Source organism: Trichechus manatus, unplaced genomic scaffold (genome assembly GCF_000243295.1).
Source record: "Trichechus manatus latirostris isolate Lorelei unplaced genomic scaffold, TriManLat1.0 scaffold00022, whole genome shotgun sequence".
NCBI classification, from domain to species: Eukaryota; Metazoa; Chordata; class Mammalia; order Sirenia; family Trichechidae; genus Trichechus; species Trichechus manatus.
The window spans coordinates 19,449,461-19,521,549 of NW_004443958.1; the positions used below are offsets into that span (position 1 = coordinate 19,449,461).

Consider the following 72,089-nt stretch of genomic DNA (forward strand, 5'->3'; position numbering starts at 1 on the left):
GCGAAAGAAAGAGAGATTTATTTATTCATTTGTTTATTATTGTAGTTTAAGTGAAAGTTTACATTTCAAGTTAGTCTCTCATACAAAAATTTATACATACTTTGTTATGTGACCCTAATTGCTCTCCCTGTACTGTGACGGCACACTCCTCCTTTCTGCTCCTGATTTCCCATGTCCATTCAACCAGCTCCTAACTGTCTCTGCTTTCTCATCTCACCTCCGGACAGGAGCTGCCCATTTAGTCTCATGTATCTACTTGAGCTAAGAGGCACACTCTTCACGAGTATCATTTTATGTCCCACAGTCCAGTCTAATCTTTGTCTGAAGAGTTGGCCTCGGAAATTGTTTTAGTTCTGGGCTGACAGATTTATTTTAAGGAATTAACTCAGGAGGTTGCGGGGCTGGCAAGTGCCAAACCCAGGTGGCAATCTGGAAATTCCAGCAGGCTGAGTCCGAAATCCATAATGCAACCCAGCAAGCTGAAAACTCAGGCAGGAGTTAGCACTGCAGTCTTAAGTCAGAAATTCTTCTTGGAAACCTCAGTTTTTACTCTTACACCCTTCAGCTGATTGAATGAGGCCCACCCACATTACCAAGGGAAATCACCTTTTCTGAGAGTTAACTGATTGTAAATGTTAACATCCACAAAATATCTTCACAGCAACATCTAGATGAGTGTTTGACCAAAGAGCTGGACACGGTAGCCTAGCCAAGTTGACACATAAAATTCACCCTGGCATTTCCTTTTGACAAAGAGCCTATAAAACAAACTTTTCATTGTGTGGCCATCTTGGCCTCGTGTTGGGGGTGGGCAGCAGAATGACTTTCGTGCAGTGTGACGGCTGATGGAACTTCCCTCACAATAAATCATAGCAGGAGGCCAGGCCTGTCTTCTGGTAGATCCCTCCACTTCCAACAGGGCAATGGCCTCATGACTGACCACAGATGACAGTTGCTTCCATGTCCAGAGGTGGCCTCTCTAGGTGGCTGGCTTTCAACCTTATCAACCTTGTAGCCAGGACAGTTTTCTTGGATAAAAACCAAAGAGCTGGCAGTAGTTATCTTTGTGTTGAGAGATTATGGGTAATTTTTTCTCTTTTGCTTATTTGAGTTTTCTCTTTTTTAGTTAAGTACAATGATTGTGAATCACTTTAAAAAAAGAAAATCAAGTTAAGCAAGTCATTTTTTGGGTCAGTCTTTCTCATGCCGCTCTATAAGCTCATTTTCTCGTTTGGTCTTCTCGATTACAATATCCTATGGAGCTGCTATGAGTCGCAATTGACTCGACTGCAATGGGTTTATGGGCTATTACAGTAAGGAGACCTGGTGACACAGTGGTTAAGAGCTCAGCTGCTAACCAAAAGGTTGGCAGTTTGAATCCACTAGCCACTCCTTGGAAACCCTACGGAGCAGTTCTACTCTGTCATACAGGGTCACTAAGAGTTAGAATTGACTCGATGGCAATGGGTTTTTTTTTTTTTTTTTGGTACTACAATAAAGTGATAATACCCCTCCATACTATAGCTAGCTCTTCAGATAGGGACACAAGGCAGTAAATCTTTTATAGATGAGAAACGTGAGGTTCAAAGGAATTGAGACAGGCTGTAAATGGCAGAATAGCCAAAAGTCAAACCTACGACTTCAAAACCCATATTTTTGCGCTTATACCACCCGGCCTTTTGCTAAATACTGGAAGAAACACTTATTTAGCTAGATGTACATAGCCTGGGCTAAGTTAGGAGCCCTAGGGTCACGGTGGTTAAGAGCTCAGGCTGCTAACCAAAAGGTCGGCAGCTCGAATCCACCAGCCGCTGCTTGGAAACCCTATGGGGCTGTTCTACTCTGTCTCTAGGGTCTCTGTATGAGTCTGTCCCATAGGGTCAACTATGAGTAGGAATTGACTCAACAGCAATGGGTTTGGTTTGACTAAATCAAAGTTTAGCTCACTGTTTTTCACTCCCTTATACCATCTCACCCGCTAACTAAAAAATTCCCACGGGCCCCGAAGTCAAAAAAACTATTACTACTACCGCTGTTACTAACACCGCTAGCAGTGATGGTAGCTCCCCTTTGGAAGAGTTCACTGTGCGTTTTGCGCAGAGTTAAGCTCCTCGCCTTTCTAAGAAAAATGCTAAGAATTAGGTAGTATTTTTCTCCCATTTTATAGATGGGGAAATTTAGGTTTCCAAAGGTGAGACACCTTGCCCGAAGTGATACAGCAATAAAGGGGCGGGGTGACAGCCCAGCTCGGGTCTAGTCTAACTCCAGAGTGGAGTACCACGCTGACTGTTGTGCTTGTGTTCAACGGACCCAGCAGGAAGAAAGAAGGAAGGTGGGGAAGGTGGGAGCCGGGTAAGAGTGGTCTTTGATTTTGGCTGTCACTGAAAAAAAAGAGAGAAAGAGCGAGAAATGGAGTTGCTGGCACTCGTTTCAGCTATATCCCCCACAGCAGATCCTTTGCAGCCTGAACTTGAGCTTCACCCACACAAAATTATGCTGCTTCAATTTGGATGGGGGTGGGGTGACCCTCTTCCCACAGTACAGATGCAGACTGGCATTTTGCACTCAAAGCTTAAGTCCTCATACGCCAGCCTTGTTTCCCCTGTCTCTCATGGTGTTTGTTTTTGTTTCCTTTCAGGCTACGAAAGGATAAAGATATTTTTGCAAAGTGGCTGCCAACTTTCAGCATCCACCTGCTGAATCGCCCCCCGCCCCCAAGGTACCCATCTGGCTCTCTAACAGGTGTAGCTTGCAGCTGTAGCAGATTTCATGTAGCACAGGAGAGATGGCGGTGATGCAGCCCTCACAGTGGGATGGACTCTTAAAAAAAATCCATGATCAGACCTCCATCAAGGCCTGGTAGGGAAATGTGGCAATTGTGCAAAGGAAGCCAAGGTGGCAGGTGTCTGTGTCTGCTGCGTTGTATGAGCAATGGTGGGATTCCTTTCAGGGGCAGTGCCTGGCATCTCCTGAAGCACAGACAAATCATTTTGCATCTGAGTTGTTTTGAAGTAACTACAGTAGATATCTGATAGAGAAGCACTGTAGGGTAACGGCACAGGAGCCTTAACAACCTGGGGTACAGGTCCGGCTCCACCGTTTATGAGTTGAATGACTTAGGGCAAGTTATTCATCTTCTCTGAGATTTACTTTCCTCATCTTTAAAATGAGGATGTGGCAGAGTCTGTTGTTGTTAGTTGCCACTGAGTGAGACCCCATACACAACAGAATAAAATGTTGCCCAGTCCTGCACTGTCCCCGAGATGAATTGGTAATCTAACCATTGTGATCCATATGCTTTTTGTTGGCTGATTTTTGGAAGCAGATCACCAGGCCTTTCTTTCTAGTCCATCTTAGTCCAAAAGCCCTGTTTCAACATCATAGCAACACGTAAGCCTCCACTGACAGATGAGTGGTGCCTTATGCATGAGTTGTAGTAGCCAGAAATCGGACAAAGCTCTCCTGCATGGAAGGTGAGAATTCTACCATTGAACCACCACTGCCTCAAAGATTGCAGCCTTGGAAACCATAAGGGGCAGTTCTACTCTGTCCTATAGGGTCGCTATGAGTCGGAATTGACCGGACAGCAATGGGCCATAGCTATATAGAGGCATTGGTGGCCCAGTAGTTGAAGTCTCGCCTTTCATGCAGGAGACCTGGGTTCGATTCCCTGCCATTGCACCTCATGCACAGTCACCATCCATGTGTCAGTGGAGGCTTGCATGTTGCTATAGTGCTGAACAGGTTTCAGTGGAGCTTCCAGTCTAAGACAGACTGGGAAGAAGGGTCTGACGATCTACTTCAAAGATCAGCCAATGAAAACCCTAAGAATCACTACAATCCAATCCACAAACGATCATGGGGACGGCGCAGAACTGGGCAGTGTTTTGTTCCATCATGCACGGGGTCGCCCTGAGTCGAGGGTCCTCTCGATGGCAGCTAACATCAACAGCAATAACTGTGTAAGCGTCTGTAAGCAAAGGTCCTGAAGTGGAGAAGACAGCGTTGAGTGCTTTCTTTCTTAGATCACGTCTCAGTCATGTAAAATCTCTACGGAATTAGATTTGAGAAACTTGAGCTACAAGAAAAACGTGAAGGTCAGTGTTGCCCCTGAAAGACAGCTCTTTTTATTTAATCTCTTGCGTCCCTGAAACCATTCTCCTGAGTTAGCATTTCTGAAGAGAGTGGCTGGTGCAGGACTGGATCTCCAAGGCACCACTGCCTTCTCCCTCAACCCTTCTCAGCAGCAATCCCTCAGTGAGGAGAGCGAGGGCTTTTTGGTCAGACAGACTTGGGTTTAAAACCTAGATCTCCCACCTAACTTCTGTGTCCTCAAGAAAGTTATTAAATTTTTCTAAGGTTATCTATAAAATAGCAATTTTAATACCTGCCTTGAGGCGTTATTATGAGGTTTAAGAGAGCAGGCAACGTGAAGTTGCCAGGGGCAATATCAGGTACCCGGCAAGATCACCATGGGTTGTATTTCCTGTTGTTGTTAGCTGCTGTCAATCAGTGCCCTACTCATAGGTACCCTATGTACAATGGGATTGGACCATTGTGATCCATAGGATTTTCATTGGCTGGTTTTCAGAAACAGATGGCCAGACCTTTTGTTAGTCCGTCTTAATCTGGAAGCTCCACTGAAACCTGTTCAGCATCCCAGCAACACACACGCCTCCACTGACGGAGAGGCGGTGGCTGGGCTTGAGGTGTGTTGGTGGGAACAGAACCCCGGTCTCCTGCATGGAAAGTGAGAATTCTACCACTGAACCACCGCTGCCCTCATATTTCCTTTTATTGCTCACTTAGCAGTGTGGTAGTTTTTTTGTTTCTATTTTCTTCCCCCCTTTTCCTCTTTTTAGTATTTTTCTTCTCCTCTCATGCTTTTCTTCTCTCTGTTCTCCAGAAGAACAGAACACAATATCACAATTGCCATTAACCCACTGGAAGAATTAATCCAAATTACTGAAAATTCTGAACTAGCAAATGTTTTAGAAGAAATGTATTTGTGGGGGGTGTCTTAAGTATTGCAACCCCGGTAGTTATATACTTAGCTGATTCTCTATCTGCAATGACGTCTGCTTCTTGAGAGCAGAATTTTATTTTATTTTATTTTTTAAAAAAATCCCTGGTTCTTAAAAAGTACCTGGTAAGTACTCATAGCGACCCTATAGGACAGAGTAGAACTGTCCACATGGGATTTCCAAGGAGTGGCTGGTGGATTTGAACTGCTGTCCTTTTGGTTAGCAGCCAAGCTCTTTAACCACGGCACCACGAGGGCTCCATTGGTTAAGTATTAGGTGTTCAGTAATTGTAATGATTGATTGAATTCAGGGATGGATGAATGAGCTAGATAAAATATAAATTGCTCATACTTTCTAAAGCAACAAAATAATATCTCTAGTAAAGTGCTTTAGAAGACCTACATAATTAATAAGTCAAAACAGTGATGTTCTTATTGCATCTCTACCATGTATTGGATACATGTTCTTGTGAAAGTGGGTGAAAGAGAACTCAAGGATGCTTAAACCTCTCGCTTCTCACAGGGGACTCCCCCCCCTTCCCTCTGCACCTTCTATCCCACTGGCCACCTGGTGTTAGCCTTCTTACTTCATGTAATGCCTTGTTTCCCCTGCTAGAGAGCAAGTTTCTTGAGGGTAGACAGCAAATCTTAAAAATATTGGTGCTGACTCAGTTTTTGCAGATAATATCCCCTCCCCCCCCAAAAAAAAATGCTAGTTGAATTTTAAAAGCTGAGTTATCTTCCATGCAGTCTTTTACGTTTGAGTTTACTTTCCCGACTCTTTTAGCAGCTTGGTGAGGAACAAAGTTCATAGATTGTGGAAGATGGAAGACCTACTCTTATGGATTGAATTGTGTCCTCCTAAAATATGTGCTGAAATCCTAAGCCCTGTAGCACTAAAATGAGCTCTGTTGGTGCAGTGGTGAAAGCATTCGGCTGTTAGCCAAAAGGTCAGTGGCTGGAACCCACCAGCCGCTCTGCCGGGGGAAGCTGTGGCAGTCTGCTTTGGGGCAGTCTTGGAAACCCTATGGGGCAGCCTTGGAAACCTTATGGGGCAGTTCTACTCTGTCCTATAGGGTTGCTGTGAGTCAGAACTGACTCGAAGGCAGTAGGGTGGGTTTTTAGGCTTGGTACCAGTAAATATGACCCTGTTTGGAAATAGGGGCTTTCTTTTGTTATGTTAAGGAAGTCATATCAGAGTAGGGTAGATCCTAAACCTAATGCCTTCTGAGTGGTGCCTTATAAAGGGGCCAACAGAGGATAAAGAGGCATCTTCTTCTACAATCCTTCAATCAGTTGTCCACCTGCGCCATTTCCATGTGCTTCAAGGCCTTTGTTTTGCCTACAGACATTTTTTGTGTGGTATATATATATACTTTTTCTAATTGCAATTTGAGTGAAAGATAGTCATAGGCACCGAGAAGGTTAAAAACTTGTTGAAAAAAATGGTGCAAAAGAAGAATACCCCTTCCAAAAAAATGGTGCTCTCCTTCCCCTTCCCACCAACTATCACTATCACCACCCACCAGTCACTCCTTTTGGAAGAATATAAACCTTTTCGACATTATATTGTATGTACAAACTGCATTCAATTACTTTCAAGTTGATATTGACTATATAAACTTGTTTTCATTGTTCAATTAGAGCAATTAAGCAAGGGAGAGGAGCTTCATGGAATTCTCTGATGAAATTAATGTTTGAGAACCACTGCCTTAGGGAATACTAGGGAAATATTTACTCCAGGTGGTTTGCCCTTTATCACTTAAATTTTCCGGTCCTTTCCCTCTCAACTCCTAGTGTTTGCAGAGGAAAGACAAATTAATATCATTTTCTTCAGCATATTACAATTAGAAGTGTAAAACTGAGACTTCACAAAAAGTCACAGAGCCAAATTAAAAGGTTTTTTCGCGATTATCCAGTTGCTCACTCCTTCCAATAAAGTAATTGATTCCAAGTAGACTGTAAATAGGATAATTTCCGGATATTCAGACTGAAGACGTTCATCCGAGGCACTCCTAAATGCTTGTCAAATTTTGGCAAACCTAAATCAGTGAAAGGAGAAAAGAAATGCATAATTCATTCATATACACAGGAAATGCAGTATCTGCTCTAATCACTGTACACACACACACTACTAAATACTCGTAACTAGGAAGAGTCGAGCCTCAATTTAGCATAACCCTTTTTTTTCCACCACAGCAGTTCTCGGTACCCACCTTTTCCTCCGAAGGCTACAGAGACTTTGAACCCTAAGCCCAGCTTGGTCTTAGGTAATATTGTTTTCTCTCCCTGTCTGCACCACTCCCACGCAACAGGAATACCTAGAAGGTAGCAAATGGGTTTTCCCCATATTTTTTATTCCTTAAAATCTATTCTTGGAGTCCTTGGGTGGCACAAACTGTTAAGCACTTGGCTACTAACCAAAAAGTTGGCGGTTTGAATCCACCCAGAGGTGCCTCAGAAGATAGGCCTGACGATCTACTTCTGAAAGATCACGGCCATTGAAAACTCTGTGCAGTGCAGTTCTACTTTGAAACACGTGGGGTCACCATGAGTTGAAACTGACTCGATGGCAATTGGTTTAAAGTTTATTCATTCATTCACCAACTATATAAACATACATTCCTGCATATAAAGAGAACAGATGTTAACCAATACCCATTTTGTTCACTATGAAGTTGTAAATGTGAAAAATGCCCACCACTGATGCTAATACATTATAGACGACATGTGAGATCCATGATGACTTGATTTGAAAGAGACACTTGAGCCAATGGTGAACAAGATGGACCGTCCCTATAGCTGAAGACCTTCAATTTATTGAGAAAGGCAATTGAATGAGAATTGCATTATGGCATGAAAAGGGATATGCCTTGGGGAGTATAAAGTGCTGAAGGGTTGGCACCTAATCTAACTATGCACGGTGCGATCGGACGTGGGAGGAAGTACTCCATTAATGCTTGTTGAACTGAATTTGGTGCTTGCCCTCCACTTCCTTAGATTCTCATCATTAACTGTGAGAGGAGCCTTATGAGTCATTCTTGACTCCTGGTATTAATAACCATGTCTATGGCTTCTTAGCCTCCGGATATAGTTATACATATGGGGAGAGGTTTGCAAAACCTTTAATAGGCAGTGAGTTCTTGGGTATAAAGGAAGTACTTTAAGAAATGATGTAGCAAATACATTTAATTTAATGAATACTTATGGCATAGCTATTTTCAAGGCATTGAGATGGATATAAAAATGAAGTCAATAGTGCTTGTTTTCCGGGGTCTTGTGTGCATATGAGGCTGGGGAGGAAGGGAACAGGAGAAAATGGAGAGAGAATGAGAAAAGGATAGGTTAAGAGATGTAGACAAATAATCCAAGAAGGGCCCTTATTCCATAAATGAGGTTGTAGGTGACAGCGTTTAGAAACAGAACTATCCTGATGCAATTTCTTTAGGCGAGCACAAGCAAAGAGCTCAGCAGAGAATAGCAGGCACTGGGGGAGGTACTCTGAGAGCTGGAGATGATATAACCGGTGAACATCTGCTATTGGCTTTTCCAGGAAGCCTGCTCTGCCCACACACCCCATCCTCCTCCAAGTCTGAGGAAAGCTTCCTCTTTCGTTCCCAGAGCTTCTGTGCTTCATCTTTACTTGCACTTACCAGACTGAAAGGCATCTTCACCTTGCCCTTTGCACGTCTGTTACTCAAACTGGATGCTGAAATCTTGAGGCCAGGAACATACCTTGGCATTGTGACCTAGCAACAGTGTCTGACCCGCGATACAAAACCAAAAACCCAAACCCACTGCCATCAAGCCCATTCCAACTCATGGTGACCCTACAGGACAGAGTAGAATTGCATCATGGGGTTTCCAAGGCTATAAAGTTTTACAGAAGCAGAGTGCCACATCTTTCTCCCATGGAGCGGCTGGTGGATTCGAACCACCGACCTTTTGATTAGCAACTGAGCGCTTTAACCACTGTGCAACCAGGGCTCCTTTGACCCATAGCAGAGACCACATAAATGTCTGTTGAGCTAAACTGGGCACCCAGTGCACCACAGAATGTATCATAAGTTTTCAATAAATGTTTGGTAGCTTAAATGATATCACAATAGGAATGAAAGGATAAAAAGACTTAGAAATTATATTTCCAAGGTTCTCATATTTAAATGTGCAAGGGATTACCGGGAGAGCTGGTTAAAAATGTAGAGCCCCTCAGAAATTTTGATTCAGTAGGTTTAAAGTTTGCTCTTTAAACAAGCTTCCCAGTTGATTCTAGAGCAGAGAGTCCCCAAGCCACAGTCTGAGAAGCTCTGCTGTCATTACAAAGCTTCCTAATGAGATGATACTTAAGTCTTTCTGATGGGATTGTACATGCTCATCTTAAAACGCAAAGGCATGGGATTTATACAGTTTGCCCCATCTGACAGCTCTACCCTAATCAATGTTTTCACTTATGAAAGTTGGATTACAAAATGGCACTTTTCACTCTCTGTTTGGACATCACTAGTTAGCCCAGTTAGTGTTAACCTTCATTAGTGTGTCACCTCGGCCCGTAAAGCTGGACACGTGCGGACCTATAGTCAACCTCATAGAAGATGTACCTGTAAGCTCTGCACAGGCCTAGAGGCTACCTGGAGCTGGAGGGAGGCACTTGATCATCTAGCAGAGTTTTAAACAAATGTCATTAATTTACAAGGGTTAAAAGAATAAGGATTCCTTGGGTGACCTCAGGACCTAATTTTCTAACTATTAGATGAAACAATATTTAGCTATATCAGTGGCCTCCCCAGAAACCTGGAATGCCAGCAAATTATCAGGGGAAACATCACTCAAAGTGTCTGTAAATCAATATTGGCTAGAGTCCTAAACAAAATAAATCCTCACTAAACTCCACTGAGATTTTAGACTTAGCGCAAAGATTTCATAAACAGAGAAACAGTGTCAAGAGCAAAGGCCAAGAAACGAATCTGAGTTACAGTCCTCAATCTCCAAGCACTGGAAGTTGGCCTCTGGCATCCAAGCGCTTGTAATTAATATAATCCATCTTGCAATGGGATGGGGCTTTGCAGGCTTCTTGAAATTCTGTGAGCATCTCACCCAGACCCCAGGAACCCTCTGAAATATGCTGAACCGTGACAGCCAGCACACGGGGAGACCGTTAAGTGCATCTGAAATGGCAGAGAAGTCACAGTGTGTAACTGTGATCATTTCATGGGCCATTTGCTAACAGTTTGGGTAACTATATAAGAGCAAGTTTCCTTAAGAGGAGGTATCTATAAAGTACAACGCTATGAATCCAAAAAGCACTTAAAAATTATTTTTAAACTTTCTAAGTCTTAGAATATAATCAGTGTCACTGAATTGTACATGTAGAAATTGTTGAATTGGTGTATGTTTTGCTGTGTACGTTTTTAACAACAGAAATAAAACAAAAAAGATAAACAAAGGATGGATAAACAAAATGTGGTCTATACAACATGCAATGGAATATTACTCAGCTATACGAGGGAAATGAGGTCCTGATGCGTGCCACAACGTGGATGAAACTTGAAAACACTATGCTGAGTGAAATCAGTCAGTAACTAAAGGACAGCTAGAGCACGATCCCACCAATACAAAAATGTCTAGATTAGGCAAACGCATAGAGACCGAAGTTCATTAGTGGTTGCCTAGGGCGGGTGGGAGGGGAAAGCAAGGGGTATTGCTTAAGCAGTACAGAGTTTTTGTTATGGATAAAAAAAAAATTGGAAAATGGGTAGTGATGATTGTTGTACAACATGGTAAATATATTAACGTCACTAAATTGTATTATAAGACTGGTGAAATATCTTGTTACATCTATTTCACCAGAATAAAAACTTTAAAAAAATTATTCCAAGTCCCGCTGCCATAAAAATTAATTCTATCTGACGTAAGAATAGATAAGGAGGCAGGATGATAATACTATTAGATTTATCAGTAACAGAAAGAATTCTTCAGGACCAACAATCAGGACCTTTCCTTTGTGTACTCATTGCCATCTATGACTCATCAGAAACCATCCTCAGACATCAGATCATGGTCATCTTTGCCCAGACAATGACGATATCACAGACAGCACTTACCAAGCACAGGTGGTGGCTTTGAAATAGCTGGCAATGCTGAGAAACAATGACTTGACAACATCTTGGGTGAGAAAGAGAGAGCATTTCAAAATGATTTCAAAACGAACAAAATTGGAATGAAATACAGGAAGCAGAGCAGCCATTTGGGAAATGATTACTTACAAGCCAAAGTCATCATCACCGAGCAGGTGAAGACACTGGCTAACATTCCTCCCGGAAACCATCTGAAACAACAGCGTTACACAGGGTTAGCATACTGATCATGCATTTCCAACATATGAGATGCTCTTTTAGACTTAATATGTCGTTGTTGTTAGGTACTGTCAAGTCCATTCCAATTCACAGAGAGCCCATGTGCAAGAGTAAACTGCCCCATAGGGTTTTCTAGGCTGTAATCCTTTTGGGAGTAGATCTTTATCCAGTGGAGCCACTGGGTGAGTTCAAGCTGATCACTTAACTATCGTGCCACCAGGGCTCCTTAGACTAAATGTAAACTTAGAATTTCAAGATTTACTTTAAAACTACAGTAAACAAGATGGTGTGATATTGGTGAAAGGAGAGACACATAGATTAATGGGACAGTGTTTAATAGGTATGGGTTGGTGTGGGGGAAGGGTATGCACATGGTCTGACATTGCTGGATCTCAGCGGGGGTGGGGGGAAAGGATGAATGGGAGGATATTGGAGCAGACCTGAAAGCTCCTTGCTAAGAAGCTAGACTTAATGAGGCTAATGAGGTCTGTCATGGATTGAATTGTGTCCCCCCAAAAATGTGTATCAATTTGGTTAGTGTATGATTCCAAGTCTTATGTGATTGTCCACGATTTTATCATCTAATGTGATTTCCCTAAGTGTTGTAAATCCTACCTCTATGATGTTAATGAGGTGAGATTAGCGAGAGTTATGTGGATGAGGCAGGACTCAATCTACAAGATTAGATTGTGTTTTAAGCCAATATCTTCTGAGATATAAAAGAGAGAAGCGAGCAGGGAGACAGGGGGACCTAATACAACCAAGAAAGTAGTGCCAGGAGAAGAGCACATCCTTTGGACCTGGGGTTCCTACCCTGAGAAGCTCCTAGTCCAGGGGAAGATTGATGGTAAGGACCTTTCTCCAGAGCCAACAGAGAGAGAGAAACTTCCTCCGGAGCTGACGCCCTGAATTTGGACTTTTAGCCTACTAGACTGTGAGAGAATAAACTTCAGTTTGTTGAAGCATCCATGTGTGGTATTTCTGTTATAGCAGCACCAGATGACCAAGACAGGGTCTTGTAAAGACCACCCTGGGTAGCATGTGATTCAAGCGGGACAATCCCGGTGGTAGGAAAATTAATTAAGAGGCTATTCTAATGCCCCAAGATCAAGATATACCTGATCAGAGTATGGGGAGGTGGGCATCTATGTTGAGTCCTCTGAAAATCCCACAGTGTGTACTGTCTGTATCAGTGCTTCTCGGACCTATCAGACCAACACTCTCTTCCAATAACAAACACTTCATAATGCCTCTTCCTATCTGAAATTAAGCTCGTAAATAACATAACCCACTGGCACACAGTTAAATAAATGAACTACAATAAATTAAATATACTTACAGGTATCAATGTGCTAGAAGGCATATATAGTCAAGTATTCAAGGTTTACTCCTACTTATAATGAATAAAAATAAATAATGTAATCTTAGAACACTCTCTCTCTCCTTTCTCTAATTCTATCTCTATCTCTCTTGACAGCTGTATAGCATTCCATTGTATAGACTGCCCCATAGGGTTTCCAAGAAGTGCCTGGTGGATTCGAACTGCTGACCGTTTGGTTAGCAGCCATAGCTCTTAACCACTGTGCCACCAGGGTTTTCCTGTATGGACACACCTAATTTATTTATCCCATCCTCTATTTATAGACATTTGGGTTGTTTTCAATTTTTCTTTCTTACAAATAATAATGCAAAACGGACTCAGGATAGCCAAAAAAAAAAATCTTGATAAAGAAGAACAAAGTTGGAGAACTCACACTTCTTGTGATGGTTAAGGTTGTGTGTTAACTTGGCTGGGCCATGGTTCTCAGTGGTCTGGCAGTTATAATGTAGTTTGGAAGCTATGTAATGATGTAATCACCTCCATAATGAGATCTCATATAATGTAATCACCTCCAAGATGAGCTCTACTATCAGCAGCCAATCAGTTAAAAGGGAGTTTCCTTGAGGAGTGTAGCCTGCATCCAATGTGTGTGGACTTTCTGGCAAAGCTTGCTTGCTTTTACTCACTCTGGATCCTGCAGCTGGCTCCTCATCTGACCTCCAGTTCTTGGGACTTGAGCTAGCAGCTTACCTGCCAATCTTAGGATTCATCAGCCTCTACAGCCTGTGAGCCAGCAGCTTGCCATCTTACCTGCTGATCCTGGGATTCATCAGCCTTCCCAGCCTGTGAGCCAGAGGCCTGTCATCTGACCTGCTGATCTTGGGTTCATCAGCCCCTGCAGCTACAAGAGTCAGGAGAAGCCTCCAGCCTAACCCACGGACTTGGGACTTTTCAGCCTCTACATCCGTGTGAGCCATTTCCTTGATACAAATCTTTCTCTATGTATATATACACATATATTTGTTGTTGTTTTTCGCCAATGCCTTCAATGCAGCTTGGACCTCTTCCTTCAGTATCATCACTTCCTAATCGTATGCTACCTCCTGAAATGGTTGAACGTTGACCAATTCTTTTTGGTATAGCGACTCTGTGTATTCCTTTCATCTTCTTTTGATGCTTCCTGAATTGTTGAATATTCTCCCCATAGAATTCTTCAATATTGCAACTTGAGGCTTGAATTTTTTCTTCACTTCTTTCAGCTTGAGAAATGCTGAGTGTGTTCTTCTCTTTTGGTTTATTAACTCCAGGTCTTTGCACATGTCATTATAATACTTTATTTTGTCTTCTCGAGGCACCCTTTGAAACCTTCTGTTCAGCTCTTTTACTTCATCCTTTCTTCATATATACATATATGTATATATGTATATATACATGCTTCACTGATTTTACTTCTCTAGAGAACTCAGCCTAAGACATTTTCCAACTTGAAAACTTAGTACACAGTACCAATAATTAAGACAGCCTGGTACTGGCATAAGGACAGGCATACAGATCAATGAAATTGAATTGACAGTCCAGAAAAGTTGTTACATTTATGGCCAGCTGATTTTCAGTAAGGGTTCCTAGTCCATTCGATGGGCATACCCCTGGTCATTTTGGAGTAGTTTTAAAAATAGCTGCAAAGGTAGTACCCCTGAGCCAGTTTCCCCCATTGCTGATATCTTACATTACTCTGCTATATGTCACAAAAAGAAGCCAATATTGATCCAATACTATTAGCTAAACTCCATACTTTATTTGGGTTTCACTAGTTTTTTCCTAATGTCCTTTCTCTGTTCCAGGATCCCATCCAGGAGACTACGTTACACTTAGTTGTCATGTCTCCATATGCCCCTCTGAGTTGTGACAGTTTCTCACTCTCTCTTTGTTTTTTATGATTTGACAATTTGGAAAAGCACTAGTGACATATTTTGTAAAATATCCCTCAATTTGAGTTTGTCTTATGTTTTCCTCATGGTTAGGCTCAGGTTATGGGTTTTGGGGAGGAAAACCATACAGGTAAAGTGCACTTCTCATCATAGCATATCAAGGGTACACACCATCCACATTCTTTAACCTTAATCACCTGGATGAGCTAGTATTTTCCATGTTCCTCCACTATAAACTTACTTTCTCACCCTTCTCATACTCTTGTCTTTGTAAGAAAATCACTAAGGGCAGCCCATACTCAAGGGGTGGGCAGGTAAGCTCCACGTCTGTCATGGCTTCAATTATGTCCCCCCAAAATGTGTGTCAACTTGGCTAGGCCATGATTCCCAATATTGTGTGGTTGTACGCCATTTTGTGATCAGGTGTGATTATCCTATGTGATGTGAATCATAAGTTCTATGATGTTAATGAGGCAGGGTTAGAGGCAGTTATGTTAATAAGGCAGGACTCAATCAACAGGATTAGGTTGGATCTTGAGTCAATCTCTTTTGAGATATAAAAGAGAGAATTGAGCAGAGAGGAGAAGGAACTCACGTCACTAAGAATGAAGAACCAGGAGGGGAACACATCCTTTCAACCTGGGGGCCCTGTGCTGAAAAGCTCCTAGACCAGGAGAAGATTGATTACAAGGATCTTCCCCTAGAGCCTACACAGAAAGAAAGCCTCCCCCTGGAGCTGTCGCCCTGAATTTAGACTTCTAGCCTCCTAGACTGTGAGAGAACACATTTCTGTTTGTAAAAGCCATGCACTTGTGGTATTTCTGCTATAGCAGCCCTAGATAACCAAGACAACCTCCTTGGAGGCAGAGTGTCTACATAAATGGACATAAGAGCAGTATTTCATTAGTAGTCCAGTGAAATTATAGAAAAGATTCCATGAGCAACTAAATTTGGGAAACGCTAAGTTAAATAAAGCTAAGCATGTTTCTCTACTACGTTATTTCACTGAGCTTTTATTATGCTAATGAATATTATGATCCTCCAACTTGGGATGTGTAGTGCAGAATTTTGCAAATTTATTTTTAACCACAGAGCCTCCTCCCCCTTTTGTTCTTTTGGTCCCATTGTAATCTGAAAATGCTTCTCAAACCTCATAATTATCTGGGAAGCTTATTTTAAAATACTGATTGTCACTAGATCTGAATTAGAATTTCAAAGGATGTTTGTATTTTAAAAACGACTTTGTATTTTAAAAACTTTGTATTTAAAAAACAACTCTGTCAAGTGATTCTCAGCTAATTGACCCAGAAATGCATGACTTGAGAGCAGGCAGCACTTGGTGACTTGAGTACAAGGACCACAATGACCTTGAGACCATATCATTCACCCTTTTTTCATTGATTCAACAGTATCAATTGAGCCTCTGGCACCAGGGTTACAGAAGTAAAGGAGACCCACAATGTTTCCCCTCTCAGGGAAGTCACATTCTCGTAGCACAAGATAGACCATTAATATTTAAACAAGTGAACATATAATATGTCAGGGGGTGATACATGCTCTGAAGTAGAGCAGGTGTGTGCAATACAGAGCGGGTGTGTAATTTATACAAGGTGGTTCAGGAAGGTCTCTCTGCTGCTGGGACATTTGAACAGATTCCAGAAAGAATTAGGGGAACATGTTATGAGACTATCTGGAGAAGATTGTGTGAGACAGAGTGAACAGCAAGTGCAAAGGCCCTAAGGCAGGAGTGGGCTTAGCACAGAAGGCACTTGATCACTGCGCTGGAGATATGTGCAAGGAAAGAATAGGAAGGCAGGGGAAGGACATGCCAGACAGAAGGTAAAACGGAAAATACCAGCAATCAGACTTGAATGTTATGTGTTCTGAGATGCTGAGTGGACTTCCCTGGAACAGAGTTTATTTTGGGATATAAACATACAATGGGAAAGGTGGTGTCAAGGATTGAATTATGTCCCCCCAAAAATGTGTCTATCAATTTGGCTGGGCCATGATTCCCAGTATTGTGTGGTTGTCCTCCATTTTGTGATTGTAATTTTATGTTAAAGAGGCTTAGGGTGTGATTGTAACACCCTTACTAAGGTCACATCCCTGATCCAATGTAAAGGGAGTTTCCCTGGGGTGTGGCCTGCACCACCTTTTATCTTACAAGAGATAAAAGGAAAGGGAAGCAAGCAGAGAGTTGGGGACCTCATACCACCAAGAAAGCAGTGCTGGGAACAGAGCGCGTCCTTTGGACCTAGGGTCCCTGTGCGGAGAAGCTCCTAGTCTGGAGGAAGATTGTTGAGAAGGCCAACAGAGAGAAAAAGCCTTCCTCTGGAGCTGATGCCCTGAAATTTGGACTTTTAGCCTACTTTACTGTGAAGAAATAAATATCTCTTTGTTAAAGCCATCCACTTGTGGTATTTCTGTTATAGCAGCACTAGATGACTAAGACAGGTGGAGTCCTGGTCATGTTCCCTAACAGAGACTTCAAGTGTCCTTGAACTCCAGGCAGGGCGTGCTTAGATTGTATCTGTAACAGGGAGTCTCTTGAGGCTTTGAAAGAAGGGAGCTACATACTAAAATCAAATTTTAAGCAAGATACACTGGCCTTTTCACGCTTTGTGAGATGATGGGAGGAGGAGGTGATATAGATAAAGGGGCACTTATCATGGTCAGAAAAATGAACAAATCTTAACCACAGAGCTACCAAAAATGCCCTGTGGAATAACGCAAGGAATCCATCAATCAATTACAGCTTCATTAATTATAACCACTGCATGAAAATAAGATCTGAATTACCTTGCACATGCAGAAAAGATGAAGCATGCAGCCAGCAGGATGGCTTGAAAAGAGACCTCTTGTAGCAAACTGGTTTCTAATAGGAAAAATAAAATTAAATGAATTAGAAATCATTGCTGATTAAATTACCTTGAAGCAACAAAATCATACTAAATTTTCTCCTCTATGAACGTACGTCATCTTAAACAGTTTGTCATAAGTGATAAGATAAAGTTACTTAATACTGTATAGGGCTATTCATTAGAAAATTTCAGCAAATAAGTCTCCTCTACCACTGAAAAACGAATGATCAACAGTTTTGGGTTTGCCTTTTGCTTTAATGTTGGGGAAAAGTTTTGTAGAGTTTATGCTAATGTCAGAATCTAACTCTAATGATGATGATGATGGTGGTGGTGGTGGTTATGATAATGTCTAAAATTTGTAGAGTGCCTTATAATTTACAAAGAGCTTTCATCCATCAGTTCATGTAATCAGCACCCCAACCGTGGGAAGTAGGTACCATTATCCTAGTTCTGCAGATGAGACGGTCAAGACTCAGAGAAATCATGACATCTGTCCAAGCTCACACAACCATGAGGTGCCAGAGCCAAGATTTACAAACCATGTGTAGCTGGAGCATAATGTTTTGTCTAAAATCAGGCAGGGGAAAAGAACTGCAATTTTGCCTGTTGAGAGTCTCTGAAGGCCAAAAAGGAGAATGTACATAGGTAATCAACTGTTTGTCCTTTCAAAACTCTTTGCTGTCAGTAAATACTTTGTATGGTCTAGAGACACAGTAGAAAGGACTGAAAATCCTCCATTTTATAAACTCCACTTACTTGACACTTATAAGAGTTAAACCAATCACGAACCTGAGTACGTATTACTATAATCACCCAAAAGAAATCAGCGCTGGCTTCATGATTACCAGGTAACAATGTAAAGTATAAACAGACCCCAACGTAATTTTTGCCAAATGCTTCAAATGCTCAATTTTGCAACAGTTGTTCAAAGCTTAGAATGACTCGATGCTGTTGACTGTATTTGCTTTTGCTCTTCGTGCTATGAATGAGGATTGGGTCTGCTAACAAAACCTACTTAGCCCAAAATGTAGTGGAATACTGAAGACTGGCAACGCATACTAAAGCAGTAGTGAGTGATGTCAACGTAAATGTACAGTCTTTCTCGCATACTGTCAAATAAATAAGTGGTTACGGGTTCAATTGAACACTCAACCACCCTTCTAAAACGTGTTTTATTCTTAGCTTCCCCAGATATCACCTGGAAGTTGGAAAACCTTTCCTCACAGAACAAGTCCGACTCTAAAAACCTCAAAGATCACAAGACATAGATACTGAAGGGGGACTGGGCACAAAAATATATAAGTTGTGTGAGTTTGGACAAGTTGTTCCTTGATGCATCCCTTCAGCAGCCTTTTACTTAGTATCATGCATTGAATTGTGTCCCTCCAAAATATGTGTCAACTTGGCTAGGCCATGATTCCCAGTATTGTGTGATTGTCCACCATTTTGTCCTCTGATGTGATTTTCCTATGTGTTGTAAATCCTACCTCTATGATGTTAATGAGGTGGGATTAGTGGCAGTTAAATTGATGAGGCAGGACTCAATGTACAAGATTAGGTTGTGTCTTAAACCAATCTCTTTGGAGATATAAAAGACGGAAGCCAGCGGAGAGACATGGGGACTTATACCACCAAGGAACAAGAACCGGGAGAATAGTGCATCCTTTGGACCTGGGTTGCCTGCGCTAAGAAGCTCCTCAGCCTGTGAAGATGATGACAAGGACCTTCCCCCAGAGCCCACAGAGAGAGAAAGCCTTGCCCTGGAGCTGAGCTTGTGCCCTGAATTCAGACTTCTAGCCTCCTAGACTGTGAGAAAAGAAATTTCTCTTTGTTAAAGCCATCCCCTTGTGGTGTTTTTGTTATAGCAGCACTAGATAACTAAGACATTTAGTAACTATTACGACTTAGCTCAAATGTCACCTCCTTTGGGAAGCCTACCTTGATTCCTTCAACTCTGCCCTGACTCTTAGCTGGTCCCTCTCTGTACTCCTGTAATCCCTTATGCGTGTCTCTTCAGTGCTCTGTTCACACTGCATTAAAGTCACTGTTGTCCTTCTCTGTATCTCCCGCTGGACTGCAAATCCACTGAGAAGAGGGGGCATCTACTTCCTGTTCTTTGTTGATTAAAAAAAAAAAAAAAGCCCATTGCTGCTGAGTCAATTCTGACTCATAGAGATAGCACCCATATATTTTCCTTGGGAAATCACCTCTGCCCCTCTTTAATTTTTCCCTTGAAGAGCAGTCTTATGTAACAATAATTCCACATTTGCTGAGTATTCAGTATATGTGATACGCTGTTCTAAGTGCTTTACATGAATTATTTCAGTGATTAAAATGTTGCTGTTGTTGTTAGGTGCCATCGAGTCGATTCTGACTTATACGACCCCATGTGACAGAGTAGAACTGTCCCATAGAGTTTCTAGGCTGTAATCTAGTAGCAGATCGCCAGGTGTTTTCTTCCTTGGAGCCACTGGTGGGTTTGAACCACTGACCTTTCAGTTAGCAGCCAAGTGCTCAACCATTGCGCCACTAGGGCTCCTTCATTAAAAGGTAGGAGCTATTATTTTCTCCATTTTACAGATGAGAATGCTAAGTTTCAGAGTCTGGTAAATCGATTCCGAGTTACAGCTAAAGAGTGGGGGAGGAACCAGGCTTTGACGCTTGGCAAGATGATGATGGAGCCCATTCTGTATCGCTTGATGCAACACTGTCTCCATCATGATTAATCAGGTATTAGCAAACCTGGTATTAAGGAATGTGCTCGTTGAGCTTGTTTCAGATTTGCTCCAAATAAGAGATGCGTTTTTATCTTGTGACTGTCCAAAGGTAAATCATAAAAGGGTGTTTGTTTTCATTACAAAGTATGTCAAATATACAAGCATAAAGAGTAAAATAACAAACACCTGTGCACCCACTGTCCAGATTAATCAGAGCCTAAGCTTTTGCCATATTTCTTCAGAACTTTCAGAGACTAAATAAAGTGCTGCAGATACAGCCTTTGAGGCCTCTGAGATCTCGCTCCAAAGGCAGTCACTGCCTCTGCGATCGTGGCAGCGGGCTGGCAGTGGCCGTTTCCCCTCCTACACAGGTTGGTACCAACTTCTGAGTGTACGTGAATCATCTCTAAGTCGTTCCCAGGCCCTGAAAGGAAGAATTCCTCGGGTGGGGCAACGATTAAACAAAAAAAACCTATGAACTCACTTGGATGATCTAAACCTTTCTGCTGGAAACGTTTGGAAGCCGTCAGCTGATACTGGGAAGATGAGTCACAGGAGATTTCTCTGGGAGACGGAGATGCCTCTCGGCTGGGAGAAGAGGCGTCCAGTGACTCAGTGCTCGGCTCCTCCAATGTCCAGTCATCAGTCAGAGAACGGCTGACATCAACTCCTGGAAAAGCAAGACTTCTGTCTGTGTGTGTGACTGTGTGTATGCGTGTGCATATGAGTGTATGAGTGTGTATGTGTTTATTTCTGTATGTATGTGTGTGCATGAGTGTATATGTGTATGTGTGTGTACGTATGTGTCTATGTGTTTATTTATGCGTGTGTGTGTGTATGTGTTTATTTGTGTATGGGTGTATGTGTGTGTGGTATCCACTCAGTGCTCGACTTTACTGTGGTGGCCTTGGGTAAGAGTTTGAGTCTATTTAAGGCTCGTTGACCTGGAAGCAAAGCCACTCCGACAGCAGCCAGAAGTCATGCCATGGCGTGTAGGAATTCCCTAGGCTGGAGTCTAAAAGACTGTACATTCCAGAAAACACCCTTTTTAAATGTATAGTTGAGCTCAAAAGAAAGGGATATTCCCAGAGGCCAATCCAAGGAAACTGAGAACTTGAGCTGTGGCTGGAGCTGCTCTGAGGAGTGAGGAGGGACACTTAGAAGTCACGGAAACCAAAGGGCTGTGGTTGAATGATTCTGTAGGGACGGACAAGGTCTTTGGTCCCTAGAGAGACAGAGAATTGGAACTGAGTACCTGCACACAGCAGGAGTTCATGAAGGGATGCTCCTTCAAGGAAAGGGTGGCCTAGAAAAGAAATCTGTCCACTAGTTCAAGAAGAAGGCAAGAAGGCGTATCCCAGCTGGTGCAGGCATTGGGTGGGGGAAAGATATGTCTGGAGATTTTATAAGTGATTTTGGAGTGCAAATGTATACTATTTTTATTAGGCAGTACTTAGGTGCAAACTTGCAGGATGAGTAGGAGCTCTTCCAGAGAGACAAGCAAGAAGAGGGCAGTCCAGACAGAGTCAGGAGAGAAAGAAAAGGAAAGAGAAGACATCAAGCTGTGAGGGAACATGGGTGGGTTCCTAGAAGAGCAAGTTCTCCTATGTGGCTAGATGGGAACATGTGAGTATGGGGAGTCCTGGGAGATGATTCTGGCTGCATTGTTACCACTTGGCATCCAGTCAATTGGGACTCATAGCAAGTTCATGAGTGTCAGTGTAGAACTGCGTGTCATAGTGCAGAGACGAAGGCAGAGAGCCGTATGTTTTGACAAGGCTAAGAGCAATTAGGAAGATGCAGACAGATTGAAAGCATTTACCAGGGTTATTGCAAAAGCTCTAATGATCAAGACACCTTAAACATTTTAGATCTGCCCTCTCTGTGCTCTCGGTCTGCTTCTCAACCTCAGCAGTATTAACATGTTGGATAATCATTCTTTGTTCGGGAGAGTCCTGTGCATTACAGGACGTTTAGAAGCATCCCTACCTCTATTCAGTAGGTGGTAGCAGCACCCCTTCCCCCTGGGTTTTGAGAACCAAAAATGTCTACCCACCTTGCCAAAAGTCCCCTGGAGGGTAAAACCACTCCCGCCCCACCCTGAGTTAGGAACCACCGCTCTATGAAGACCCCAAGTGTCTCCGAGTTCCACAGTCACAATTCCTGAAATGAAGGACAGCGAATCTCTCAAATCTTCCACTGCCGAGACAGCATTATAACACACAAATCTTATCATGTTACACTTGTGCTCAAATACATTCATCGCTCCGAACTGCCCACCGAATAAATCTTAGCTCCCAAGTGTGACCCATGAGAACTTTCATGATTTGACCTCTGTTTACAATCCAGCCTTAACAGGCTCGGCTGCTAAACGAAAGGCTGGAGGTTGGAGTCTACCCAGAGGACCTTGGAAGAAAGGTCTGGCAATCTACTTCCAAAAAATCAACAACTGAAAACCTTATAAGCATACACTGTGTTGTTGTTGTTGTTTTTATGTGCTGTCAAGTCAATTCCAACTCAGCGACCCTACGTATAATAAAACGAAACACTGCCCGGTCCTGTACCACCTTCACAGTTGTTGCTATGTTTGAGCCCATTGTTGCAGCCCCTGTATCAGTCCACCTCAGTGAGGGTCTTCCTCTTTTGTGCTGCCTTCTACTTTACCAAGCATGCTGTCCTTCTCCAGGGACTGATCCCTCCTGATAACGTGTTCAAAGTATGTGAGACATAGTCGCCCCATCCTTGCCTCTGAAGAGCATTCTGGCTGTGCTTCTTCCAAGGCAGTCTATGATATATCCAATATTCTTCACCAACAACATAATTCAAATGCATCTATTCTTCTTCAGTCTTCCTTGTTCATTGTCCAGCTTTAACATGCATATGGAAAACCTGGTGGTGCAGTGGTTAAGAGCTACATCTGCTAACCAAAAGGTCAGCAATTCGAATCCACCAGGCACTCCTTGGAAACCATATGGGGCAGTTCTACTCTGTCCTATAGGGTCACTATGAGTCGGAGTTGACTAGACGGCAACAGGTTTAACATGCATATGAGGTGAATGAAAATATCGTGGCTTGGGTCAGGCCCACCTTAGTCCTCAAAGTGACATTATTGCCTTTTAGCACTTTAAAGAGGTCATTTATAACAGTTTGCCTAGTGCAGTATGTTGTTTGATTTCTTGGCTGCTGCTTCTGTGAGCTTTGATTTGTGGATCCAAGTAAAATGAAATCCTTGACAACTTCAATCTTTTTCTCCATCTATCATGATGTGGCGTATTGGTCCAGTTGTGAGGACTTTTGTTTTTTTCATGTTGGGGTGTAATCCATACTGAAGGCTGTGTCTTTTATCTTCATCAGTAAATGCTTCAAGTCCTCTTCACTTTCAGCAAGCAAGGTTGTGTCATCTGCATATTGCAGGTTGTTAATGAGTCTTCCTCCAATCCTGCTACGGTGTTCTTCTTCATATAGTCCAGCTTCTCGGATTATTTGCTCAGCATACAGATTAATAAGTATGGTGAAAGGATACAACCCTGCTGCACACCTTTCCTGGCTTTAAACCATGCAGTATCCCCTTGTTCTATTTGAATGACTGCCCTTTGGTCTACGTACAGGTTCCTCATGAGCACAATTAAGTGTTCTGAAATTCCCATTCTTCACAGTGTTATCCATAATTTATTATGATCCACACAGTTGAATGCCTTTGCATAGCCAATAAAACACAGGTAAACATCTTTCTGGTATTCTCTGCTTTCAGCCAAGATCTATCTGACAACAGCAGTGATATCCTGCGTTCCATGTCCTCTTCTGAATCCGGCTTGAATTTCTGGCGGTTCCCAGTTGATGTACTGCTGCAACCATTTTTGACTTATCTTCAGCAAAATTTTACACGTGTGTATTATTAATGATATTGTTCAGTAATTGCAACTCTGCAGCTTCCCTTCCACCATCCCACCCACAGCTTTCGGTCACTGAACAGAGCGATCTACGGAAGCATCTCTGCTGGTTGCTATGGAGAAAGGAAGCAGCAGAGGGTGAAACATGCAGACCAGGCAGTAAGGACCACAGCAAAGGAGGCCTGGAGCCAAAGAGGAGCCTAGATGATCACATAACATGGAAGTGAGAAAGGGCTGGGACCTTCATGGCAACTTGTATGGCATCATGAATTGTACTTAATTAAGTTCTAGGGAAGCGTGGATGAGATTGGCAACTATAAAAATATCCCAGTGCTGTTTCCCATGTTCTATTGAATGTATAGCCTTGCCACTGAGAGTTGAATGAAATTAAAGTTTTTATGCTATGTGGAATGTTGGAAATTTTACACAGAATCTTCTAAAAGAAGAGATGGCATTAAACAGAGAACCAGAAAAAAATTAACATAAAAAAAATCAAGATTTTTTCATGTCTAAAAAGACATTATTTTCCCTCAGTTCACACTTTTCCTGATGTCTAATTTTTTTCTCCAATCTTAACAATACAAAAATAGGATCACAACGCATAAAACATTCCCCCAAATAGCCCTAGTAGTATTATATTTGAAGACATTGATTTTATCCTGTTTCCCCTGATTTATTTGAACTAAATTTAGTTTAAAACCAGTTGCCATTGACTCAACGTCGACTCATAGTGACCCAGAACTGTGTTTTCAATGGCTGATTTTTCAGAAGTCGATCACCAGGCTTTTCTTCCAAGATGCCTCTGGATGGCCTTGAAACTCCAATCTTTCAGTTATCAGCCGAACGTCTTAACCTTCTGCCACACCTGGGGACTACAAATGTAGTTTACTTCTGTTTAAGAAAGATGATTCTGTGTCTTTCAAGCATAACATTTCCATATCTTCCCATGTGAAGTGGGCATTGGTGTTTGCTCCAGAGGAAAGCACAAAGCCACGTGCAGATGTTGCCATCAAAGATATTTATGGGAGCAGAATCAGCTCTAGAGAAAACAGTAGATCTCAGGCTCTGGTGGCTTGCTGAAGTCATCTTGCTTTTCCTAGGGCGGCAGAAGCAGAGCATGACATCCTATTCAGTACTCCCTGCACAAAGCAAAGTCATATCCTTTTCAATATGACCTGAAGGCTCTGGAAATGCATCCCAAATTGTAGCATTGGGGTCTGAGGAGCTGCAGAATGTGATGGCTAAAGAATGAATTGCCACTAATGAGCAAAGGTGTCTCAACACAGCTGCGGAAGGGGTGAGCTGGGGACAAACAAAATAGGCCAGAAAAATTCCCTTTTTAGCCTGAAAATGAAGCAAGAGAAAATCAGGGAAGGAAGTTTTGATTGCGTCCATTGCACAGAGAGAAAACAGCAAAATGATTTAATTTTGAATTCTTCTTGAGTTTTCTGGCTAGGCAACATTTCCAGGGAAAAATAAATTGCTGATAAAAGTCACGGGACCTTGGGTAAATCCAGAAAACAAGAAGTCTGAGGGAAGATTTGATTACAGTTGACAGCAGGGACGTGAGATTTCGAAATGCTGTGTGCACCCAGTTGACTAATTACTGATTTTGGAGGGGGGTGGTTTGATTTGTTATATTTAGAAGCTATTTGGAAACCATGAGAATTTGAACAAGATACCTTCTGCTTCTGCAGTACTGCTGTGGCCCAATGGCATTAAAATTGTTTAGACTTTTTGTTTTTTATTTAATTGTGTTTTAGGTGAAAGTTTACAGCACAGATTGGTTTTTCATTCAAAAATTTATACACAAATTGTTTCGTGACATTGGTTGCAATCCCCGCAATGTGTCAGCACTCTCCCCTTCTCCACCCTGGGTTCTCTGTGTCCGTTCCTCCAGTTTCCTGTCCCTTCCTGCCTTCTGATCTTTGCTTTGGGGCAGATGTTGCCCATTTGGTCGCCTGTACTTGACTGAACTAAGAAGCACATTCCTAACGTGTGTTATTGTTTGTTTTATAGTCCTGTCTAATCTTTGGCTGAAAAGTGGGCTTTAGGAGTGGCTTCAGTTCTGAGTTAGCAGGGTGTCCGGGGGCCATAGTCTTGGAGGTTCCTCCAGTCTCTGTCAGACCAATAAGTCTGGTCTTTTTTGTGAACGTGGATTTTGTTCTACCTCCTGCTCTGTCCGGGACCTTCTGTCGTGAATCCTGTCAGAGCCGTCAGGGGGTGGTAGCTGGGCACCATCTAGTGCTTCTGGGCTCAGGCTGGTGGAGGCTGTGGTTCGTGTGGTCCGTTAGTCCTCTGGGATAATATTTTCCTTCTAACTTTAGTTTTCTTCATTCTCCTTTGCTCCAAACGTGATGGGACCAATAGCTATATCTTAGAGGGCCGCTCACAAGCTTTTGAGACTCCAGACGCTACTCACCAAGTTTGGATACAGAACATTTTCTTACGAACTATGTTATGCCAATTGACCTAGATGTCCCCTGAGACCATGGTCCCTCGCCCTTAACCCCAGTAACTTGGTCCCTTAAGGTTATCGGCTGTGTCTAAGAAGTTTCTGTAACTTTGCCTCGGTCAAGTTGTGCTGTCATCCCCTATATTGTGTGTTGTCTTTCCCTTTAGCATAATTAACACTTGCCTACTATCTAATTAGTGATTTCCCCTTCTCGCCCTTCCGCTCCCTCATATCCACCAATGACTGTTTCTTCTGAGTATAAATCTTTTCTCAGGTTTTTCTAAAAGTGGTATCATACAATATTTGTCCTCTTGTGATTGACTTATTTTATTAAGCATAATGCCCATCAGATTCATCCATCTTGTGAGATGTTTTGCAAATTCATCACTGTTCTTTATTGTTGTGTAGTATTCCATTGTGTATATGCACCGTAGTTTGTTTATCCATTCATCTGTCGATGGGCACTTAGGTTGTTTCCATCTTTTTACTATTGTGAATAATGCTGCAATGAACATGGGTGTGCATATGTATATTCATGTGACAGCTCTTATTTCTCTAGTATATATTCCTAGGAATGGTACTACTATTTCTAGGTTTTTAAGGAGGCGCCCTATCATTTTCCAAAGTCAGCGTGCCATTTTACATTCCCACCAGCAGTGAATGAGACTTTCAATTGCCCTGCAACCTCTCCAGCATTTGTTGTTTTCTGTTTTTATTTTTATTTTTTAGCAGTGACAGAAAAGTCTGGGTGAGATGGTATCTCGTTGTAGTTTTGATTTACATTTCTCTAATGGTTAATAATTGCGAGCATTTCATCATGTGTCTGTTAGCTACCTGAATGTCCTCTTTGCTGAAGTGTCTGTTCATATTCTCTGCCCATTTTTTAACTGGATTATTTGTCTTTTTGTTGTTGAGGTGTTGAAGTATTGCATAGATTAGGCCCTTATCAGATATGTCACAGCCAAAAATTTCTTCCCAGTCTGTAGGTTCTCTTTACTCTTTTGGTGAAGTCTTTTGATGAAGATAAGCATTTAATTTTTAGGAGCTCTAGGTGATCTAGTTTCTCTTCTGGTGTTTGTGCATTGTTAGTTATGGCTTGTATTCTCTTTATGCAATGCATTAGGGTCCCTACTTTTATTCCTATTTTTTTCTGTAATCTTTTTCATTTTAGGCTTTATATTTAGGTCTTTGATCCGTTTTGGGTTAGTTATTGTGTATGGTGTGAAGTATGGGTCCTCTTTCATTTTTTTTACAGATGGACATGCAGTTTTGGCAGCACCATTTGTTAAAAATACTGTCTTTTCTCCATTGAATGGACTTTGATCCTTTGTCCAAGATCAGCCGACCATAGGTGAATGGGTTTACATCTGGGTTCTTGATTCTGTTCCATTGGTCTATGTGCTTGTTGTTGTACCACTACCAGACTATTTTGACTACCATGTCTGTATAGTAGGTTCTGAGATCAGCTAGTGTGATGTCTCCTACTTTGTTCTTTTTCTTCAGTAATGCTTTGCTTATCCGGGACCTCTTTCCTCTCCATATAAAGTTGGTGATTAGTTTTTCCATCTCGTTAAAGAATGCTGCTGGTATTTGGATCAGGATTGTATTATGCCTGTAGATTGCTTTGGGTAGGACTGACATTTTCACAATGTTGAGTCTTCCTGTCCATGAGCATGGTATGTTTTTCTATTTATGTAGTTCTCTTCTGGTTTCTTACAATAGTGTTTTGTAGTTTTCTTTGTAAAGGTCTTTTAGGTCCCTGGTTAGATTTATTCCAAAGTATTTCATCTTTTTAGGGACTATTATTAATGATATTGTTTTCCTTCTCAAAGTTCTCTTTGTTTGGGTATAGAAATCCAACTAATTTTTGTACGTTGATCTTATATCCTGTTACTCTGCTGAATCTTTCTATTAGTCCCAATAGTTTTTTTTGTGGAATCTTTGGAGTTCTCTGTGTATAGGTGTTTGGACATATTTTGAAGGGGAAATTATAGGAAAACTGGATGCTAATTTCCAAATAAGTGAAACATTGTCCTTTAGAACAATGATTCCCAAACTTTAGTTAACCAAGCAGCGTTTCCCTGATTTTTACCGTGTCCAAGGACAATTTGCTCTTAGCCACTTAATTTCTTCAAATTGTCTCAAATTAGACTTTTACTTTACGAAAACTTTCTGTCATTAGCTTAAATACCCTAGAAAGAAATTAAATGCGAAAAATAAATAGAATGAAAACGAGACTTGTTTAATTTGTGCCAAAGACAGGAGTCCCTGGGTGGTGCAAATGGTTAATGTGCTTGGCTGCTAACCAGAATGTTTGAGTCCACCCAGGGGTGTCTTGGAAGAAAGGCCTGGTGACCTACTTCTGAAAAATCAGCTATTGAGAACCCTATGGAGCACAGCTCTACTCTGACACACATAGGCTTGCCATGAGTCAAAATTGACTCGATGACGACTGGTTTTTTACTGTTATAACAGAAACCTCTTGATATTGTTCTCACTTTGTCAAAACAAAAGAGAGAGTAACAAGTGTTAGAGAATCTTGAAACTCAGGAAGGGCCCCATGCTTGGGACTTGTATTCAAGTTCCAGATTTGACACACTGAGGAAGTTACTTAACTTTGCTAAATCTCTATTTCCTCATTTTCAAAACAAGGTACGCATATCTTAAAGATTAAATAGGATAATGAGTGTTAACCATCGTTTAAGACCTAGCACTCAATAAATTGTGCCCCACCTGGGTCTTCTAAATCTGACTTAGGTATCCTTTCTCTACTCATATCCCATACAGAAAAGATGCATTAGAGATGTACAAATATTGCCTAGGTATTATCAGTTTAATAATTAACCCATTTAAATGAGGCTATTGTGCATAACAAAGGCACATACGTGCTTGGATCATATAAGTAGTGTGTAAGACAGCATTAGGTGAATTTTTAAAATGTAGCCCATCTTCTTTATCAAAATTACCATCTTCTATGGATTTTACATTGGTCTAGGATTACGTAATTGCCACTAAAAAAAAAAAAACAAACAAACTCGTCATCGAGTTGATTCCCACTCATAGCGACCCTATAGGACAGAGTAGAGCTGCCCCATGGGGTTTCCAAGGAGCACCTGGTGGATTTGAACCGCTGACCTTTTGGTTGGCAGCCATAGCTCTTAATCACTATGTCACCAGGTTTCCATTTGGAAACGGCATGTCACCATGGAAAAGGGCATTTGAACTCACCATTTTCATTGCAGTGGTAAGCATTCAGCCCCTCCAACCAGATGTCCTCTCTTGGGGAAGGGTCAACATCACCAAAGATACTTCCATGTAGCCAGGATTTAGAGGCACTGAGACTGAAGAGAGAAGAAAGGGAATGGCGGATCCTCTTTTTTTTCCTAAATATTCTGGAGAGAATGAGGGGGAAAAAATGGTAAAAACAGGATAGGAATGACCTCAGGTCCAAAACAGAGAATTTGATAAAAGTGATTTGATGCACAGAAAACAGCTCTACAGCCCAAGTCCATGGAGCTCATTTCATTTGTTCACCCCATTAATCCTACAGATGTTTCTTGAATTTCTACTGCATGTCAGGTGCTGGATTAAGTGCCAAGGATAGGATACTGAGACTAAAAACAAAACTTTGTGTACAAAAAGCTCACAATCTAGGGTGGGAGAAAGACAGGAATAATACAGACACAACTAATGCTTAAAATCAAAAACACCAAACCAGTCGCCCTTGAGTCAGTTCTGACTCATGGCCCGCCCTGTGTGTCAGAGCAGAACTGTGCCCCATAGAGTTTTCAGTGGCTGATTTTTTTGGAAGCAAATTGCCAGGCCTTTTTTCCAAGGTGCTGCTAGGTGGATTTGAACTACCAACTTTTTGGTTAGCAGTAAGTGCATTAACCATTTACACCACCCAGAGACTCCTGCTAATGCTTACGTGGAGCTTACTCTGGGCCAGGTATCTTAGCTCTTAGCTTTCTTAGCTCTTTCTATTTATCAACTCACATTCTCCTCAGAACAGCTCCATAAGGTAGGGACTATTATTGCTCCATTTTTTAAATGAGGAGACTGAGGCACAGCAAGAAGTCATATGGCTAGTAAGTGACACAGCTCTCTTGCTGCAGAGTCTCTGCTCTTGACCACTGAACTACGAAGGGGACAGGTGCTCTGAAAGGATGAACTAAAGGCTGCTCTGGGAGTACCAAGAGGGGTATTGCCAAGTGGGAGCCAACGGAGGCTTTCTGGAACAGGTGAGTTCTGAGCTGCGTGAGACAATCTGACCTGTTCATTGAAGAACAAGTAGGCCTTATATTGGGTTGTGCTAGGAGATGAGTGTTGTCATGGATTGAATTGTGTCCCCAAAAAATATCTGTCAACTTGGCTATGTCATGATTCCCGATGTAGTATGACTGTCTACCATTTTGTAATCTGAGGAGATTTCCCTACGTGTTGTAAATCCTATCACTATGATGTAATAAAATGGATTAGCGGCAGTTATACTGATGAAATCTACAAGATTAGATAGTGTCTTAAGCCAATCTCTTCTGAGATATAAAAGAGAGAAGCAAGCAGGGAGATGCGGGGACTTTATACCACCAAGAAAGCAGTGCCGGGAGCAGAGCACATCCTTTGGACCTGAGGTTCCTGCACTGAGAAGCTTCTAGACCAAGGGAAGATTGATGACACGGACCTTCCTCCAGAGCCAACAGAGAAAGCCTTCCTCTGGAGCTGATGCCCTGAATTTGGACTTGTAGCCTACTAGAATGTGAGAGAATAAATTTCTCTTTGTTAAAGCCATCCACTTGTAGTATTTCTGTTATGGCAGCACTAGATGACTAAGACAAGGGTGGAAAGGTAAAAAGAAGGAACTTGTACTCTTTCTATGTGTGTGAAAGAGTTGGGATTTAAAATTACAGAGAAGGAAGAATGCTGAAGTATGTGAAGGGGTGAGGAGTAGTGGTAACATGGTAAATGGGAATCTATGTCATAAAGTTTCAGGGCAGGATGGATTAAGTGAAAGCATATGGGTAAAACAGTAGGGAGAGTACCTAGCATAAGGCAAGTAATCAATACATGGTCTCTGTCCATCCATCCGTCCATCCACACATCCATCCATCTATCTAGCCGTATCATCTGTCTGTCCGTCCACCCGCCTGTCCGTTCATCCATACAGCCGTGTCATCCATCTATCTATCTGTCTGTCTGTCTACCTACCTACCTGCCTACCTACCTATCTACTTGAGAAACACTAGTAACAACAACTAAGGTGCAACGGAACGAAAGGAAATGGAGCACAACTCCCCTCAAGAAAGGTGCCTAGAGACTGTAAGAAAACCACCTTGCAGCAGCCTGGAGAAAGTACTGGAAGGCAGGTGATCCAGGAGGCATACAGAGTGTTCAGGTGGCCATTGTAGAAAGCTAAGCAACAGATGATAGTGGGGTGGATGAAGGGAGTAGCCACAGGGATAAACAGAAGGGGGAAAAATAAAAATAATTTTTCTAGCAACGTTCTGTCCATTATATTTATTCTCAAAGGTGATAAAAGCTCTGCCACTTTTTTTGCTTATTCTGAGCTCTTACCAGAATTGCCTTTAACACCCATATTTTTACCAACAGTCCCTTCAAGGTAATCTAAGTTTTTTCTATCATGCACCTCATAATTCTTCGAGCCTCTACCCATTACCCAATTACCGAGTTACTTTCAAAGTTTTAGGTATTTGTTGTAGCAGGACCCCACTTCCCACTACCAAAATCTGAATTAGCTTCCTAGGGCTGCCTTAACAAAGTACCACGAATTGGGAGGATTAAACCAACAGAAATTTATTCTCTCACAATTCAAAAGGCCAGAAGTCCAAAATCAAGTTGTCAGTAGGGCTATGCTCTGTATGAAGGCTATGGAGGAGAATGTTCTATGCCTTTCTCTTGGCTTCTGGTGTTAACTGGCAATACTTAATGTTCCTTAGCTTGTAAATGCATCACTCCAATCTCTGCCTTTGTTGTCACACGGTGTCTCTCCTCTGTGTCTGTGTCTCTTCTCCTATTATAAGGATACCAGTCATATTGGTTTAGGGCCCACCCTACTCTTATATGACCTCATGTTAACTTAGGTAATTACATCTGAAAAGACCCTATTTCCAAATAAGATCACATTCTGAGGTTCTGGGAAATATGTGAATTTGGTGGGGTCATTATTCAACTCAGTACGAAATACAAAAAAATCCATTGCTGTTGAGTCTATTCCAACACATAGTGACTCTATAGGACAGAGTAGAACTGTCCCATAGGGTTCCCAAGGAGCTGCTGGTAGATTTGAACTGCTGACCTTTCGGTCAGAAGCTGAACTCAACCACTGCACCACCAGGGCTCCCAACTCAGTACGCTATGCTTTATATCTATTTTTCCCAATCCCACTGTTTTATCTTTACTGCTGCTGCTTTCTTTCAATTCCTGGATACTGTGCCTCCAATTTTTGCCCTCTCTCCCTACTCACGCATCCACTCTCCTAGCAATCCATCCTCTGCATCGTAATCAGTGTTATCTTCCTAAGAACAAATGTGACCATTTGTCAATGGCTCCTCTTTATCTACAGAATAAAACCCAAACTCCTCAGTCAAGAATTCATCTCCCTGCTTCCAGTCCTTCTCTGTGCTGAGTTTCTCTCTTGCAGAGCACTTCTTCCCACCCTAAGCTGTATCCCTGCCAAACTACTTGCCTTTCTCCAAATTGTGTGAGGGTCTCTCAGAACTGCAAGCTTGTTCTCTTTCTCTGGGAGTCCTCCGTCCTCCTTCTATTTTAACTAGAGTTCGACACCCTTCAACACTCATCAGTCATCATCATCTCTATTCTCCATCATCAGTCCCCAAGTAAAATCGGCCTCTCTTCCTTTTCCCTCCCCTGCACTCTGTACAGATTTCTTAGTACCTGTATCATTTCATTACTTTTGTTTACTTGGCAGCTACCCTTGCCCTTTATTAGCCTTTGCATTTCCAAAGTCGAGAGCAATAATGGGCTCCTTATACAAGACTGTTGAATGAATAAATGAATGAATAATTAATGGATGTGTTGGACATCAGATACTTTCAGTAATGTCCTCTACTTACCTAACTAAGTTCTCCTTATACATAACACTGGTCTGGGATGGGCTCAGAGTTACGTTGCCATCCTTGTCACAGAGGAAACTGTCTCCAGTCCAAATGTAGTAGCCATTGGTGAGGAGTCTGGGACTTCGACGACAGGTAAAGTGGGAACCTGTCAGGGGATCTATGAAGCAGCATTCAAAAGAACTGTCACCATCCAGGAAGTCACAGGCAAAACTAAAGAGGGAACAAGGAAAATACTTTAAATCTCTATCCAGTACTGTTAAGGAAAACAACTTCTTGCATTCATGGCTACTTAGGGTTACTTTCACAACCCTAAGAATGTCACTCTTACCCTGCTGGGCTTCATCTCCTCACCTGGGAGAGCACTGACCCTATGGAATCTTTAATGCTTCTTTCTGTTTTAAACTTCGATGGAAACACTATGGATACTCGGTATCTTCAACATATAATGGACCTACAACCTTGACATTAGTTCATTTTCTTGGGTGGAAAAATTGCAGAACAGTCTTACGGGGATGTTGGGAGCGCGTAATCCCTCCCATCTCCTTTTCTTTGAAGAGCCCTCTAATGCCAGTCCTTACTCTTGTCACCATAATAGAGAAATTATAACTATGCAGCCACCAAACACATATGAGCTATATGGTGAGTACACAGTCAAAGCGATCTTCTGGGCCTCTGCAATTTGCCCTCTGTGACAGCTGCACCAATGGTTGCACAATTACCATCCCTCATTCAGTATTCACAGTCATCTCATATTTCGTTGAGTAAAACCTGTATGGGCCTTGGGTTTAAAAACCAATCACATTCCCATATGATTGAAAAGCTATAAAATTTTTGAAGATATTCTGAAATTTAAAAATTCTTGAGATGGGATTTGGTGAAAACAAGGTGGCAACAGGTATACAACCATACTGCAGATGGGAATGCATTATTTCCTCAGGCAAAATGGCTTGTTTTTATTTTCCTCTCTCCTCCCACAAAAATTATTTTTTTGTCCTAAACTCTAAATTTTAACAGATTTCATTGCGATTTGTGTCTACCTACGCCCTCCTTCGTAATTACTTTATACATTACTGGAGGGCAGGGGTTGTGTGCCTAATAGATGTTTAGTATATAAATAAATTCAATCCTAGCTGCTGAAAGAAATCACCTGACAGGCTACGGAAATCTAGTCTTTTTAAAAAATACGGTTTCTGAACATATCTGAATTCTTAGGGTGGCTTCATGTCAATCAATCCCTATCACTAATAATAGCACTCATTTGCTTTTTACCTTGCTGTTTCCAAAGAACTTCTATAGACATTTATTCCACTTAATTGCATAAAATTGAGAGCCTACACTTCCAGAGAACCACAGACTCTAAGAATTAGAAGGAATTTTAACTGTTGTGTCACCAAACCCAGCAAATTCTGCTTGTCCCACATGCTGTATTTCTGCCAAAAGTTGGCTGGCCTCTGCTTGCACACCTCCAGTGACAGGGACCTCACCACTTACCAAGCCACTCCCCTCTACTGGACAAGTATGGATTGGAGTGTACTGGGAAAGACATAGAATTTGGAATCAACCCACCCTAAATCCCAATTCTGCTGTTAATCAGCTCAGTAACCTTGACACAGTCACTTAGCCTCTCTGAGGCTGTCTCCTCTGCAAAATGAGAAAAATAACACCTTCCTTATGAGGTTGTCTTGACAATTAAATGAGAAAATAAATGTAATGGGCTTGGCGTATAGTGCGTGCCTGATAAATTTTCATTTCCTCCATTTCCTTTCTTTCCATTCTGTCTTCTGTTCGAGAGCTATTTAGCTTTTTGAAAAGTTCCCATGTACTCCTAGGGTTCTCTCTTCTCCATACTAAAAATTCTCCAGGTCGTTCAACTCATCCTTATATGACACTATGTGCTTTTGATCCCCTCACTTTCATATGTCTTACTGCTTCCTTCTGAGTATTTTTCAGTTTTTAAAGTACCATGAATATATCAGGCCAAGCATAGAACTCAATTCTTTCTGTGTATCTGCCCAGCACAGAGGAGAGTGAGACTATCATCTCCTTCATTATAGAATCCATGTCTTTATTGATGAAGTTTAAGATCATGTTAGCTTGGTCCCCCCACCCCCTCAGCCACCAACATCCTGTCATACTACTTGGTTGACTATCAATTTTGTCCTTCCCCATATACTTAGCCATACCTTCCCAAACTGGACATTTGGAAAAATTTTATCTTAGAAAAACAATATGAAATAGATATTAAGAATAGCGGTTTTGCATCTAGATAGAGCTAGGTTTATAATCTTGGTTTGAAACCACTTGCTAATTATTTATCTTCCCCAAGGCTTAATTTTCTGTAAATGGGAATCTATACAATGGGGATCCTAGCGATAATCACAAAACAACTACGTAGAGTTGGTGAAGATTAAATGTCCAATTTCATGGAAGGTGTATAGCTCTATGATGCCATAGACTGAGCGCTGTAAGCTAAATCTCTTAGCTACCGTTTGAATGAGCTCATGATTCCACGCTCATGGAATTTGGGGAAATTCTGATTAACAGCACAAAATGGTATCCATGGTGTCTACATGTCCTCAGTTCAAATCATTGTTGGAAATATTGATGGTATGAGTGCAGATCTGAGACTTAGGAAGCACCGGGAGACGCTTCCTTTCCAGATATGTACGGACTGAATTTATTAGCACATTTTGATTATTATTACCCCAGTTTATAGATAAGAACCCTGAGTCTCCAGGATGATGAGTTAATTCTTCAATATCTCAAGGCTTATGAGTGGGAGAGTCAAGGTAACAATGTATATCTTTTATCTCCTAGCCTAGGGTTTTTTCTTCTACACCATTTTACCACCTCAAGAATTAATGAAGATACTATAACGGGTGGGACATTTAGGTTCTGAACCTACATCTGGACAGAGTTCTGGACCTGCATTTCTACCTGGATGCCAATTATTGAGGTCTTAGCATCTAACAATTATCAGCTGCAGCATCCCTAATCTCCTGGCTTCTTTCCTTTTTCATGCCTTGATGTTTGTCTCTCCTCTCTTGATGGTAAATGAAATGGAAACATTCTTCCAACATCTGGATTATAGTAAACAGAGATTCTTCCAATTGGTGTGTGTTCTGCTATGTATATTCTCAACAACAAAAAATAAAATAAAGTATAAAGAAGAGATTCTTCCCCAACAATACCAAATATTTTAAATAGACAACACAATTATCTCTAGAGCTTAACTCCATCTTCAATTATGCTTTAACAACACTTCCATTAACCCACTGCGGTTGAGTCCATTCTGACTCATAGCGACCCTATAGGACAGAGTAGAACTGCCCCATAGGGTTTCCAAGGATGTAATCTTTATGAGAGCAGACTGCCACATCTTTCTCCCATGGAGCGGCTGGTAGGTTCGAACTGCTGACCTTTCGGTTAGCAGCCGAACACTTAACCACTGTGTCACCGGGGCTCCTTTTAACAACCTTAGTAGCTGGCTATTTTTAGCAGGTCCCTTCCAGGTGGTTTACAGACATCCAGCCCCACACCAAACCCCAGCAACCTGCTCAACTGCCCAGAGACACAATCTATTCTTTCCTGTGAGGCTATTAGCCAAATCTTGAAGAACTGCTGAAGGTCACACCTCACGGGGCAGCACCAAAACTGCTCTGTGAAGAGACAGACATCATTGGAACTTTACAAAAAAATTTGATAATTATTCATGCACTGATTGGTTATAAAATATCTCTCCTCCTTTTATATGTCTCCCTCAAGCTCTAGGGAGAAAGCTGTGGCCGTCTGCTTCTGTCAAGATTACAGCCTTGGAAACCCTATGGGGCAGTTCTACTCTGTTCTATACGGTCACTATGAGTTAGAATGGACTTGACAGCAATGGGTTCATGGAGTTTCAAGCCTATTGAATTTCTGATACAGTATTTTTTATTTAAAAGTGGAAAAGAGGAACAACCTCAATGAGATAGATTGACACAGTGGCTGCCACAAAGGGCTCAAGCATAACAACGGTTGTGAGGATGGTGCAGGACCGGGAAGTTTTTCGTTCTGTTGTACGTATGTAGGGTTGCTGTAAGTCGGAACTGACTCAACGGCACCTAACAACAACAACATAATTAATACATGGACTCAAGTTAGTGAAATAATATTTTAGGTGGATATTATTTATTGAAAACTTACCGTGGGCCTGGCTCAATGCTTTACACTCTACTCTTCACAAACTTTCCTGAAGGCTAAGTATTATTGCCCTCATTGTACAGCAGGAAAAACATGAGGTACGTGAGATACAAAAGGGAAAATCCCTTGGGTATTTTACTTAGCTAGCAATTGGCAGAGCTAGGATTTGAACTCTAGTCTATCTGATGCTAAAACATGTACTGTTTTCACTTTGTGTCTATTCATCCTTGGCTGATTCATTTGGGAGTAACAGGAGGTCTAGAATTTACAGTAAGGGACAGGTTCTAACACCAATGCACAATCCGTTTATACTATTGGCACGTTTCCCAAAATGCCAGGAGGAAAATCAATTGATGCGTCCATGGAAAGTAAAAGACAGAAAAGAAGGAAGGAAGGAAAGGAAAAGAGACTTCATTGCACAGATGATAAACTTGAACAAGATGGTAGACTCTACATGTTTTAGTGGAACATTCAATTTGGCAAGCTTGTGCGTTAGTATAGAATCCTACTGCTCTTGCACGAGCATATTTAAAGGAATATCAGTTTTAGAAAACGTAATCATACATACGTATCCAAAGTCTCTCCACTCACCAAACAAATAATTCATACCAAAACCCACCCACCCACACACACACATTCAATATGATATTAGACAAGTTTCATTTAGTCTGCACGTGGGAGTGAAAATATATAACCATTCCAAAAACTGGAGGATACTAAAAATAATATTTTTATAGCAAGATTATAGCACATAAGACACAGAGGAAGAGAATTTGATTGACTTTTCCTAGGAAAAGCCCCATGGGATACCTTGGGAAAATGCATGTGGGAGACAGCTCTCCGGTATGTTCTCTCTCCGATCCAGAAGAACCTGCATGAGCAAACGGGAGAGATGTAGAAATGTATCACCCCTTAGCAACATGCATGATCATAAACAGTGGAGGTGTATAAAGAAGGTGTCCCAGGCTGTTGTCCCAGCCTCAGCAGAAAGACTTCAAATGGGGCCTCCCTGCAACGAATCGGCACTGACACCACTTGCCACCAGGCCTCTATAGGAGCAGGAAAATAATCTAGGGGAACGTGTTTTCTACTCTCACTGGACACTCCTTTGGAGGTTCCTCAGTGCTAGATGAAACAATAACAAATCATTAGCATCAAACTGAGCTCATGAAATTGAGGAAGAAAAGATGTTGTGTGAAGCTGTAGGAAACCAAAATAAATTATACAATGTCTTGGTTATTTTAGCTTAGCCAGTAATCTGAGGAATTCAATGGTCTACCCAGACTCTCCTTCATTAGTGCAATTTTGGGCATTTCCATCATAAAATAATGAGCAACAGACATTGGTGGGAAGATAAAAATTTTTTAATACATTAATGACTTTTCAGTGTATGAAGCCAGTGAGTATTGTTAATTAAAAAACAAACAAACATTCATTCATTCCTGTTTAACTAAAGGCATGGCAACAGACTTCACTTGGAGAGGACTGCAGTCAAATAATATTCTCAATTCTAAAGTGGAGTTTTAAAATGCACAATGACAGTGCCAATGCTTGTAATAGATAGGTTCAGTAAAACCTGATTCCATTCCATTAGTTTAGTTTCTAAGACAAAGAAAGATATTTAGACTTTCAGATTCAGCTGGTTGGTTTGTAAGGAGAAAATTGTAGGTGTGTGAGGGAGAGCTCGAAGTGGGGTTTTGAAAATAACAAGAGGAAGGAAGAATTTTGAAAACACTACCGTGTGAACAACGCCCTTATTTTTCGCAAGTAGCTATCAAAATCATTCAGTATTTTTTTTATAGACAAACAGTTTTGCATCTTAATAGTAGCTGATAAACAATCTCCTTTCACATTTGTGCACAAGCATCTAAAAAAAAGGATGATTTTTTTTCCTACTTAAAGGAAAAAATATCACGTTTCTCTCAAGGAAAGAAATGAAGTCAAAATCATTGCCAAAGCGAACACTGGCATTTAAGAAGCACAAGCTACTGACAGATGGTTGATGGTATGAGTATCAGCAAAATCAAAGCAAGGAAATTGCTAAAAGGAGTCTAATCATTCAAAAGATAATTGCACATCACAGTTCTCTTACATTTACTTGCTACTGGTGTTGACATCAGTTGAGACATTCTGTACGTGTTGGGAAGGCTGCTGGTTCAAATTTGACAAAGTTTCTGCAAAATACATTTTAAAAAAAGGTAGATTATGTATTTAAAATAGAAAAATAATGCCAAAACAGATGGCACCTATTAATTGCACTAAAGTCTGATTCATTTGCTGAAATAATACAGAGATACTGAATTGAAGGCAAGAGACTAAATTGAGAACCACAAGCAGGGTTGCATTTTCCTCTATGAGTTTGATATTACATTTTCCGTATTGTTGTTGTTGTAAGGTGCAGCCCAGTTGATTTCCACTCGTAGCAATCCTGTGTGACAGACTAGAACTGCCCCATAGGGTTTTCTAGGCTATAATCTTCATGGGAACAGATTGCCAGGTCTCCCTCCTGCGAAGCTACTGGGTGGGTTCAAACCACCAACCTTTCAGTGAACAGCCCAGCGCTCACGTGTTGTATCATCAACCCTCCTTTCCTTTTAAATAAGAACATCATTTTGTTTGGAAAAAGCTAAACCTTACAAAGGTTGATTTTCAAAATAAAACATGAAACCGAGTGATGAAGAAATATGAAGAATGACTAGTTCTAAAAGCCTCTCCAACCGATGTATGGGTATTTGTACTGTAGTCACCTAACACATATCAACCATCGTTATCAAGTTGCAAACAATACTGGAGGATCGGCCTCTGTCTTTTGCCCGACAACTTCAACGTTGACAGGTAGTCATCAGAGAGGACCAGGGTCCTTTTGCGGTTGTTATCATTCCGGGAAGTCTTCAACAGCATAAGCACCAGGGCGCTAAAAATAGTATCCCACTGGGTAGCTTTCAAAACTCAGTTTCCCTGAACTTATAATTTATGTTCTCAGTTGCAAATGAAACACACACCAAAATGTGTAAATTAGATAAACTTTGATCACTTACCATTCATCACATAGACTGAATTTCTGTTGACTATTAAACTTCGTAGATATCACTGTACTAAAATCTTTAGAAGGTAGGACTAAATTCTTTTCTGATTCATGACTTCTATCCTCATTTTTTAAAATATGGTAGCTAGTAATGGATTGTTTTTGTAGCTGTAATACAATAAATCAAATCAAGTTAATTCTATAGCTCCAAACGTATTCTTCAAAAAATGATATAAAACCTGCTAGCAAATATAGATCTCGGCTTCTAAAGATCTTTATAGAAGTCAGGAGAACTTTCTAGCATTCCTTGGACGATCGCTAAATCAAAGCACACATTCATAAATTTAATTTCTTTGGAATATCGGATCTGATATTTTATCATTTGTCCTTTTACTTTTTGATCAACTCAATAAGAATATGCCCAGTCCAAACTACCCTATATTAGTTTTTCCCAAGCAATAAGTTTAATTTTAAGTTGAAACATCCTATGGCAGAAAGCAAGGTCTTATTGGTATAGGTGACAAATACTTACTGTAGTCTACAGCAGAATACTGACAATTAATTGAGAATTAGTGACACTGAAAGAGACATAAGCTACAGCTCAAAAACTTCTGAAGAAACGGACACTATCTAGCAGTCCCGTTGAAGCAACATATCTGTTCTGAAAAATAGTTTGCTCATCCTGTTCCTTCCAAAGGGAGTTCCGACTCTTCTTCCAATTGATAAATGGCAAGACAATTACTGAAATGCAAAGCTTCCAGTGGGGTGACAGTCAGCAGAGGCATCCAGGACTTAGCGGTTCTTCGGCTGAAAATAACGTCAGAACGTCAACGGGTGCAGAAGTCTCTCAATAAAGGGAAACCCCGTCTTTCCCACCTTCTGATAGATGCCGCCACATATTGCCAAGTGTAGGCATTTGCAGAGAGAAGTTGTTTTGTCTCCAGCAGCCTCTTGTTCTTTGGCTGCTTCCTAGAATAGCAAAGCGTGACATTCTTGGGAGAGTCAGCCTTACAACCTCTCTTGTTTCCTTTCAAAAACAGCCTCCGTAACCAGAGGCGGAGAGGCAGAATGAGGTCACACTTCCTGCCTGGCTCACATGAGAGGCATTCGGGCTGAGGAGCGGGGCAAAGATTGAAGATAATCTCCTGGACCAGCAGCAGAGAGCATACAGGCCCTGAGCCAGGCCAGCTGGAAACAAACGGCCGTTTTAGGGATGTCTTTCTGAGCTAACCCGTCCCTCTGGCTGCAAGAATGTGAGAAAAACTTTCAGTGAAATGACAGTTTTTGCTTATCACCTTCTGGTCATTTTCAGTACCGAGTCGTCACTGCACTTTGTCCAAATCACTGAAATTTATTAGCGATACGGCCCTGATGCTGGAGCTATGCTGCCAGCATTTCAAATACCAGCAGGGTCGCTTATGGTGGAAAAGTTTCGCTGAAACTTCTAGACTACAACAGACTAGGAAGAAAGGCCTGGGGATCTACTCCCGAAAATTAGCCAATGAAAACCCTATGGATCACAACAGAATGTTGTCTGATATAGCGCTAGAAGATGAGCCCTCTAGGTTGGAAGGCACTCAAAATACGCAGTGGCTATAACCATGGGCTCGAGCACACCAATGATCATGAACATGGCATAGGACAAGGCAACGTTGTATTCGTTTGTACATGGGCTTACCACAAGTTGGAGCTGACTAGTTGGCAACTAACAACGGCAACTGCACTGCACGGATGCTGTTAATTCTGGATACTGTTAAATATCAGGAGCTCGCGCTTCTGAAGATTTCTGTAGTGGCAATGCGTTGATTCACCAAAGATTGGGCTTTCCATAAAACTCTATAGATGGCATATTACACTTTATATTTACATTTCAGTAGAGCTCACCAAACTTGATGCTCTCTGAGGTTCCTTACACATCTCTGCTACTGTAAGCAACAAAGAAAGACTGTTTCAGTAACACCGAGGTAGGACTGGGTAGCGGAAAGAGCATGGGTTTTGGAAGCACACAGACGGAGATTCAAATTCTGTCATGTTAGCTGCATGACTTCAGATCTGTGACTTTACCTCTTCGAATCGTAATTTCCTCAATTATAAATGTAATAATCTATATTTCACAAGACGGCTTGGAGAATTAAATGAGATAGAAGAAGTGGGAAATAAGGAAGTTAAGAAGAAGAAAAAATAAATGAGAAATAACTGAGTCCTCAGCTCAGATGTGCACAATTTATTCCGAATATGCCCAGCTGATCAGTTCGAATCCACCCAGACGCACTTTGGAAGAAAGGCCTGGTGATCTGCTTCTGAAAAATCAGCCATTGAAAACCCATGGAACACAGTTCTACTCTGACATACATGGGGTCACCGTGAGTCAGAATTGATTCCATGGCAACTGGTTTTATAGGACCTTTTAAATGATAATGGACTTTTTGACTATTCATCAGGAAACTCTTCTCACTGTTTCTCAAAATTATTTGCTCTGGGAACCTTTTTGTCACACCCAAACCCAAACCAAACCCATTGCCGACGAGTCGATTCGGACTCATTTTGTCACACAACCCCTCCAAGTCCTATGTTCTAGAGTAGTGCTTCACAAACTTTAATGAGCTATGAATCAGCTGGGGATCTTGTTAAAGTAAGTAGGTCAAGGGGGCAATAGATTCAGCATTTCTAACCAGCTCCCAGGTGGCCCAATGCTGCTGGTCCATAGGCCACTCTTTGAGGGTCAGGATGCTAGAGAATACACTTTGTGAAATGCTAGTGTAAATTAATGAACATGGACCCTTAATTTGAAAATACTGTAACCAATAAAGAAACATACTTGCATGCTTTCTTAAATCCCACAGGTACTCGTGAGCCCTCTTCCTAGCCAAGCCTGATCGTGCACTGGTGTTCTGTGTTCCATTAGATAACATTGCTAGCCATTCAATTGCTCATGCTGGAAAACTGAGAGTAATCCACACAACCCCCTGTGTGACACCCTCTCTATCTCCACTGCCACCTACTCCCACCTGAACTTTTGTACCAACATTCTGTCACTTGACCTCTCTCCAACGTACTCCCGTCAAGACGACCTTTTCAATATGAACATCAAATGAAATAGATCCCATATAGATAGTTCTTAAAGGAGCATATGCTCAAGGCAGACTTTTTTCTACCAGTGAAGCCAAACTATTGTTTGGTTTTAAGAAGACTTCAGAGGATATTTCTGGTTTAAAGTTGTTCAGGCTGCTTTTAATTTAAGATAATAAAATCATACAGTCTGTATGCAGACTGTTCATTAAGTATGTGTATGTGTGTGTGCTAATTACAATGAAGAAGCTTTCTCCGTTTAAGATCCCAGAAACAGGACGGCACTGGGAGAAGATCCCAACAGCCTAATCTCTCTCTTTCTCAGAATGCCACGAAGGTGTTATTCTGCCTGTAGGCAGGGATGGATTATCTAATACGCAAGGTACACACGGGCTTACTTGTGCTTACAAGTATGGTGAAAACCAGGTGAAATTGTGCACTACAGATTAGTAAATAAACATGAAAGCCCGTGTGTACCTTGCTTACTGGTTAATCCTCCCCTGCCTGTAATTAATCTGTGTGGGGACTGACGATTTCACATAGAAAAATGTGAAGAACATGAGTAATGCTTCAACTGTGAGTGATATCCTAAGAAAGAGAAAGACAAAGAAACCAGAAAAATGATAAACTGGGATACATTTGGATTTATTTAAACAGGCTCACTTTAGATCGTGTTATGGTATGAACCGCGTCTCCCAAAAATATGTGTTGAAGTCCTAATGCCTGTACATGTACATACAACCCCATTAGAAATAGAGGCTTTCTTTTGTTATGTTAATGGTCATTTCAGAACAGGGTGGGTCCTAACCCTCATCACTCCTTTTTTTGTGTTTAAATACAAACTTATCTACCAATATTTCTGTTAAGTATAATTCATCCTAAATTGTGAATTTAAAATTAGCAAATTCTCTTGTTACATATTCATTTTTTAACAGTTCTAGGGCAGCCCATTTGAAAGGCATCTAATTATTAAATGTTTGGTTTGATGAAAATCTTATATGGATTATCATATACTTCTAGTAAATAAACTTATGATTTAAAAAAAGTAAAACACAAAAAAGACTCTTCCTCCCACACATACTACCTGAACCACTATAATAATCTATCACTTGGATGAGATTTAGGGAGTATAATTCTTAAGAAGATTTCAATTTTAATTATGTGTGTGTGTGTGTGTGTGTGTGTGTGTGTGTGGATTGCTGCCAGACCTAATCACTTCTACGTGGTGCTTATAAAACGATCAGAGTAGACACAGAGACCCACATGGAGAGGGAAGACAGTTGCCATGTGAGGATCATCTACAAGCAGAGAAACACCAAGGAAAGCCAAGGAACTTCCAGGTCTATGGACCGCGAAGAACCCTCTCCTAGAGCCAGTGTCCTAATTTGGACTTCGAGCCTCCAAAACTGTGAGAAAACAATTCCATATTCTTTAAAGCCACCCGTTTATAGAATTTGTGTTACAACAGCATCAGGAAACTAAGATCCCGTGTAACAACCCTGGAGTGTCTTATGTCCAGATAGTGACAGAAGAATACCATCTCTCATGGTTTCTCAGCTTTAGAACCTACAATTTATACACAGTTGTATTCATTGTAGTTCTTTCATTATTTGATTTTAGATTTGATTTTCTTATAATTGATGTTCCTAAACTTCCTTTATTGGGAATTTATCTTTTGGGGATTTGTACAATATTTCTTGCAACTAGAATTCCTGTCTCTGGATGTATCCCTACTGTTTGCTCAGGGTTTATGTGTGAATTGCAGTGGGGATAATTTTATGGAGAGAAAAAGGGAGGAAGTGAGGGAAGGAGAGAGAGAGAGAAAGAGAGAGACTTAGAAATAGGTAGGGGGAGGCAGAGAGGGGGATTGAGAGACATTAATTAGCTAGTGAAACCCCATACTAATAAAGTCTTAATAAGAGCTTATATTCTTGGTGATAAGAGCACTGTCTTATTCATTTCTATAAACCCCAGCAGAAAACACAGAGCTTGTCTAAAGTAAGTTGTCAGAAAATGTGTATTTTCATGGAATCATAGAGAGTAAAACCTGGACTATCCTCAGAAATCACTTCAATGACTAGATATATTGGTCCCCTTAAAGGGTGAGAAAAGAGCAGTAGGAAACGCCTGGCATTTGAATATCAATTTTAATTTGAGAAACACATAAGTGTTGTTCTATCTAATTTAATCCTCATTACAATTCTGTGAAGTGGGTCTCATTTACATATGAAGAAAGGAGACTCAGGGAAGTGTCTAATCCCAAATACACTGATGTTAAGTGTTAAATCTTACGTATAATTTCTGGTCTCACTCCAAATCCCTGGCTCTTAGAGGCTTTATTATTTTAAGTTGCTATTAAAAAAACAGTAGCAACAAGCAAATTAATGGGTTGATTTCTTTCAAACATACGATCCTCTATCATCTTCAAGATGCTTATAATTCCAAAAGAAAAAGAGAAGTGTGTTTACCGTCATCCTGGTGAAACAGGCTCTGTTGACTGTTTCGCAAAAAATCTAAACGAGGAAGTAAACCACTACCTGACCACAAGATTCTGTTGCTTCAATATTTTTCACTTAGTCAAAACGTGCCTGTGGCAATGCTTGTGTTGACAAGGTCTCTGCCACTGTTCACCCCCTCTGCGTCCCCCAGAGGGCAACTGTTTCCTCTGAATGTCAGACACTTACCTTGGAGATATTGCTAGTTTTCTAGACTTTGGCAAGACTCTTAGACAAATGGCGAGTGACCTGTTGGGGCTCATATTTTGACCATGCACATTCCTCCATGCTAACAGTGTATCAACATTATCTGTGTATGCTGTCCACTTGACTACACCGTAAGCACCTGAAGATCAGGAATTAAGCTCACTCATTAACTCCTTGAAGGAGCCCTGGTGATGCAATGGTTAAGCGCTTGGCTGCTAACTGAAAGGTCGGTGGTTCGAACCCATCCAGCAGCTCCTTGGGAGAAAGACCTGTCAATCTGCTCCCATAAAGATTACAACCTAGAAAACCTTATGGGACTCTTCTACTCCGTCACATGGGATCACCGTGAGCCCAAATTGACTTGATGGCACCTAACAACAGCAATAACAAAGGCAGAGTTAAAATCAGGACTTTGAACTGGTTCATTCTGGTTTGAACCCCGCTGGGCATTTGCATTTCTAACGAGTTTCTTGCTGACAATTTGTATTTCTATCAAGTTCCCAGGAAGTTATACATAAGAATCACCCGGGGATCTTGTTAAAATTTAGATTCTGATTCAGTATATCTAGGGTGGAAATGCAAATTCTCAGCAAGAGTTTGAACCAGAACTAACTAGTTAAAATAAGTTTGAGGACTTTGCTGTTTTCAAATTTTGATACTTCAAACTACACGCTAAGAATCATTTATAAAGTCTTGTTAAAAATTCAGATTTACAGTCTCCAAACGCAAAGACACAGGCATGACCCATAAACTTGCATTTTAACAAATAGCCCAGGATGGTCTAGGGCAGATGATGAGTGAACTATACTTTGAGAAGCATTGATACAGTTAATGCAAGTGGAAACAGTAAACAAAAATAATTAACAACAACAAAATCAGAGGAGGTGCAAAGTATTGACATTAACAGCTGAAAGCAGACAGCCCATTCTTTGCTCTGGTATCACAAAGGAGAATATCCGATGAGGAAGCAGAGGTTGAAGCCAGAGAGTTACTGCTTTTCCTTTAGGAAACCTTCACCCTATTTCTCTTTATGGTTTCCATCTGCTTTCGGTAGGGCAATCACATGTCTCAGTTTGCCCAGAACGGCCCAGGTATCCACCTCTTGTCCCACTGTAATTAATTATTAAGAATACCTCCTTCCACTCTCAAAAGTGTCCAGACTTGATGATAAATTTTAAGATTTCTCTAGTTTCAGGGCAATCTGCAGAAAAAGGATTTCTTTGATAGTCAGCTTCCTGCATCTCCAAGCTTCTGTTGAGTCAAATATATAATTTTCTTGTTTTATGACCTTTATTAGCAAAGACTGTAATATCATAAAATCACTACTCCTAAGCCTAAAATTCTTAAAATTCCAGAAACCCAGGTGGCTTCTCAGTAGCATATAAATGTAAGATTAAAAAAATTACATCGTCCAGAATGTCCCATAATCTTTAGGATAGACTTAGTCGAAGAAAGCGCCATATGAGCCCATAAATCACAATGGGAAATAACTTAGAAAGGGGAACAGGATGTTGTGTGAACCTTCAGGGGAGATGATACATCTCTGCCAGGTCAATATACAGCCTGGGTGTCCAACGGTTAGAGATTAATTCCAGAGCAACTATCACTTCTGGTGAGTTGACTAAGCGATATGATGACGGAGAGAAAAGTAAGCTCTTGGCATGTAAAGGAAGAGATACTAGTCCCATTTTCAAAGATTTTTAATTACCTGGAACGAAGAGACACAGGACATACCAGAGGTGTCTATATACACCAATTTAGGTTTCTACTAAACTAGGTAATTAAGAAAAAAACAAACTTTGAATTGCTTTGATTTTCTTTGCTGGTGTTAAATACACATATTAAACGGACAGACAAGAAACAGCTTCCTTGTATTTTATATGTAATCAAGGAACATCTGGTGTTTAAAAAACCGAAGCAAACCCGTTGTCATCGAGTCAGTTCTGACTCATAGCGACCCTATAAGACAGAGTAGAACTGCCCCATAGGGTTTCCAAGCAGCGCCTGGTGGATTCGAACTGTTGACTTTTTTGGTTAGCAGCCAAGCTCTTAACCACTGCACCACTAAGGCTCCATCTGGCGTATTCCCAAAACCCAAAACCCATTGCCGTCCAGTCGATTCTAACTCATGGTGATCCTATATAGTAGTGATTTTTTTCCTCCCCTAAAATAGGTATGCAGTTGTTAAATATTCCAGGAGATAGTAGGGTTCCATATCCGTATTTTTAAAGTTGGAGGAATTTAGTTCAGTGATTTCTGCCTAAGAACTGTTGTTTCAAGATAATTTGCCCACCGCTTGTTTGGTTCCCCTCAAACACAGCTGTAAGTTCTTTCTTTCTATATTTGGAGATGGAGTGACTGATGGCTAGCATTAACCATCTGCATGAGGAGTGTGTAGGGTGGGAGAGAGGAGAGGGGACCATGCAAAAGCTGCATAGCTGGGGAGTCATCGCTAGACTTTTCCAATCCTGCATATTTGCCCTGATCCTGACCTCTAACTCTATACGGTCGAAAGAGGAAATGGCAGCTTACATGAGTTTTTTTTTTTCCTTCTCATTCTTGTCAGACTCAGTGACCCCTTTTTATGGTTAATATCATGTAACACCCACTTCAAGGAGACTTGCTGGTGCAGTGATTTAGCGACGGATTGCTAACCGAAAGGTTGGTGGTTCAAGCCCACCAGCCGCTTGGCAGGAAAAAGATATGGCAGTCTGCTTCCAGAAAGATTACAGCCTTGGAAGCCCTATGGGGCAGTTCTCCTCTGTCTTATAGGGTCACTGTCTTAGTTATCTAAGAGAAATACCACAAGTGGATGGCTTTTACTAACAGAAATTTATTCTCTCACAGTTTAGGAGGCTAGAATTCAGATTCAGGGCATCAGCTCCAGGGGAGGGGTTTCTCTCTCTGTAGGCTCCAGGGGAAGGTCCTTGTTATCAATCTTCCCCTGGTCTAGAAGCTTCTCAGCGCGGGGATGCCAGGTCCAAAGGATGCGCTCTGCTCCTGGCTCTTCTTGCTTGGTGGTAAAGAAGAGTCCCTCTTCTTGCTGCTCGCTTCTCTCTCTTTTTTTTTTTTTAATTGTACTTTAGATGAAGGTTTACAAAGCAAACTAGTTTCTCATTAAACAAGTAATATACATATTGTTTTGTGACATTGGTTGCCACCCCCATGACATGTCAACACTCTCCTTCTTGATGTCGGGTTCCCCATTACCAGCTTTCCTGTCCCCTTCTGCCTTCTAGTCCTTGCCCCTGGGTTGGTGTGCCCATTTAGTCTGGTTTTTGTGTGTTTTTTTATGGGCCTGTATAATCTTTGGCTAAAGGGTGAACCTCAGGAGTGAATTCAGTACTGAGTTAAAAGGGTGACCACGGGCCGTACTCTTGGGGTTTCTCTAGTCTCTGTCAGACCAATAAGATTGATCTTTGTGTGTGTGTGTGTGTGTTAGAGTTTTGTTCTACATTTTTCTCTAGCTCTGTCCAGAACCCTCTATTGTGATCTTTGTCAGAGCAGTCGGTGGTGGTAGTCAGGCACCATCTAGTTGTGCTGGACTCAGTCTGGTGGAGGCTGTGGTAGTTGTGGTCCATTAGTCATTTGGGCTAATCTTTCCCTTGTGTCTTTGGTTTTCTTCATTCTCCCTTGCTCCAGATGGTGTGAGACCAGTGGTGTATCTTAGATGTCTGCTCACAAGCTTTTAAGACCCCAGACACTACACACCAAAGTAGGATATAAAACATTTTCTTTACAAACTATGTTATGCCAATTGAGTTAGATGTTCCCCAAGACCGTGGTCCCCAGCCCTCAGCCCTGTAATTCGGTCCCACAGGGAGTTTGGATGTGTCTATGGAGCTTCCATGACCTTGTCTTGGTCAAGTTGTGCTGGCTTCACCAGTATTGTGTACTGTCTTACCCTTCACCAAAGTTATCACTTATCTATTGTCTATTTAGTGTTTTTCCATCCCCACCCATCCCCTCCCTCATAACCATCAAAGATTGTTTCTTTTTGTGTATAAACCTTTTCATTAGTTTTTACAGTAGTGGTCTCATACAATATTTGTCCTTTTGTGATTGATTTATTTCACTCAGCATAGTGCCCTTCAGATTCATCTATGTTGTTAAGATGTTTCGCAGATTCATCATTGTTCTTTATAGCTGGTAGTATTCCCTTGTGTGTATGTATCACAGTTTGTTTATCCATTCATCTGTAGATGGGCGCTTAGGTTGCTTCCATCTTTTTGCTATTGTGAATAGTGCTGCAATGAACATGGGTGTGCATATGTCTATTCGTGTGACGGCTCTTATTTCCCTAGGATATATTCCTAGAAGTGAGATTGCTGGATCATATGGTAAGCTATTTCTAGCTTTTTAAGGAATGCTTCTCCCTTTTATGTGTCAAAAGAGATTGACTCAAGATACAACCTAATCCTATAGATTGTGTTCTGCCTCATTAACGTAACTGCTTCTAATCCTGCCTCATTAACATCATAGATGTTAGGATTTACAACACATAGGAAAATTACATCAGATCACAAAATGGAAGACAACAATACTGGGAATCACGGCCTATCCAAATTGATGTACATTTTTGGGGGACACGATTCAATCCATAACAGTCTTTATGAGTAGGAATCAACTGGACAGCAACAGGTTTGGTTTTGCATCGTTTTAACACCCTCTTCACTTTCCTGAAATTAAATTCAGAGGTAGTATAGTCAACCTACACACGTGTTGTTGTTACCTGCTGTCGAGTTTTCCCCTGAGTCATGGCGACCCCATGTGTTACACAGTAGAATTACTCCATAGGGTTTTCTCGGCTATAATCATTAAGGAAGCAGATCGCCAGGGCTTTTCTTCCACAGAGCTGCCGGGTGGATTTGAACCACCAATCTTTTGGTTATTAGCTGATCGCAAACTACTTGCACTACCCAGGCTCCTTATTTGTTTAAAAAAACAACAACAATATAATGATAAAATATAATGGTATAATATAAAGAACAAACACGGAAATAATTAATAATAAAATAATATATTCATTACATAAGTGTTCCAAAAAACATAACGAAGTAGTCAGGTGCTTAGATTTGCTATGAATGCAAGAGCTATAAATGCAGACTGATACAGGTGTGTTCTGTCAGTGCCTCAAATACTATGGGTAGCTTTGCCATTGGTGGCATGATTTTAAAAAATAGTGATCAACTCTTGGTAATGTTCAGAAAAAAAAGGGGCAATTACATAGTTACTCCATTACTTGAAAGTTGAGTGTGTATTAAAACTCTGCAAAAATACTTCGTATTTATACGTATAAGGAGTTTCTGGGTGGTGCCAATGGTTAAATGCTCGACCACTAACTGAAAGGTTGGCTGGTGGAACCCACCCTGAGGTGCCTTGGAAGAAAGGCCCAGCGATCTACTTCTGAAAGATCACAGCCTTGAAAACTCTATGGAATGCAGTTCTATTCTGCAGTGTTCGGGATCACCAGGAGTAGGAATCGACCTGATGGCAACTGGGTCAGTTTTGTTTTATGTGTAAAGTTTAGTTCAATGTTCAGGCAATTATAAACAGGTTTTCACCACATGAAGGTCTGGAGGGACATTCAAAAGCCATGTATGACCTGGGGCAGCCTTCATGGTATGGGAAGGTCCTGTGCATTTCAGGATGTCTAGCAGATCTGGTCTCTCCCTCTCTATTCCAGTCATGTGACAACTAAAAATATTCTCACTATCCCCATATTTCCAAAATATCCTCTAGGAATGGTATTAACTCTACTGAGAACCACTCACCTGTATAATCCACTCAAGCCAGGAATGATTTACAAATGATCTGATTTCAATGTTTTATTTGATTTGCATTGTTGAAGGGGTCCCTTTTTAGTCTCAATTAAAATGGAAGAATCATCTTTTCCCACTGGATTGCTGATTTCTCAACAAACAGTGAAGAGTAGATAGGATCTGTATTACTCTTCATGTATGTATATATATATTTTTAAATAACCATCTCAAATTTTCCACCAGATACTTATGTTTCTCACTTGACAGCCTATGGGTAAGCAGGGATTTTGCCAGCGTTCAGAAATTTCATCACTGATACTGCTATTGTTGCTGGAGAAAATTTTCCTTATTTTGAGCATCACTAGGTTGTGATACAAAGTGCTCAGTGAGAGAGTCTAATTCGTGTAGCTGAAGCCAGGACTTCAGCTGCAAGGGAGACTGGGAATGTGAGTTTCTGACAATTTCATCTTGTTTAGTGGGAGGTTGACTCTGCCACAAAGAGTCATAAAGTGGGTGTATCAGTCAGTTTGGGCTAGGTTATGCTGTGTAACAAACACTCCCTCAAATCTCAATAGCTTAAAACAACGAATATTTCTCCCTTTGCTGTATCAGTTGCAGATTAGCAGTGGGTTCTGGGCTCATTATAGTCTGCCTAGAACCCCTGCTGATGGAGCAGCCATCATCTCACACATAGCTTTTCTCAGTGCCAGAGACAGAAAGCCTGATTAACTGGCTTTTAAAATTACCAGGTGGCCGTGGCACAGCTCAAACTCTGTACTAGGCACAGAGGACAGTCTAACTGCTGTGGGTCTAGTGGAAGGAAACCAACAAATGAACACATTCAAAGCAGTACTGAGATAAAATATCTTTTTTTTTTTCTCTACCATACCACTCTGCCTCTTAAGTTTTCTAAATGCTACACTGCATACAAATGACACCATATATAGAGTTTGAGACATGGGAGATGTTCAATAAAGTAGTTTTGCTATCATTAGCTGTGTGATCTTGGGCAAGTCACATCTGCTCAGCCATAGGTCATTCAGTGGCTTGCGCTAACCTGTGACTTTATAATACCTGCTTTCTATATTGTAAGGATCTCCTAGACTGTGGAGAGCAATACAGTTGTGCAATTGTGGTTGTCCAGTGATGCACTTATATATAGCACAGTGCCTAGCCCAAAGTACCCATTCAATAGACGTTTTTATAACAGTAACCATTTGCTCTCTTCTTAATATGGAATTGGGATGGATATTTAAGAAAGCATGTAATGCATCTACAAAAATTTGCCGAGGGTCCTGGGGGTGAAGAGTTTTGAAACCTTGGCACGTATGAAATCAACAATAATAAATGGGCTTCGACCTCCTCTTCCAAAGGTCAAACACTTCACAACTGCCACTGCGCTCCCTGAGCTCACGCTCCTGCCTTCGCTAACCAGGGCCCCTCCTACTAGCCATCCGCCAACTGCCGCAAAGCCCCGCCTCCCGGGGCGACCCTCCAATCGGCTGCCTTGCCCGGGCCCAACCCCCCGTGCGTCACGTGACTGGCTAGGCCCGCTTCCGGTGCGTCGCGGGCGGATGACGTCGCCGGGCCGGCGTCGCGTCAAGGCCGGCGGTGGCGGCGGCGATGGCAGCGGTGGCTGAGCGGGCTTAAGGGCTCGAACCCGGCTCCCTCCCGCGCGATCTCGGGACTGACCCGGCGCTGCGGCCCCAGCTCTCTCCACTCCTGCTCCCTCCCCGGCCGCTGTCGGGGCGGAGGCAGAAGCCCGGGCTGGCCGCCCAGTTCGTGCCCCGGCTCGGCCCCGGACGGCCCGGCTGCTGTGCGGAGAGGAGGCCGAGTCGGTAAGAGGCGGCGGTGGCGGCGGGGCCTGGAGTCCGCCTGGTCCCCGCCTGGACACCCGGGGCGCCCCCGCACCGGTGTCTCTCTCCGGCCCACTCCCTTCTCGCGTCCCTCCTCGTAACTCGCCGCCCCTATTGTCTGGGCGCAGCCGCTCCCTCTCCCCTCCCTTCCCTCCCCCCGCCGAGGGCCAGATGACTGTCAAACCTTTTGCTCCCTGTCTGAGCCTTTCCTGTCAGTCTTTTTCCCCACCTCGCGTTATGCCCTTAAGTCTTGTAGCCTCTGGGTTATTTTCTGTCCATTGCTTCACGTTCTCCGCGCCTGTGTCTTTTTGGTAATTTTCATTTCTCTACCACTTTGTCATCTTCAGCAGCTTTCACCATCCTTGTATTTTCTGCCATTCTTTTTCCTTTTTTTAAGTTTTCCTCTTCCCCGTGCTCTCTGCTCCCCGTTCCTTTTCTGCTTTCCCCCTCCATAGAGTGTCTTACTTTTTAAAAGTTCCTTAATTCAGATCCCTCCCCATCCTTTCTCCCCTCTCTGGGAAAAACAAAAAAAACTTGCTTTTCATTCTGAAATATCTTTGGGGGATTATATTTCCTAACTTCATCACTTATTACAGGCTTTAAGTTTTATCCTAGAAAATATTAGTGTTCTGGCTGAGCTACCCCTTACTGGGTTCTTCCTGTGCAAAACTGTAAAAAAGATTGGTTAGATTTCTACACAGACATTTGAGTAGCTGTCTTATATGTTGCACACTGACAAGACCTCTTTAAGAAATATTTATCCCTTTGTTCTTTTTACATTAAATACACCCTGGCCAAGCTTCCTATTACATTTTTAATGCGCTGATCTTTGCTGATGGTTTAAGGATGCCCCTGCCATGAGGATTTAAGTTTGATTTTTACATAGTTACATGGCAAGTAAGTGTTGGTGCTATTTTGTTCTCCTTACCTGTCAGATTCTTTCCAAGAGAGAGGAAAGGTCAATTTTATGTTTGCTGTATGTTTTGTGTATTTTGAATTGTGAACAAACCATTTTTAAAAATGACACAGTTGCGTTTGTGTGTGTGTGTGTGTGTGTGTGTGTGTGTGTATTTTTTTATTTCTGAAAAACTGCAAGGGAGCAAAGTCGTAGTAGTAACCCAAAATATATATTTTTTTAAAGTGTTTTATGGTTCCCTTCTGTCCCTGAACAGCAATAGGTTTACAGTCCTGATTACCTTTAATATTTTGCTTAGGCTATCTCAAAATGCATTCATTATTTTTCAAGTAATCATTAGTGAAAAAGAGGCTACCTCAAGTATACTGGATGGCCAGTGTGGCCAAAAGGACAGTAAATAATCCACCCATGAACGATCTATGTTGTATGTTGTTGTTAGGTGCCATCAAATGGGTTCTGACTCGTAGCGACCCTATGTGCAGTGGAGTGAAACACTGCTGGTCCTGCACCGTCTGAATGATCTGTGGAGGAATAGATACTCCTTTGTCGTTTTCTGTTTGTTTTAATATTACAGCCACTTTTATTGTCAGTGTAGGCACTGTCTATGTTGGAATATAGAAGAAGTGAGTTCTCGGAGTTAAAAAGAAAATCCATTTGATTGTTGCTTATTAAATGTGAAGTATAAGAAGGAAATTTCATTTGCAACTTTATATATTAAATTAAAATTACGAAATTATTTGATACCAAGATGGGGAGATTGTTGGTAATGAAAACTATTCACAAGAGGAATTATTGAAATCTTCACTGGAGGAGGGACGTGTCTACTGCTTTGTCCATTTTTGTGTGCTTCTTAGTGTTTTGTCTTACTAGGCACTCAATACATATTTGTTAAAATTAAATGAAAAACTTGATTAATTTGTTTGCTTACGACTTTCAATTAGACATATTCCATACTACTCAGTTATCGTAACTTTTTTGAAGATGTGAAAACATTTTCAGCCGTCATTGTGGAGGATTGTCTTGAGTATTTTCAAATTAAACATAAAAGCATTTTAGTCATTAGCAAGTTGCAATGGCCCATCTATTCATTCCGTTAAGCAGCTATCTTTTCTCTTTCCTAGGGAGCTGTCCTTTCTCTTAATTCATCATCAAGATTGCTTCCAAACTGCACAACACTTTACCTGGATGTGTTTCTGTTTACTATTCAATTTCTTCAAATTTGGCAGTTATTTGAACTTCTTACGTATCATTTTCAAAATTCTGTTTAATTTTGCCTGTTCTTTTACACCACATTACACTGTATTCCCTATACATTTTATGAATCAAAATCTAACAGTTTTTTTTTTTTTTTTTTTTTGCTTATTTGTCTTTCCCTTGAGGTAGTGAAAAGAGAATACTGAAGAATAGGATCTCAAGATGAGTAAAAAGCCCCCAAATCGTCCTGGAATCACTTTTGAGATTGGTGCTCGTTTGGAGGCACTGGACTACTTACAAAAATGGTATGGAAAATAAAGAGTTTTTGACCGAAAGTGCAATATCTGTAGCCTTACATATGTTGGTTAATTGCTTAATTGTACTGACAGTGGCAGAAGCATCAGTTTTGAATGCACATATACCTTATTTCTTAGTTTCCCTACTCTTTAGCAGATTTTTCAGCTTCAGCATTGAAAACCTATTGCCATCATTTTAGGTGTTTGAGAACTGAAAATAACTGTGTAGAATATGAGATGTATAGAGAGTGTTGGTACCCTTGTATACTTACATGAGCTGTATTTGGGAGGTAGAATTAATCCAAATTTCCAGCTTCCCAAGTTTTGGATAAATTTTGATACACAGTAAAACCTGCAAAAACCGGAACGTGTGTAAGGTGGAAATCTGTCAGAGACGAAAAACTCAAATATTTTCTAGTAATAGAGAGCGACAGAAAAGTGGTAAGACTGCACCCTGTCAAAGGTAGAAAACTTGTGAGACCCGGAAAAGCAAGGCAGTTCTGTCGAGTTCTGGCTCTCACAGGTTTCACTGTAAATCTGCTTTTTTGGCGTATGCCAAAAGTAGTCTTATAAAATACAGGATATATTAATGGTTAGCAAAGTTTTTTTTTCACAGTGTACGCTTTCAGAAATGTCCTCACTATTCACTCTCTCACCTAAAACCAAAAGCATGCATGCTGACAACCTCCTTCCCCAGAGGGCTGTAACCGAAAGTCATGTTCAGTTACTGCCTGCCTCCAGTACTAAATCCAGGACCTCTGGGAGATGGGCAGTCCTCTCAGATCTGGATGTTTCTTCTATTCTGGCCATTGCTGGTAAGTGGTCAGTGTAAACACCCTCGACATAACACCTTACACGATGATATAGGAAAAATAGGATACGTGGAATAAAACCAGAGAAAGTAGGGTAACTGGAAAGGAGAGAAGGGGAAGCAACGCACAGGACCACGGTGGGGCCGGGGAGTGCTTTCCTCAGTCAGGTTGGCTGGCCACACCTAGTTCTCCTTTCTTGGAGGGGGTCTCTTGTTGCATTCTTAAGCCCCTAAGACTGTCTTATGGGATCTGTGCTGCCTTAGATCCCCTGAAGCCCATTTATTTTGGTGAGGGGACTAGTGGTTTAGCAACTCCAGGACTTTGTTTGCCAGGATTTTTGCCATTCTCTGTCACTCTAACTGCCTTAAAATCATAGTTGGCATTTTGTAGATTTGCTCCCGATTGATTTGCACTAAGCCACCTCCCTGAGTTCTTCATAGCAGGCGGAGAACTCTTGTTTATTCATCATTTTTGACTTTAGACTAGCCTGGGGTTTCTCTCTTTAGCAACTGGCGTTGGAGTTCAGCACACTCCCCTGACCCGCAGCGTAATGGCGTCTGTCTTGGGCTCTGCTTTGGGACAGCTTGAAACTATAGTCTGAGGTGAGGTGGGGAGGTACAGTTATTTGACCCCTTACCCCAAGCTGCATCTCAGTGGGTAGTTCTTTACTCTTTTCAGGCAGAGAGCGTTCACCGTGTGCTGGGAGGGGTTTGGGGAGCACCTGGGAATTGGACTTCTCTTGGGTCTCTCCTGAGTTCCCTGGCCCACCTGCCTCTGTTTGCTCCAACTCAGCTTAGAGCAGAGAAGTGGTTTTTCTGTAGTTTTTCTGCAGTGCTCTTGGCAAAGTCTTAGCCATCTTAGATTGATGGTCTCAGATGCAAAGAAGAGCCTTTCTTACCAAAGCGAACATCGTTTCTCTCTAACTAAATCCGATTTGACTAAAGTTATTCTCTTGTAGTAACGTATTAAAAGCTACAGAGAGCAGTGAGACAGTTTAACATGCAGACATTTTTGATGTTGAGTCCCTTGAAACCCCAGCTTCAGTAGACACTTATTGGAGTCCTAAGATACAAGCAACTGTTTAACTTGTTACCATCACTGTCACCTAAAAGGAATTACCCACTTTTTTGGGATCCTCTCCTTCCTGAGTCAGCCAGTTCTGCTTTTTAATGTCTATTACTTATAATACTTCTAGGGAACAGTTTTTTTTTTGTTTTTTTTAAAGTAACTGAAATGCCTAGAGGAATTGGATAGGTGATGGTTGCCTCATCTTTTCTTAAGTCTAGGTTTTGTGTTTTTATTTAAAACTATTTCTGAGACTGTTCAGATAATCCTATGGTCGGGTGTAAGTATTGGAAAAATTACTAGTTGAATATTCACAGTTTTACACAGTATTTGCCATTTTGGTTCCTCTCGTTAGCAGCCGTTTTCTGGGTCTAATTGTTGAAGTAGTGACTTGTATGCAAGTCAGTTATTCTGTGCAGTGAACATTACGGTTAAGTACCATTAGACCAGGATAGTTTTTGTAACGGGAGGCTGTCCTCTGCATTGTATGATGTTTAGCAGCATGCCTGGCTTCCACCCACTAGATGTCCGTAGCATCCTTCCTGGTCATGACGATAAAAATGGCTCTAGACTTTGCCAAATGCCCACTGGTGGGCAAAACCGCTCCCACTTGAGAACCACTGTGTTGGACCTGACAGCAACAGAAGATGCCATGTTAGTCAGTAATTGGCTCTTTGGTTCTGATTTGACCAAGAGAAGCTTTGTACTTTGAAGGCACACTGTTCAGTCTCTGTGAGATACCAGAGTATGAAAAATGATACTTCTTTAATGTTAATCTTAAGTTATTTTTTTCCTTTTTTTAAAACAAAAAGTTACAGCCTTTGTGAATTACTTGTTGATTCTTATTAACCTATTCTCTTAGGCCTCCAAACTGACAAAGTTGTAACTGAACTAACTTCCACTTTTGGGAAAGCACATAGTTTAGATTCTTGTAGTCATTTTTTAGGGATACCAATACAATTAGCTTTTGTATTGGTAAGACGTTTATTTTTAGGGGTGAAATATTTGCTAATCCAAAAGCCGTTCAATTTATGACCCTAATGTTTTTTTTTTTTCTTTTTTAAAGACAATAGAAAAGAAAGCCTGAATGAATAGCTAGTCTGTGCTTTTAGAATATTTGGAGTTTCAGAGAACAAATTAAAGTTGTAGCTTATTTTTCATTGTCTTAGGTAGGGTGGTATCATGCAGATGTACTCAGTGATGAAGTTTAGATTTAATTATAATGCCCCTGGGCAATAATGGGCTCTTTAATGTCAGTAAACATTAGCCAGAGTAATTGCATATGATAATCACTGTAACTTGTCATCAATTTGATTTTTATGAGCTCATTTATATGAAGATTTTGGCACTCTGCTGCTGGTGGCTTATTAAGTTAAAAAGCATTAAGAGTGTTGTATATACTTACTGTAGGTAAGTCAGAGGAATAATTTTTTTTTATTGTGACTGTGTTTCTTAATGTCAGTAGTTTCAAGAACTAACTAGGTTTAGTTGACCCTTCAGTTGAGAATTATGTGCTTTTACCATGGGACAAGTGATTAATTACTAAGATGGACTGAATTTTATATGGGGCACAAAAGAAGTTCTCTGAGACATGGTGTCATTAACAGATTTAATTTCTAAATGAGATAATAAACTTTATTCTTCATGTCAGGGCCAGTTTACATTTCATGTAAATTCAAAAATTATTGCTTGAATATCCGGTAAAAGTATAGAAGAGTTATTGGAATGCTTAGAAACTTTGACGTTCTTGTGAGGAGCAAAACAGTTACTTACTGAAAATATGCTGTAATAATTCTCTTCCATCTTCTCTTCTGTATCCTTTCTTTCCTCCTTCCTTCCTTTCTTTCTTTCATATTCTGTTCCATTGTATTCTTATTCTTCTAGTTTATTCAGTACAATTTGAAAAGTTTGAATCCCTATTTGACATAAATGTAGTTTGAATTGTTACAGGCATTGGATGGGGAGGGAGGAGCTGTAATGCAAATATTGTTGCTTCAAATTCAAGACATCTACAAGAGCAGTATATCTTTTATTGAGGAAATAACATCACAAGTCGATACATTACCTTTTCTAATCAATATAAGTAGAATCCCTCCTAGCCTTTACAGAGAAGTGAGTGTAAAGGGAAAGTGATGAGAGTGGCACACCCAAAAAGCCAATTTGTTTGTCTTCTGTGTTAAAGATTTTTCCTATAAGAGGAAAATAGCTTTTAGCATGTGCCCTGGAAGTAAAGGGATAAACTGTAAATTTAGTAGACAAGAATCAAATGAAGTTAAGCTTCCACTTTTAGGTTGGGGGTACATTTAATAGGAAGACTAAGTCTTATTTTTCTTAGGAAAAGTACATTCTTAACTACTTGAGCAAATCACATCACATATTCTTCAAAGTTCGGACAGATAGTTCATCCTTGAAAATAAACTCTATATTGTTTAATGTAGTGATTTTTTTTCCCAGAGAAACTTTGCTGCTGCATCAGTGAACTCATTGACGATTTAGTTATGTACCAGAATCTCTGCGAAGCTGTTGAGAGGCAATCATCTTCAAGTGTTTGGTTGTTGATACTTGGGTCTCCTGTACAGTGAATAACCCTACCTCCTACTGAGTAGTGCGGGTTGCTTTAATTTTTAAAAATTTTGTAGTGTTTTACTTAAAACATTTTTTTAAAACTTCTCTAGCAATCTACATGAAGATATTAGCATGCTAATGTTTACAGTTAACAGTCAGGTATTTTCTGTCTTCATTGTATCCCCCCATCACCTCTGTACATCAAAATGTTGACAGATAATTATAAAGCATTGAGGTAAATGCAAGGGAAGAGGGAGAGTTGAGAAATAAACCTGTGGGGGTCTGAAGACTTAAGTGTTGGAGTTTTTAAAGGTAGCTTTAGTTGTTGACATGAGTCGTGTGGAATGGTAGAAGGAAAAACCTCATTGCAACAAGCTGGAGATGATCTTTTGTGGTCATAATAAAACCTTCATATTTATGCAGAGTTTTACAGTTTACAAAGAGCTCTTATAAATATTAACATCTAATCCTGAATATTGTTCAGTAAGAAAAGTGATAAAATCAAACTGGTTTTGGTTACTGAATTAATTTCTATCTTTTGATTGGAATTAGTCACTTTATAGTAAGTGATTTAATTATGAAAATAAAACCCATGAAATCATATGCTCTGGTGTTAGTCTTAAAAGAAATTTGAGATACAGAGTCAACTTGAAACATTCAGATGAGTTATGCTCTTCTGACTTCTATAGGAATATTTCTATTTAATTCTTTTCTAGGTCTAAAGGAAAGGAAAATGAAAGATAAAAAATGTGGAAATGTCTCCCAGTATCAGAGTTTGATAGAACAGTCTAAATTTTGAATTGTCAAATGCTGTTTCCACACATTTGGAGTTTTTTGAGCTGTATGGAACATTTACAAATGTGAGTTTTTAAGATGTTCATAAACAGAATTAACATAGGGTATGACAATTGAGGAAATTTAGATTGTACCAAGTAGAAATACCTTCTGGTTTAACTCAGAGTACGTATTTTTAAAATAAAAAGGGTTGTTATTTTCTAATTGGATTGAGCTATTCAAAGGGAAACATTAGTAGAGATAAATTGTGTGTTCTATATTTAGGGCAGAAGCGAGCTCCTGACAAGTAGTACGTAGATCACAGTTTTAAAATGAAACCATATTTAAATTGTATTCAATCAGTTTGAAATTTGTGGGAAACTTAGGTGAATACTTTTAAAATAGAGATTGTTTTGCTAATATGAGTAAAATTTTGTCTTTCTGTACATTGGGTTTTGCTAAATCTGTATATACCTAAAGGTTAATGATTCTTTGTTTGAGTCACTAACCTAGTCTTGAAAATCTGATTTCAGCCGTAGACTCAGAAAAATGTACCATCACATGTATGTACCAAAATAATGGAATTATGTTCGTGGTAGTCCATAGGAAACTTACCACGGGCTTCAAAGTAAAGACCCTTTCTGCAGAGAATTCAGGTTGAAATCTATGAGATTTTTGTTTGTCTGTTTTTTTGTTTTTTAAACCTCTGAGATTCTTTACATCCAGACAGTCACAAATTTTGAATGTTCAAATCAGGTCTGCACCACTGCACAAACATTTTAGTACTTTAATTTTTAAAATATTCACAAAAGAAAGTCTCATAAACTCTTTTTGATGATGCTAAAGATAAGAACGTTCTACCGCTCCCCCCCCCAAAAAAAAAAAAGTTATAAAAGCAAGGTTAGAAATAGAGGCAGAGTAGACGTACTTATTTTAAAACACACCTGGTCTCACCAAAATATACCCTGTTGTTCAGGCTGTAATGTTCTTCCTTTCATTATGCTGATTCAGCTTTTTCTAATGCTTTTTCTAATCCTCAGCGTTTTCTTACCCTAGTTACTCCTGAAAGGCAAGAGGAAAGAAATTATTCAAAAAAATAAATTTAACTGGAAATCAGAAAATGTGGATGCTAAGTGCTGTTCTGCCATGAACTATGGACTTTGGAGAGTTACTTTTCTGCTTTAGTGTCCTTAAAATGAGAGTGTTAGCTTAGACGATCTTTGAGGTCCCTTTGAATTCCAAACTCAGATTCTTTTATCTATTTCTCACTTACTCTGGGATGGCATTTTCTTTTATCTCACTTTTAGAAGGATAAATAACAGATCTGAGGCAGACTTGAGCGAGCAGGCAAGGAGCAGGAGTTATGTGTAGTTTATTCAGAGTTACTAACCTGAGGGTTAACAGTGGATAGCAATAGAAGTAGTCAAGATTACTTTCTGAATTTACATCAGTGTTTATTCATGTTAGTTGGAAGAAATAAAGTGTAAGTACCTTACAAAGTGACATATGATCCAAAAATCTTTTTTTTGTTATTTGACAATTGTGAACTAACAATATACTGACCTGTGTGTATGCTGACATGCTTCAGTCTTCTTGCTCTGCTTTGTTCTGTCATTTCCAGCCCTGCTTGGCTAGAGAGTGTTGGAATTTAGACCCCTAGTTGCTAAAATAACAGAGTTATCCATGGTTAATCAGGGATTGACTGTTATGGTGTATGGTTTATATAATGATTGAGGCTTTATAGAAAATGCTTTGTATCTCTTTTGAACTTCATAAAAAGCCTGTTAGGTCAGGTATAATCTTTATCATTTTTAGAAATGACAGACCTGAGGTTCAGGGATGTTAACTGTTTTATTCCAGCTCATGTAGCTTGAAGAGCCAAGTCTTTTAGCCAAGTTCTTTGGGTTCTGAGTCTAATGGTCTGTCCCGTATAACCCACTGCCTCGCATACAGATTCCCTGGAGCTTTGAGCCTGAGCTGACCCACTGGGCTCGGTGTTCACAGGCCATCTTAATTCCTGCCTTGCTCTCATAGGATGCGGATGTGTGCTGTCTAGAACGGCCTGACAGGCCGCAGCACTCCAGGGTCACTGTGGTTGCTGGGAATTTGAGAGCTTCTACAAACAGGTTAATTTCAGGCCCTTGTATCCCAGAGAATTTGCCTCAGAATTGAACCTTCAAGCTAATGATTTCCTAGTCTCCTTTAACATTCATAATTTTGTAATAGTATAAAATACAGGAACCTCAGGCTTATTGTACTGCGTTCATATAATGGTCAGTGTTTGATCAAGAGAAAAGACAGCTTTATTTGCTCATCTGATGTTTGATTGAAGTCCAGCCATCACATCTAAATATCCAACTCCCTATTTGTTACATTCTTACTGAATATTATGAGATATTATCTATTGTGAGATTCCACACTTGTCACATTATATTAAAGCCACTAGTTGGGGAATCATTTCTCTGCTGTGGTAGTCAGCTCTACTAGGAAGAATGCTTTGTGATTCCAGTTTTGCTGAGTGGATGGAACTGGCATCTGTAGTTGCCTAAGTAGCTTTAATTTTGTTTTTAAATGATGCATTTTAAGTGGAGGGAGAAAATATTCATTTTAATTTCAAGTTTTAAATAGTGGTGTACTTTTTAAGAAATTAATATATGATTGAAAAGGTGGCTTAGTTTTGCTGTTCTCTGTAAGAGTTCTAGTTACATATTCAGAATTTTAAAGAACTATTGACTCCCCCACCATCTACAGATCATTAATCAGTCAGCACATAAAAATTTTCTTTTTATTAAACTAGAAATTGACAGGCAAGCATTATGTTATTTCAGTAATTATGATTAACTCAACTTTGGGAGGCAGTTTGTTGCAGTAGAGTCAAAGAAATAATGTGGTTCTGTATTTAATATTGTGAGTGTCTTAGAAGTCTGTTTTCTCATTGCCAAAGATCCACGCCCTTCAGTTAGAAACAATTCTGCTTTGATCACATCATGGTTAGTTAGGCAGAGCACTGAAGCATAAGCTACTGAAGTGAAATGATGTATAGACAGAACCGAAAAACCAAACCAGCACTTTCTGTTCGCGGCGCCCAGGGGCTCCTGACACATAGACAAGGCCTAGCATAGTAACTTACTCGAAAAAGGTGCTCAGCAGTTACTGAATTTTGTTGGTTTTTTAAAGAATGAACAGAAAGGTTTTAGGGAGGTCAGGAAATCTGGTTACCATTAGAATATTAATGACAAATGAATAGTGGTTTATGAGTTAAAAACTAAGTTAAGCTGTTTTGTTTTCTGAGACTCTTTCATTTTAATAATGTGCTGCTTCATACTTGGTATAGTTGAGATGCAGTGTACCTTTTGTTCTGAGAAATTTTAATAATAAAAGACATTTTGCTTTGCTTAGTCTTTTTATGAATTTATGGGGATATTTATTTTATACAATATAATTTAACCTGTTTTCCATAATCTTTAGACAAACACAAACCAACTTCAGGCATTTTGTTTGTATAAAAAGCAGACTAAAATTAAATATGCAAGAAAAAATAAAACAGATAAAATAATTTGATTTTCATATTGTTTTTATCTGTTTTTAGTACCTCTCGGTAAGGGTCTCCTGTATTTGAAGCACGCAGTAAGTGTGCAAGAGCTGAAAATCAGATACAGTTGTGAGATGCAGAATGCATAATTGAAAGCACAATCTTTAAGGACAGAAAACCTGAGTTCAGAGATCTAACACTTATTACCTGTTTTAACTTGAACAAGTTACTGACCTTTCAGAGCCTCCATGTTCTCCCATTAAAAACTGGGCACTGTAATAATGCCTAACTGAAAGGGTTCTTGGGGGATTAAGCAAGGCAGTGCATATTAAGAGGTGAGCATCACTTCTGGCGAATGTTGTTAGCTGCCGTGTAATGGGCTCCAGGACTCATGGTGACCCCGTGCACATTGCAGCAGACTGTTGTGATCCATATGGTTTTCACTGGCTGATTTTTGAAGTAGATTGCCAGGCCTTTCTTCCTAGTCTTCCTTAGTCTGGAAACTCTGCTGAAACCTCTTCAGCATCATAGCAACATGTAAGCCACCACTGACAGATGGGTAGTGGCTACGCGTGAGGTGCATTGGCTAGACATCGAACCTGCTCTGCCACACGGAAGGCTAGAATTCTACTCCTTAACCACCAAGCACTTAATAAACGCTACCAGTAATAATAATAATATGAACATTAATTATTCTTAGACATCAGAGTCTAATGGGAGAGGAGTCAGCGTGCATCCTTTAAATTTTAATTAGAAGGCATATATGCGTATATGACTACCTGGTGGCTCAGTGGTTAAGCACTCAGCTACTAACTGAAAGGCTGATACTTCAAAGCCACCAGTCGCTCCACAGGAGAAAGATGTGGCAGTCTGCTTCTGTAAAGATTACAGCCTTGGAAACCCTGCGGAGCAGTTCTATTCTGTCCTAAAGGGTCGCTATGAGTCAGAATCCACTGCACTGGTAATGGGTTTGGGTTTTTTTTGGTTTGTAGTAGTAAAATAATTTTTTTAAGTACTAAAGAATAAGAAATAGGAACTGGGTGGACTGCAGCCTGCTAGAGTTTTGAATTTTGCTGGCATAATTAAGTAACAGAATTTGGTCATGGTAGCATGAAAAAATTATACGGAGATAATAAACTTTGAGTAAAATAGCAGTGGTAGGAAGAGTATTATTTGGTACAGTACAGAAGGAATTCTTAATGGTCCAAAGGCTACAGCTTGGGTATTTTAATTTGGTTAGAACTGACAGCTTGAATCAGTGCAGGCATGGCAGAAGATTCAGGTGCTAAGGAGGTAGAGAAGAACAGGGATTGAAATCCAGTGATCTTAAATGAAAAGTTAATTCAAAAGGTGGCAGCCACAAGGTTCTAAAGGAAGATACTTAGCTAAGTGTCCTTACATGCTCTTGCTGAAAAGATTGTGAACAAGTAGGAAGCAGGGTAAATGGGCAGCTTGGATGGGCTTATATCATGGGGATGATGGGTTTGGAAAGAGGACCTGAGAAATAATGTGAAGAAACATGTAGAACTCAGTGTTGAAGGAGATGTGATGTGGACATATAAACTATCATCTGAATGATGTAATTGTTTTATTTTGGAATATCAAGTTTGAATTAATCAAAAAGGTTTTGTTTTTAGTGTGCTTTCTAAAAGTATGAACAAAATTAACGTGGTATCTGAAAGCATTTTATTTTAGAATACTATCACATTATGTGACTTTGCTACTGCAGTCTTAATCAGAGTGAGTGGGAGAGAAAATGCTTTTGAAAATTGTAAAGCCTAACGTAAACGTAAAGTGCTTCCAGCAAGCTACGGATTTTAAAGTGTTACTAGGTTACAGGAATACTGTGTTTGCTTTGGGTTACATTCTGCATCAATTTTTATTATTTGGCAAGTGCTTCTCCTGACAGTGGTATGTATGTAAGGCAATTCTTACCCCTCTGTTTCTATCTGTTCTAATACTTTTTAACCATTTTTATGAGTACCGTGTTACAGTTTCTTACTTATGAAGTTCTTATCCACAAAACTGATTTGAATTGTTAAGTGCTGTTCTGCTAACCAAAAGGCCTGCGGTTCGAACCCACCAGCTGCTCTGCAGGAGAAAGGCATGACAGTCTGCTTCTGTAAAGATTACAACCTTGGAAACCCTGTAGGGTAGTTCTACTCTGTCCTGTAGGGTCACCGCGAGTCAGAATCGACTCGATAGCAACAGGTTAAGATTGATTATGTGGGTTAACATTTAGATTATGTGGGTTTAAATCATATTTCAAGTGTATTTCGTCCGTTACCATCCTTTAAAGCTTAAAGAACTATCTTGTCCAAGGGAACCTCTTATTTAGATACTCTTTCTGTGTTGTTTTGTGTGCCATCAAGTGGATTCTAATGCAGCGACACTATAGAACAGAGTAGAGCTGCCCATAGGGTTTTCTAGGCTGTAATCTTTACAGGAACAGATTGCCAGGTCTTTTCTCCCTTGGAGCCGCTGGTGGATTCGAACTACCGACCTTTCAGTTAGCAGCCGAGTGCTTTAACCGTTGCACCACCAGGGCTCCTTTTGGTGTTCTATCGTATATTATGTCTTTATTATACTAGCTATCAATCGCTGCTGTACTAGCTTTCAGTCGCCTCATATGCATGCGAAAGCTGGGCGATGAATAAGGAAGACTGAAGAAGAATTGACACCTTTGAATTATAAAGTTGACAGAGAATATTGAATATACTGCACACTGCCAAAAGAGTGAACAAATCTGTCTTGGAAGAAGTACAGCCAGAGTACTTCTTAGAAGCAAGAATGGCGAGACATCCTTTCACATCACATACTTTGGACGTGTTATCAGGAGGGATCTGTTCCTGGAGGGCATCATGCCTGGTAAAATAGAAGGTCAGCAAAAAAGAGGAAGACCCTCAGCAAGATGGATTGACACAGTGGCTGCAACAGTGGGCTCAAGCATAACAATGATTGTGAGGATGGCGCAGGACCAGGCAGTGTTTCGTTGTGTTATACATAGGGTCGCTGGAACCAACTCGACAGCACCTAACAACAGCAACGTACTAGCTGTTAAACATTATACTGAATTGTGTTACCTTGCTTGATTCTCTGTCTCTCTTCCCCCGCCAGCTGCCCCCCAGTTAGAATTTGAGTTTGTTGATTGGAATAATGTCTTATTTGTATTTGTGGCCTTATTCCTAGTGCAGTGTCTGGCATATAGTGGGGTAGGGACTCAGTATTTGTTGTATTGAATGAAGAACAGTTAATTATTAGATTAACGTAAATTAGAAGTTTTATTGTCTTATCGATATAAACATGAAATCACTACTTAAAACATACAATTTAAGTAAGATTGGGGCAATTCTTAAAAATAATGTTGCCTTTTTGGTTGATACAGTACTTACTCAAAAGATTAGTTACATCTCAACTCAGGCCTTAGTGGATTGCTGACAGTCTTTAGGGCATTTGGTTTGGTCACACCTGACCTTGCTGAATGGATTGTAACCTTGCCAGTGAATGGTTAGCCGCTGTCTGTCCTGTGGTTTAAGTGCAGGACGTAGAGTATCAAGGAATTGCCCTCATCATTTCCTTTGGTTGACTTTATCAGTACAGTAAAAATCTGGATCTGTCAGACTAGATGACAAATCAGAATGAGTTCCTTAAGTTCAAATGCTGTTTAACTCCTTTACTGTTACTACACTGAATACAAAGGAATTTTTTTTTAACCCATTATATTATAGTTCTGGCATAGCTGCATATTTAATCTCTCTTCCGTCTTCCATCAGAGGATAGTGGAGCACCCATAGTTTGAGTGTTAATAGATGGTCTTTGCCTTCCGGAAATCCTCGGTATACTACAGTGGCTCTTAACACACTTCCCCTCCTGCCTCCTTTTTTTTTTTGGATCAGGGACCCATTTGAATATCTGATTAAAGTTGTACTTTAATCAAAAGAATACTCATATACATCTACACCAAACACACAGCATTTTTGCGTACAGCCTCAGGGAATTCATGGACTTCTGATCTAGTGGGTGAGTCAAGATTTCCCCAAAACAGTTAACAATGCAGGCCAGTACAGGAATTCACTGGTGATGGTAATTCACATTTTAGGTTTCTCATATTCTCTGTACTTTGACAGCACTCACAGTTGATACTATAGGGCATTGATATAGTATTTTCAGCTCTAGTGTAAAAAACCTGTTGCTGTTGAGTAGATGCCGACTCATAACAACCCTAGAAGGCAGAGTAGAACGGCCCCATAGGGTTTCCAGGGAGTGGCTGATGGATTCGAACTGCCGACGTTTTGGTTAGCAGCTGAGCTCTTAACCACTTCGCCACCAGGGCTCCAGCTATAGTATAGTATAGCTCATCCCTTTACTCAGTGTCTGCTGCTTATTGGCTTATAGGTTTGGTCCAGAATCCATAGATGGTGCTTTTCTCTGAACAATTTTGTACAAGGGGGAGGCACCAGTGATAGTGTTAAAATGCCAGTAGATCAGATAAGGCAATAAAGTGCTGTAAAAGTTCAGAGAAGGTGAAAATAATTGTTATTTACCAAGAAGTAATGGTCTTACTCTACTCTGTGGTTACAGCTACAGTTTACCTTGACCTTTAGAAGAATTTGACCACACTGATTTACAAAGGGTCCCAAGAAGTCCATTGAGAGATTATACTAGTAGATACATGCGTAAAAATTCTATTAGATTCACCAGTGTAATTTTAAAGTGTTACCAGTATTTCTGAATATTGTTTATTTCCACTAAGCCTAATTAATAAGCTAGAAAGAACCAGTTTTAGGGTGGATTATTTTTCTTGTAATTTTGCTGAGGGTAAATTATATTTATGGCTCTGTTCTCTAGGATTCAAGTATAGAAGGCAAATGAGAGGAAGGTAGAACCAGAGCAACAGAGGCAGTCTTTTCTACATAAGTAAATTTCATCTGAACAATGCACGCGGATCTAAATGGGATTGTTGTTGTTGTTGCATGCCTTGAGTCGGTTCCAACTTACAGCCACCCCAAGTACAATAGCCCGGGCCTGGGCCATCCTCACAATCGTTGTTACGCTTGAGCCCATTGTTGTAGCCACTGTGTCATTTGATCTCGATGAGATCCTTCTCTTTTTTGCTGACCGCCTGTGGGATTACAGTAGGGAAATTAGGTAGGGGGAATGTTGTGGTACTTTGCAGTAACAAGTGATAAGGGATAAGAGAGCTCTATGTAGAATTTTAGCATTGAGGAGTGCTAAAGTATGCTTCTAGCGAGATTGTCTCCTCTCCATCTCTCGTTGAATCCTTGAGAGTTGTTTTCTTCTTATCCCTAGCCGTTTTTATTGGTGTCTTATCTCTGACACTTTACATTCTGGAATCCCAGCCTCCTATTTCCCAGATCCTTTCCTAATCATTCATCAATGTCAAGACCTAGCCTAATCACCATTCCTTACTTTAGCAGCTTTCCATGATTCAGCCTTTAAAAAAATGACAAAACAAAAGCATTAATGTGACACCGTCCATATTTAATGAGAAAAATCTTAACCTTTCACTCATACCTAGTTATAATAAAGCATAAATAGTGCCTCAAAATGATCGTGTAGTTCAAGGTAGAAAGGCACTTGTGATTACGTTTGTTCAACGGTATTTTTCATTCACTACATGTATCAAAGCGTTATCACTGTGAGCCATCTGCTACCACAGGGAAATCATTTCACTATATAGAACTATATATTAAATTGCAGTTTTGTGAATTGTACATGTTTGGCGAAGATCTTGATGTTACAATATTTTTCTCCTGTGTAACTCAAAGATAGGCAAATGAAGTACAGGCTTTAAGTGACTCCCCGTTGTCTGTAGAATAAAGGCTCATTTCATTCGTTTTGATTGCAAGGCCCTTCAAGTTTGGACCCAGCTAACCAGTGCAGTCTGATTTCCCACTGTTCTTCTTTGCTCGCCTTACTGCTTACCCTGCAGTCTAGCCAAAGGGAATGTTACCTCTTGTTTCCTTTCAGTGCCCTCCAGTGTCTCATCTCGAGGTCCTTGACAAAAACCACCTCCTAATTGTCTCTGGATCCTCATTGTCTAGCTGATTGTCTAACCCAGAGTCACATGGTGGTTTTAAGTAAATGAACATTGATTGAATAAATGATTTATACTGTGTGTGTATACTTTACCTTTTTTTGTACCATGTTCATTAAGTCTAAATCCTCGAAGTCCCTCACCAAGTCTAACATAGCTCATGTCTGCTGTGAACCTTCAGTGAACTTCCCAGTTTTCTCTGAACTACTAAAGCATCTTGGGTAAAATTTTTGTACACACGTCCCAGTTTTACTTTGTATGATATAATCATTTAGATACATTTCTCCTATTAGAACTCTGGCTGTGCCATATGTATTCTTGACCAGGTCTTCATCTGTTAGATGAGGACTGTGTTAGCTATATCTTGTATGGTTGCCAAGAACAAATGAGACAATGCTTATAAAGAGCAGTTGACAATAAATAAAGTACATAGAACTCGACACACACTTGACATTCAGCAACTAGTCTAACTCTTCTCTCTCCTCTCATCTGACTCTGAGCTCCTTGATGGTAGGAGTTAATATGTTTCTTTATCTGCCAACAGTGCCTAGCAAGTGCTGTTCATAGGTATTTAAATATGTGTTGAATGAATGAACAGAAATTTTAACTTTCTTGATAATGGTAATATTTCAGACACCT

General features: G+C 40.7%; 2 protein-coding genes across 10 annotated transcripts in view; one reads left to right on the forward strand and one right to left on the reverse strand.

The window, feature by feature from the left end:
• Positions 1-6,932: 6,932 nt before the first annotated feature.
• TMEM71 (transmembrane protein 71) lies at positions 6,933-41,907 on the reverse strand. Of its 4 annotated transcripts, XM_023728206.1 has the most exons (11): positions 41,382-41,907; positions 40,863-41,017; positions 39,917-39,998; positions 38,635-38,695; positions 33,643-33,855; positions 29,780-29,943; positions 20,691-20,876; positions 17,428-17,503; positions 11,287-11,348; positions 11,125-11,185; positions 6,933-7,065 (listed from the first exon to the last, which is right to left on the reverse strand). In XM_023728206.1, exons 3-11 carry the CDS (start codon positions 39,951-39,953, stop codon positions 7,050-7,052), a joined length of 876 nt encoding a protein of 291 aa, XP_023583974.1. In that variant the 5' UTR covers positions 39,954-39,998; positions 40,863-41,017; positions 41,382-41,907; the 3' UTR covers positions 6,933-7,049. The 4 variants fall into 4 exon arrangements, with proteins under 4 accessions (XP_023583974.1, XP_023583975.1, XP_023583973.1 ...); XM_023728207.1 differs by lacking the exon at positions 40,863-41,017 and having other exon boundaries at positions 29,780-29,892; positions 41,382-41,903; XM_023728205.1 differs by lacking the exon at positions 40,863-41,017 and having other exon boundaries at positions 41,382-41,900.
• Positions 41,908-53,989: 12,082 nt separating this feature from the next.
• The window catches only part of PHF20L1 (PHD finger protein 20 like 1), a 79,971-nt gene continuing 61,871 nt past the window's right edge, over positions 53,990-72,089 (forward strand). For 3 of the 6 annotated variants that reach the window (XM_023728210.1, XM_004373011.3, XM_004373012.2), the window contains exons 1-2: positions 53,990-54,220; positions 56,534-56,653. In XM_023728210.1, coding sequence (XP_023583978.1) covers positions 56,571-56,653 — 83 coding nt within the window. In that variant the 5' untranslated portion in view covers positions 53,990-54,220; positions 56,534-56,570. The remainder of the gene's footprint in view (positions 54,221-56,533; positions 56,654-72,089) is intronic. The other 3 variants (XM_023728209.1, XM_023728211.1, XM_023728212.1) reach the window with 1 other exon arrangement.

Excerpts from the sequence above, each read along its gene's own strand:
- TMEM71 (XM_023728206.1), bottom strand. The coding sequence starts at position 39,953 with ATGTCTCAACTGATGTCAACACCAGTAGCAAGTAAAT. Across the intron at positions 20,877-29,779 it reads TTACCACTGCAATGAAAATG|GAGTTGATGTCAGCCGTTCT; the intron begins GTGAGTTCAAAT and ends TTGCTTTTCCAG. Across the intron at positions 11,349-17,427 it reads ATCTTTTCTGCATGTGCAAG|ATGGTTTCCGGGAGGAATGT; the intron begins GTAATTCAGATC and ends CTGTTGTTTCAG.